General features: G+C 43.7%; 1 protein-coding gene across 1 annotated transcript; it reads left to right on the plus strand.

Moving 5' to 3' along the window:
- Positions 1-23,611: 23,611 nt before the first annotated feature.
- Positions 23,612-58,343, plus strand: SLC25A43 (solute carrier family 25 member 43; the record flags this gene model as incomplete). Its single annotated transcript, XM_082864685.1, has 5 exons — positions 23,612-23,886; positions 30,312-30,553; positions 34,275-34,447; positions 57,168-57,302; positions 58,143-58,343. 5 exons carry the CDS (start codon positions 23,612-23,614, stop codon positions 58,341-58,343), a joined length of 1,026 nt encoding a protein of 341 aa, XP_082720811.1.
- Between the last annotated feature and the right edge of the window lie 13,746 nt (positions 58,344-72,089).

Here is a 72,089-nt window from a genome sequence, read left to right on the forward strand (position 1 = left end):
TGCATTCATTTTCTACTGTTGTATAACAAAGTCTCACAAACTTAGCGGCTTAAAACAACACCATTTGATGACCTCACAGTTTCTGTAGGTGTGAAGTCTGGGCAGGACTTAGTTGGTTCCCTGTTCGGGGTCTCCCCAGGCTGAAATGAAGGTTTTGGCTAGGGTGGCAGCCTCATGTGAGGCTCAGAGTCTTTTATCAGGCTCACGAGGTTGTCGGCAGAATTCAGTTCCTTACAGCTGTAAGACCGAGGCCTCCTTTCTCTTATTGGCCATCAGCCCAGAGCTGCTCTCAGCTCCTTGAGGTCACCCACATTCCTTGCCCCATGGATCTCCCATCTTCAAAGCCAGCAAGAGACTCTCCCTCAAAGCTGAGTCTCTCCTCTTATCTGATTAGGTTAAGCCTACCAGGGATAGTCTTAAGCTCAACTGATTTGGGATCTGAATTACATCTCCAGAATCCCTTCTCAGCAGCACCTGGATTAGTGTTTAATTGAACAACTGAGATAAAGTGTATGTACATCAGGGGCCTGGAAGCTTGAGGGCCATCTTAGAATTCTGCCCACCACATTGCTTTCCAGATACCATGGCAGACTTGAGTAGAAGCAACAAAGAACATGTGGCCCACAAAACGGAAAATATTTACGAGCTAGGCCCTAACAGAAAAAGTTGGCTGACTCCTGTCCAAAATTAAGCTGAGTTTCAAGTTCAAGAACTGTGTGATCCCTGTTCAGCAAATAACTCTAAAGCTGGGATACTATAAACAGAAAGAGGAGGCCATGAGGGTGGGAAAATAGTAGCATTACCAAACTGGTTAAGCATTTAACTCGCACATACCCAAACACAGATGATACTGAACTAATGGTAATTTCTTCAAATGAATCATTTCAAGCACACACTAAGGGAATAATGAAATTACTACTCATGTTATGTCACGATATGATCACTACCCTCCCATCTCTGTCAAATTTTAATATATTTGCTTCTTCTTAAAGTAAAAGAACACAGACAGTTGAAGCCCCCTGTTGTACCCTCTTCTAATCCCACGCCACTCCCTCCCACTTCAGAGTTAACCACTACCCTCTGACCACATGTCCATCTATACATAGACAACATATGGCACGGTCTATCATATTTGGAAACTTTACATAAATGGAATTATACAACATGTATTCGGCAATTTGCTTCTTTTGCTCTGTCTGTTTATGAGATTCATCCACAACGATGTGTGTAGTTATACAGTTGTTCTTCCATATCCACAGGGGATTGGTTCCAGGACCCCCCATATATATCAAAATCCATGGATGCTCAAGTGCCTTATACAAAATGGTGCAGTATTTGCATATAACCGACACTATCCTCCCCTGTACTTCAAATCATGTAAGTATGTAATACCTAATGCAGTGTAAATGCTATAACTGTAAATACAATGTAAGTGCTATGCGAATAGCTGCTAGTGTGCAGCAAATTCAAGTTTGGCTTTTTGGAACCTTCTGAAATTTTGTTCTGAATATTTTCAATCCGAGGTTGGTTGAATGTGCGGATGCAGAATCTGTGGTTATGGAGGGCCAGCTGTAATTTGTTAATTTTTATTGCTGTAGAGTATCCCATTTTATGACTATACCATGGTTTGTCTATTCTACTGGTGGTATACATTCGGTTTATATCCAGTGGTTTGCTATTAAAACAATGCTGCTGTAAACATTCTTGTGTAGTCATTTGACTCAAATATGAAAAAGCATCTCTAGCATATTTGCCTGGGAGTTGAATTTCTGGGTCTTAAGGTAAGTGCATGTTTATCTTTATTAGATATTCCCAAATTCTTCTCCAGGATGGTTGTGAACAGAGTTCCTTTTCCTTTAAGTCCTTTCTGACAACCAGCATTATCAGACTTTTCATTTCTGCCAGTCTCTTGAGTGTGAAGTTATCGTTTAACTTTGCATTTTCCTCATTGCAAATGATATTAAATCTCTTTCCATATTTTTATTGCCCCTTCAGGTGTCCTCTTCTGTGAACTGCCTGTTCAGAGCCCTTAACAATTTTCCTATTGAGCCATTTGTTCAAAGTTTTCTAGTTGATCTATAGTGCTTTACATATTCTGAATACTAATCCCTTATCATTTATATTCATTTATTATCCACTTGAAAAGTATATATTAGTATATACCATGCACTAGACATTGTTTGAGGTGTGAGAAATATGACAGTCAGCAAAACAAAGTCCCTACTCTCAAGGAGTGGAGAGATGGGCAATAAATAAACGAGCAAATAGACATAGGATGTCAGATAGTAATAAGTGCTATGAAGAGAAAACAGAGGAAGATGATGAAGTGACAGAGGTGTTATTTTCAACAGGGTGGTCAGAAAGGCCTCTCTGAGGAGGTGACATTTGAACAGAGGCATTACTGAATTGAAGTAGAGAGTGAAACCTCTATTTGGATGAAGATTGTTCTAGGCAGAGGAAGATCAGGTGCCAAGGGTCTAAGGCAGGAGCAAGCATGTTGCAAATATTTTTCCTAGTCTGTGGCTTGTTTTTTTTTTCATTTTTCATTTTGTTCATGATTCATTTCTTTACACACAAATTTTTAAATTTCAGTGTAGTAAAATTTATCAAGCTTTTCCTTACAGTTTATCTCTTTGCATTTTGTTTAAGAAATTCTTCCCTACCACAAGGTTGTAAAGATATTTGCCTGCAATTATCTTCCAAAAGTTTTCAAGTACTTGTCACATTTAGGTCATAAAACCACATTGAATTCGTTTTTGTATACAATGTGCGGTCAGGATCTAATCTGACTAACTTTTTTCCATATGGATAACCAATGGTTCCAGTAACATCTGTTAAATAATTCCTCCTTTCCGCACTGTTACGTATCAAGTTTTCATCTATGTGTGGGTCTGTTTCTGGTCTCTCTATAGTGTTCCACTGATCTATTTCTTTTTCTCTGCTATATCTTAATTACTATAGCTTATAAGAAGTGTTGACATCTGGTATGGTATTTCGTGCTGCTTAATACTGTCTTTTTTATTCTTGTTCCTATTTAGAATTTTAATTAGAATTTAATTAAATCTCTAAGTGAATTTAGGGAGACTTGACACCATTACTCACTAAGTTCTCCTATACATGAACATATTTTTGTCCCTCCATTACCTTAGGTTTTCTTTAATGTTATTCAATAAAGATTTCTACTTTTCTACATAGAGGCCTTAACACATCTTTTATTAGATTTATTCCTGGGTGTCTTTTAGTTTTTGTTGCTACTGCAAGCTCTAACTGTTGCACTGTCGATTTTTTTATATTGCTCTTATACCCTCAAACCTTATTTGTTTCAATGTTTGCATATTCTCTTGTATTTTCTACATAGACAATCATGTCATCTGTTAATAATCTTTGTTTCACCTTTGATACTTTTCATTTATTTTCTTTTTATTACTATACTGACTGGAACCCACAGTACAAGGTTGAATAGAAGTGCTAGTTTTATTCTATTATTCTATTCTATTCTATTCTATTCTATTATATATATATTCTTTATTCTATTATAGTGGTGACTTAGTAGATTTTTCTTATCTTAAAACATTTCTATTACTGAGATAAACGCAACTTGGCCATAATGTATTTTTTAATACATTATTGTTTCTGATTGCTAGTAGTTTATTTTGGATTTTTGCATGTATATTCATAAATGAAGTTAGCCTGTAATTTTCCTTTCTCAATAGCCTTGCCTGGTTTGGCATCAAGGTTATGCTAGCCTTATAAAATGAGTTGGAGAGGATTTACTGCCACAGTTTAGACAGTATTGAGATGATCTGCTCCTTGAATGTTTGTTGGAACTCACCCGTACAACCATTTACTGGGTGTGTGGTGAGTTGTGTATTGTGCTTGTTTGTTGGTTCCTTAGTAGATTTTAATGACTGTTTCAGTCTCACTAATAATCATGTTTGCTCAGTTTTCCCATTTCTTCCTGAGTCAACTATGGTAAATTGTAGTTTTATATGAAATTATCCATTTTATTTAAGTTTTCAAATGTACTGGCATAAAGATGTTCATAAAGCTCTCTTATTATTGTTTCAATATCCTATCCACTGTGCCAGTTACTTTACAACTCTTGCATTCTTATGATCTGTGCCTTCTCTCCTTTTTTCCAGAGAGTTGTCTGTTTTATTCATCTAGCTAGAGTTGTGTGCTTTATTCATCTTTCTCAAACAACCAGGTGTTCATTTTTTTCTGATTTGTAAATGCATTTACAAGATAGACTTGCAAAGACTGAGTCACATTTAATTCTCTATTTAATCAATAACATTTATTAGAATAAAATTACACAAGAAGAAATACAAACTTTAACAAGAGTAATTATCTGTTAACGTTAACAGTTAAGCACATGAGATCAAGCCCTATCTTGGCATATCCAGCATGTATATATGTCATCTTTATATTTATATAAAAAACCAGTGTTTTATTCTGTTGTTCCTCTTGACTTGGCTTGGTGTTCTATTTTATTAATTTCTGCTCTTAACTTTTTGAAATTCTTTCCTTCTACTTTCTTGTTTACTTTCTAACTTCTTGAGTTACTTTTTAGCCTTTCACCTTTGCTAATACAAGAACTTAAAGCTATGCATTTTCCCCTCAGGACCACCTTAGTTGCACCCTCACAAGCTCTGATACTTCGTATTTTCATTATCATTCAGTTCTAAATATTTTCTAGTTTCCAGTACAATTTCTTCTTTGACCCATGTGATATGTGATTATAAATATCCAAGTATATGTAGCTTTAAAATTATCCTCTTGGACTTCCTGGGTGATGCAGTGGTTAAGAATCCGCCTGCCAGTGCAGGGGACACGGGTTCGAGCCCTGGTCCAGGAAGATCCAACATGCCACGAAGCGACTAAGCCCGTGTGTCGCAACTACTGAGCCTGCGCGCTAGAGCCCGCAAGCCACAACTACTGAGCCCGTGCACCACAACTACTGAAGCCCGCATGCCTAGAGCCCACGCGCCATAACAAGAGAAGCCACCGCAATGAGAAGCCCATGCACAGCAACTAAGACCCAATACAGCCAAAAATAAATAAATTTATTTTAAAACTTATCCTCTTGCTTATTATTTCTAATATAATTTCACTGTGATTAAAGACTACGATTTCCATGATTAATATTCTTTGGTGTTTGTTAGTTTGCAATTTAATGATCAATTTTTTAAACTGTTATATTTGTGCTTGAAAAGAACATGTATTACCTAATTGATAAATGTAAGTTTCTATATATGTCCAGTAGAGAAAGTCTCTTAATTGTGCTTTCAAACCTTTTATACACTACTAATTTTTTGTCTGCATAATCTCTCAAATATGAAGAGAAGTATGTTAAAGTCTCTCCTATTTGTGTGTATTTCTCCTTTTCTCCTTGTAATTTTGTCCATTTTTGCTTTTTTACAATAATATAATTAGATTACATACAGGTTTAGAATTTTTATACCTTCCTGATGGATTGATCCTTTCATCATAATGTAGTGACCATATTTAGGCCTAATGTTTTCTACCTTAAAGTTCATTTTGTCTGATATTAACATCATGGTACTGGGCTTCCCTGGTGGCGCAGTACTTAAGAATCCACCTGCCAATGCAGGGGACACGGGTTTGAGCCCTGGTTGTGGAAGATCCCACATGCCACAGAGCAGTTAAGCCTGTGCGCCACAACTACCGAGCCTGAGCTCTACAACCCGCGAGCCACAACTACTGATCCCGCGTGCCGCAACTACTGAAGCCTGCGCACCTAGAGCCTGTGTTCTGCAACAAGAGAAGCCACCGCAATGAGAAGCCAGTGCACCACAACGAAGAGTAGCCCCCACTCGCCGCAACTAGAGAAAGCCCTCACAGCAATGAAGACCCAACGCAGTCAAAATTTAATTAATTAATTAATTTTTTAAAAAAATCATGGTACCAGTTTTCTTTTGGTTATAAAGGTTATACATTTCTGGGCATATTTTCTTCTGTCTTTTACTTTCAAACTTTCTGTGTCCTTATATTTTAGATATATCTTTTATAAACAGCATAGCTGGATCTTTAAAAATACAATTTGTCAGTATATATTGTTTAACTTGTAAGCTTCATCTGTTTACACTTGTCATTGCTAGTTTATTGGAATTCTTTCTATGACTTTAATTTGTGCTTTCTACTTGCCCTATTTTCCCTTTTTTTTTCTTTTTTGCTACTTCTTTGAGCCTGAAGTATTAGTGTTATTTTTAATCTATGGCTGGGTTTGTGGGGAGGTTGAGCAGAGGGGTATTTATTTGTTTTTACAGGAATCATTTTAATCTACTTTTACATTTTATAAGGGTTAATTAAAACAAGATCCTCATATCATTCATGAATTCACTTAATTTGACACAGCAAATGGCAAAACCTTGCAATACACTAGAAGTAAAAGAAGGAGTATGACACCACTGCTAAACCCTCTGTATTGTGGAACTCCCATTCTTGTTTCAGGATACGATCTTTGTATCCTGTTTCTGACACCAATTGTCAGACATAAGACTAAGTCAGCATGCTCATGTTGTAAACTCACATGTTAAATATTAATACCTTACTTCCTGATTTAAAAATAAAAATCGATATTCTCATATTTTTGTCCCCCTCCTCAAAAGGGTTGGAGTTAAAGGTTGAATTATAGCCCCTCAAATGGTTTGTTGAAATCTTAACCCCCAGTACCTCAGAATGTGACCTTATTTGGAAATAAGGCCTTTACAGAGGTAATCAACTTAAAACTGAGGTCATTAGGGTGGACCCTAGTCCAACATAACTGGTATCCTTTAAAAAGGAGGAAAATCTGGACACATAGACAGAGACTGAGACTGAGGGAAAATGCCACGTAAGGGTGAAGGTAGAGACTGGAGCGATGCACCTCCAAGCCAAGGAGCACCGAAGATTGCCGGAAAACCACCGGAAGCTAAGAGAGAGGCATGGAAAAGATTCTCTCTCACAGCCCTCAGAAGAAAGCAACCCTGCTGACAGCTGACCCCAGCCTTCTAGCCCCTAGGACTACAGGACAATGAATGTCTGCCCCCAGTCTGTGGTACTTTGTTACTGCTGCTGTGCTAGTGATGTTAATATTAATATTATTAATGCAGTTGGGAAGCACTGACCGTGTCCACTATATTACTGGAACTAGATGTCCTTAAGGGTACTTCTTCATTTCCCTAATCCACAATTTTTTTAAATTTATTTATTTTATTTATTTGATTTTTGGCTGTGTTGGGTCTTCGTTGCCGCGTGAGGGCTTTCTCTAGTTGCGGCGAGAGGGGGCTATTCTTCGTTGCGGTGCGCAGGCTTCTCATTGCACTGGCTTCTCTTGTTGCAGAGCACAGGCTCCAGAGCGCCCAGGCTTCAGGAGTTGTGGCTCGTAGGCTCTGGAGCGCAGGCTCAGTAGTTGTGGCGCACGGGCTTAGTTGCTCCGCGGCATGTGGGATCTTCCCGGACCAGGGCTCGAACCCATGTTCCCTGCATTGGCAGGCGGATTCTTAACCACTGCGCCACCAGGGAAGCCCCACAATTTTTTAAATGATTTTATTCAGTGACAGAAGACAACAAGTTGTTGGAAATATTTTTAATCCATCTCTTCATCTGATAAATATTGCACACTTACTATATGGCATTTACTGGGGATACAGTAGTGAACAAAACAGGCAGGCTCCTCTCATCATGGAGCTTACGTGCTCATGAGGGAGAAAGACATGAGACAAACAAATGTATAGGGACCAATGAAAGTGATATGAAGGAAATACAGGGCACTATGAGAGAGTATAAGAGAGCGTTTGTAGTAGTTCTCTCCGGAGAGAGAATCTTTAAGCTGAGAGCTGAAGTAGAAGGATCCCCATGTGAAGACAGAGGAAGATCATTTCTGGCAGAAGGAACTGCATATGGAAATAGCTTGGCATGTCTGAAGAACAGAAGGGATAGCAGAACTTATTAATAAAATGGATATGCATGGGAAATAAGGCAGAGGAGACAATCAAAGATGGCTAACTTGGAAACTGGGTGAACAGTGATAGCTATTTACTGAGGTGAGGAAGACCTTGGGAAGAATAGATTGGAACAGGGTGAGGATCAAGTGTTCCATTTTGGACATGTTGAACTGGAAATCTACTAAATCTTCAAGTGGAGGTGTCAGTTGAATATACAAGTTTGGAGCTCAGGGGAATGTCTGGGCTAGATTTTTATTTTGAGTCATCAGTATAGGTGGTATTTAAAGCCATGGGACTGGAAGAGATTATTAAGGGAGGAAGCAAAGCTGGTGAACAGATGTGGACCAAGGACTGAGTCCTGGAGCATTCTCACATTTTGAGATTAGACTTTGTCAGATCTGCATCGTCATCTGAGACTCACCCTTCTTAATTCTCCTGCCTAGCCTCTCTCTGTTGACAAGTGTCAGGTCTGCATCATGGTCTGAGGCATTTCCTGCCCAATCTTGCTTCCTCCTGCTTTGTATTTCACAGGTAGTACCTCCAGTAAACCTCCTGCACTCCTAACTCTGTCTCAGTATCTGCTTCCCAGAGGACCTGAACTGACAACAGCTGGTACTAGGATTGGTCTGAGAAAGCAGAGGTAAGGTGGGGCTTTGGGACTGGATCATTTGCTACATGAAATGAAATGAGAACGTCATCCCAAGGGGTATGTGGGCCAAGGCCCAGCTGCTAAAACTTTCACTGGTAGTGAGTTGGGAGAATGCTCTGGTGAAAGACAATGTTCTGGCAGATGCAATGAAAAGAAGATGTGGATAACACTGTTTACAAGGACAGGGGAATTGGCTGGCTCTTATTAAATTGCATTGAAACCCTATGGAGGAATAATAGAACTGCTGAGGGCAACTAACATCAGAAAACTAAGTGTAAAAGCCAGGGTGCCTCTTTGGTAGCTCACAAAGAGGTCCTTACCTTCTTCAATGAGCGAGCAGAAAAATCTACAGACCAAACTTAGAACTTAATAATTAGAGTCACCAAGCTTCAAAGATGACTGAATGCTTATCCAAAGCAGATCTGTTATGCCAAGGTCAGGGCTCTAGTTGGGAAAACCCAGGATCCTGACAAATGGCATGAGAACATCTAAGTAGATGCCTCCAAAGATTTCTGGCTCCCCAGACTGCTCGGAATCCTCAGAGCGTGCGGAGGTAACCCATTCCTCCGTATTAAGGGCTAGCATTCACCCCACTTCTTTAGGGAAGACGGTAAAAAGGCCTCTCCCCTATAAGGCACAAGATCTGCCTTCACCTCTTCTCCTGGTTATCAGGCCAATAACTAGGGTATAACCCAGCCAGGGATGTACTGGACTTGGTAAGAAAGAAAAGGGTCTATATACACCAAAAGGGCTGCCAGACCTTGCCAACATATGCTGGAAGGAGCCAGAGAGATCCCATGGATTGGATTTCAAGGGTGTTTCAAGTTCTGGGTCCAGAACTTAAGACTGGATAAGGGAGGGTTTACTGACTTGGGAGCACTCTCAGGATACAGGTCTTAACACCTTGGCAAGGACCCTAGGGGTAGGTACAAACCCACTGTTATGGTGGCTCCTAGAAGCCTGGAGAAAGTGATGAACCACACTGAGCGAGGTTAAAATGCCTGAATTGCCACAGTACATGGTCAAGAAAGGAATTCAAAGGTTCAGAGAAGTAAGCATGCTGGAGTGGATATGTTACCTGAGGCCAGAAAACCCACCAGAGAGTAACGCGGCATGGGAGGACTCAGGAGACACACCACTGACCAAAGCCAAGAGGAATGCGCGGGTGAGAGGCAGGCCAGCATCGCCAAGAAGTTCTGCGGTGGCTCTTCTCTGCAGGCCAGGGGAGATGCTAGGAGAGGCAATCACAGAGTTGGGTTCATTAATAGAGGCCAAAGTAATAAGGACCGCAGCTTTGGCTGTGTTTAACTGCCCAAAGCCGGGAGGTCACAATAACTATAATGACTGGCAATGTCAGAGGGGCAGCCAAGAGAGTTTGACCCGCAGGGAGAGGATTACTAGAGTATGGCGCCCCTAGGGGCAAATAGACAGACAACCAATAAGGATGTTGTTTAATTATATAATTTTTAAAAAGCAGCAATAGAAAAGAGGCTGAGGGTTAACACCCCCCAGAAAAGCCATGATGCTCTGCCCAGTTCCTGGACCTGAGTCAGTTTTCAGACCCAGAACCCGCTGACTGAAGAAGTGGCCAGGTCCCCAGGAGGAAGGACACCGCATCACCATGGTAATTACAGACCATAATAATAGTTCCAGTCCTTCCCTAAAGGGATCTACGGCCATTTACTTAGGTGAGTGTATGCTGGGGAAAGGGGAGACATTTAGAGGACCGCTAGACATTGAATACCCAGAGATCTAAAGTGTCTCTCTAGGAAGGGGTTCCAGGTAATAAATAGGGAGGTAGAACACAAATTTGGATAAAAGATAGTTTGTAAATATAGGTGTATTCTCCTGGGATACAGGATTTAACACCCTGGCAAGGTCCCTGGAATATGGTACAAACACACCTTGAAGGTTGGATCCTAGAAGCATAGAAAACATGTTGGTTGATATTAACTTTGGGTAGAAATGCCTGAACTGCCATGACAGACAGTGGCTTAGAAGGCTCAGAGTGGACCCTGGGAGTGGATATGTTATGTGAGGCCAGAAGATCCACTGGAGGATTATGTTGCACATGAGGGCTCAGGGAACAAACACACTGTTCACCAAGGCCATGAGGAATGTGCTGGTGAGAGGGCGCCAACATCACTAAGAAGTTCATGTGCAGGCCACATGCAGGCCAGGGTGGATAGCAGGAGAGGCAAACACGGGACTGGTCTCATAACTAGCAATAGGGATGACAGGGCCTCTTCCGTCCAGGAAGGACCAGAAATTCACTCTCATGGAAAGGGACATTTATTCTGGGTGTGGTTTTGACTTTCCTGCCCACAGAAACTCAGCCAGCACCACAGTATCCAGGGACCTAAGGAGTGCCTGACTGTGCACACCATGGAATCTGACCAGGGACTTGCTTCAAAGGAAGTGTGGGAGTGTGCTTGTGACCACAGGACCCCCTGGCATGTTACCTTCCACACCATTCAGAAGCAGCTGACCTGATAAAGCAATGAATGGCCTGCTGAAGGTGCAGCTGAAGCACCAGCTCAGAAGCAATACTCTGCGAGGATGTGGTACCACCCTCCAGGATACAAAGTAAATGCTAATCAGAGACCTCTGTATAGCACCATCTCCCCCAGAGGAGAAGTACATGGGTGCAGGGACCAAGGAGTGGAAGCAGAAGTCACCACATCACAGTCATTCCCAATAACTTACTAGTAGGGAGACATTGTACTTTCAGTCCCCCATAATTTTGTGCTCTGCAGTGTAAGAGGTACTTGTCCTCGAAGAGGGCACACTCTTACCAGGGGCACAGCAAGAGTCCCACTGAACTATAAGCTGCCAGCAGTGCACTCTGGAGGCCAGAGGGGTGGGAGGTAGGAATCAAAAATACTCTGTTATAAGGAACTTGTACTACACATGAAGCAGTATGGTATTATTTGAAGGCGGACTTAGATTAGTTAAAAATGTATATTATAGGGAATTCCCTGGTGGTCCAGAGGTTAAGATCCTGCACTCCCAATGCAGGGGGCCCAGGTTCAACTCCTGGTCAGGGAACTAGATCCCACATGCCACAACTAAAGATCATGCATGCTGCAACTAAAGATCCCGCATGCCGCAGCAAAGATCCCACATGCAGCAACGAAGATCCCGCGTGCCACAACTAAGACCCAGCACGGCCAAATAAATAAGTAAATATGTTTTTAAAAAAGAGTAAGTTTTTAAAAATGTATATTATAAACTCTAGGGCAAGAATTATAGTTGGTACACTAACAGGAAAAAATAGATAAAGAAACACAAAAAGAAAAGAAAAGAATTGGCATACTGAGAGAGGAAATAAAATGGAATCATATAAAAAGCTCAATTAAAATCACAGAAGACAGAAAAAGAGGGTGGTGAGGAAACAGAGAACAAATGCAACAAATAGAAAACACTGACAAAGGTGGCAGATATTAATCCAACTATATCAATAATCACTTTAAATGTGAATGGTCTAACTGCACCAATTAAAAGACAGAAATTGTTGGAGTGGATAAAAAAACAAGACCCACTATATGTTGTCTATAGGAACCCACTTTAAACATAAAGACAGGTAGGTCAAAAATAAAAAGGATAGGAACTTCCCTGGTGGCGCAGTGGTTGAGAGTCCGCCTGCCAGTGCAGGGGACACGGGTTCAAGCCTGGTCCGGGAAGAACCCACATGCCATGGAGCAACTAAGCCCGTGTGCCACAACTGCTGAGCCTGCACTCTAGAGCCCGTGAGCCACAACTACTGAAGCCCGCATGCCTAGAGCCCGTGCCCCGCAACAAGAGAAGGCACCGCAATGAGAAGCCCACGCACCCCAAAGAAGAGTAGCCCCCGCTCATCGCAACTAGAGAAAGCCTGCGTACAGCAACGAAGACCCAACGCAGCCAAAAATAATAAACAAATAAAATAAAATAAAATTTAAAAAAATAAATAAATAATAAAATAAAATAAAAAGAATAGACACAAATATACCAAGAAAACACTAGCCAAAAGAAAGCTGAAGTTGCTACATTTCTATCAAAGTAGCTTTCAGAACAAGGAATACTATCAAGCATAAAGAGGAGCATTACATAATGATAAAGTGGCCAATTCCCAAGAAGAGATAACAATCCTAAATGTATATGCACCTAACAACAGAGCACCAAAATAGGTGAGGCAAGAACTGACAAAACTGAAAGGAGAAATGGATATACCCACTATCAGAATTGGGGACTTCAACATCCTTTTGCCAGTAATTGATAGATCAAGCAGACAGAAAATCAATATGAATATAGAGTGGAGAGTGGAGAAGGGAGAAGATGACAACCAGTGGAAGCCCTGAGACCAACTGCAGCAAGGTGTAATTCTTCCCATTAACCTCCTCTACTATGTTTCCCATAGAAAGAGAGGCTCACAGGAAAATTGTGCAGTTTTGGAGAAGAAAATCCAGGCAACACAAAGGGAAAACTGGGCAGGCATGGAGGTGCACGGCTTAGATCACTCTTCAAGAAAGAATTTGCCATATATCTGTAAGGAGTGAAGTTAGCTGACAGCCTCCAGCTGCAGCACCTTCCAAGATCAGCTGCAGCATTCTCGACAAGACCATGCTTTCCCTTGGAAGATTACAGCCAATGACGGAGCATGGCGGCAATACTAGGGCCTGGCCATTTCTGTCCAACTTTGGACTCTTCTAACAGGCCGTCTTTCCTCCAGAACTCTCCATTGGGTTGATCAAGATTTTGTCACATCTGCCTTGCAGCCTAAGTTATCTCTGCCCAATTCCCCTTCCTCCCCCAACACCTTCACATGTGTCAGATCTGCATTATGGTCTAAGGGTTTTCCTTGCCCAGTCTTCTTGCTCCCTGCCCTTTTAGCTTTCACAGGCATTATCCCCAGTCAACATCTTGTATTCTTTTTTTTTGTTTTGTGGTACGTGGGCCTCTCACTGTTGTGGCCTCTCCCGTCGCGGAGCACAGGCTCCGGACGCACAGGCTCAGCGGCCATGGCTCACGGGCCCAGCCGCTCCGCGGCATGTGGGATCTTCCCGGACCGGGGCACGAACCCGTGTCCCCTGCATCGGCAGGCGGACTCTCAACCACTGCGCCACCAGGGAAGCCCAACATCTTGTATTCTTAACTCCATATTAGCATCTGCTTCCTGGAGGATCCAAATTAGCACAATTAGCCATTCACCACTGGCATCCACTTTGAGAAATTCTGCAGAAGACACTTAATCAAGCATTTCAAGGGTCTCTTCATTATGATGAAAATGTTTTCAGCAAGTTCTTCAGTTGAATTCACAACTAGGTAATCTAGACAATGAAAATCATTTAATACCCCAAACTCACAATCTCCATCAAAGCATATGTGCTACAGCTACAGTTTTTGCAATCATTGCATTCAGTTTCTCTTGCATGGTACTACAATGATGAAGCTTGTCATAAAAGCATAAATTTGGGTTGTTCAAAGTCAATCCTAGCTATGCTTATGATCATTCAAATTGAAGGTTTTCTCCCCAGAAAGACACAGATTTTTCTTGTTTTTTTTTTTTTTTTTTTTGGCGGTATGCAGGCCACTCACTGTTGTGGCCTCTCCCGTTGCGGAGCACAGGCTCCGGACGCGCAGGCTCAGCGGCCATGGCTCACGGGCCCAGCCGCTCCGTGGCACGTGGGATCTTCCCAGACCGGGGCACGAACCCGTGTCCCCTGCATCGGCAGGCGGACTCTCAACCACTGCACCGCCAGGGAAGCCTCAGATTTTTCTTGAAACTCAAATAGTCAAGTGATGACTTTTCCTTATGAAAGTCAGTGACTTTCTTGAGCAAAAGTAGTCATTTATAGTCATTGCCCATCTCTTCATAAAGCTGAGGAAGAAAATCCTTAACATAACTGACAAGCATTAAGTGCTTCTCTTGAATCTCCATGTGTAGCTCAGGTAGAGAGAGGTTTCCTGTGGATAATAGTGTGTAGATAGATGTGTTAGTCAGGGTAGATTAGACTCTGCTGTGGTAACAAACCAACCCTGAAATTTCACTGACTTAACACAAAGATTTATTTCTCACTCACACAAAGTCCTATGAGATGGTTCCTGTCAAACAACTCTCCTAGATAGGTCTCCTCTAAGTGATGAACTCAGGGATCCAGGTTCCTTGCATTGTGCTCTGCCATCTCAAGTCCTTTGCTTCCAGCTGCGGCAACAGCAGAGAGTTTCAGCATGAAAAATTATGAAGGCTATTGGATGGGCCAGGCCTGGGAGTGGCAGTTATCAATCCCATCCACATTCCATTGGCCAGAACAAAACCACATGACCCCACTTGGCTAAAAGGAAAGCCAAGGGGAAATACAGACGAGCACATGGATATTGGCGTACAATCTCTTCCACGATAGAACTTTGCTTTTGGTGTAACAGCTTGAATACTTGAAACAAGGCCTCAAGTTGGATTTACTACAGTTTTAACACCTTTCATACTTTATCCTTATACGTCACTCCTAGTCTAAATTATTCTCATGATGTCCTTCCGTATCTCTGTTAATTGCATCACCATCCACCCATTTACTCAAGTCAAAAATTTAGAAGTTATCCTTGTTTCTTTTACATGAAGAGCAGAAAAAAGAGAGCCAAAGAGCCCAATGCAGGGGTGATTCCAAAGCAGCTTCCATGAATATTATGGTCTTATAGGAAGGCATATTCCTACAACGAAGATGGGTTGATCACATTTACCTGTAAAGAGTATCTATCCTAATATTCCCCTAACTTCTCATTCTAGTATGATAGCCCATTAATACTCCCCTAAAGGGAAGAGGGTGCCTTGAATATCTAATGTGAGTATTCAGGTCTGCTTAGCAGTCCTACTTCTCACAGTCAATTAAGAAACATTCTGATGCATATATCAGTGTCATATGACTCGGTTCATTCATTCATTCATATATTAAACAAATATTTAGTGAGTGCCTACTAGCCTATGCGTCATGGCACCATTCTAAGAGCCAGAAATATATAAGTATACAAAACAGACAAAACCCCTGCCCTCATGGAGTTTACATTCTAGTGGGCTAAAGGAAGACAGGTTTTTAGGGAAAACACATAGTATGTCAGATAGTGATAAATTCTACAGAGAAAAAGAAAGCAGAGAAGGGGGCAGTGGTGGGAATAGAAAGGCCTGTTAGGAGGAAATTCCAATAATGTAAGGGAGAGAGAATAAATTTTAAAGGGAAAAATGAGTGCCAGGCACAACTACAAGATTTTTGGCCTGAGTTACCAAAAAAAAAAAAGTTTCATTTACTGACATGGGGAAGACAAGGGGAGGGGCAGCTTTGGTGGGGAAAACCAGGGGTTTGGTTTGAGACACATTAGGCTTGAGATGCCCATTAGATGTCCAAGTGGAGCTATTAAGGAGGAACCTGGGTATGAGAATCTGGAGTTCAGGGGAGGATTACAAGCTGGAGATACATATTTGAGAGTCATCAGGACATAGATGGTATTTAAAGCCACAAGACTAGATGAGATCACCGTGGAAATCAGTTTAAACAGAGAAGAGGCTCAAGGACTGAGCCGAAGCACTCCAATATTTAGAGGCTGTGGAGATGAAGAAGAACCAGCAACGGAGACTGAGAAGGAGTGCCCAGTAGTTATCAAGAGTCAGCCCCCGGAATCAGCTTATTGCAGGGTACACCGACAACGTTGAATTTCTGGATCTGCAAAGCTAAGGAATAGATAGCAGGGACTCCCACCAAGGTACTACTGTCCTGGGAAATCTGGCTGATTAGTCAGTCAGCTTTTCCCTTGGCCATCTTTCAAAATGCAACAAACCTCATGCAAATTATATGCAAGATAGCAGCAGCATGGCAATATTGTGGGAGATATGGCTAGTCTCTGGTTGAGGATACTAAACACCAGAACCGTGCATGCCACACTTGCAGGAGGAGCTCAGCCCTGTGACCCTCCAACCAGGCTCTCAGGCCCAATCTTGGAGAGCTTCCAGAAGACACAATGAAAACCACTCCCAGTGCCCCAATGGCAAAGGGCTACACAGCTCATTGCAGCCAGCTGCTGCTACTTTCCTTGCTGCTGCCAACACCAGCTGATCTAGAAGGAACACTTTCCACGACAACAGCTGGACCCTACCAGCAGGTTAGGGTGAGGGTGAGGGTTAAATTAGTGTTCAGGTTGGATTAAGGTTAGAACTTCCCGTCTGTGATGGGCTAAATCCCAGTGGCCTTGAGCCTCTCCTCGGGATGTTCCCTCCACATCCTGCTGTAACTGAAACCTTGGCTGTCTGCTGACCCCTCTAAAGTGCAGGCTGTTTATTCTCTCATCTCCCCACAGCTAAATACCTTCGAGAGTGCCAAGGGGTGGAGCTGGAGCTCTCCTTGCTCCCCAAGGCCACTTCCTGATCTTCGCTCCTCCCCACTCTTGAGAAGTCTCTGGCTACTCCTTGACTCACACCATCCTGTGATTTCACCCTCTCCCCATCCTGCTGGTAGTCTTCTGTCACCTTCCTGGTCACTGCCCTCATTCATAAAGGCTTTAGTTCTTGACTGTCTGTCCTCTGTCCCAACTTCTCTCATCATTCTCAGTGATTTCGACATTCACACGGTCAACCACAAGCACCCTGGCCTCTTGTTTCCTCAATCTGTCCACTGCCAGTGACCACTGCCATTTTGCAGAGCACTTCACAATCTGGAGCAGCAGTATGGGGCCCTGGATCTTGAAGGTCCATGTACATCAATGCATTTTTTTCATTTACACATCCACACATGATTTCCAGAAGCTGACAAACCTTTAGCACAGGAATTATGTAAAGGCGCGTATAGTTTACTAGGAATTAGAATTATAAAAGAATTATCATTCTTTTCTGTTTTGTTTTCCATTGGACTCACCATGGGTCAGCGTTTACAAATGGGATGTTAAAGTTTAACAGTGGATGAAAATAAACCCCCAACAATACAAAAATACACACGCAAGAGGTTGTTCATTGTAACACTGTTTATAATTGCAAAATATTGGAAACCACCTAAATGTTCATTCCTAGGAGCACGGCTAAATAAACTATGGTACATCCATACAATAGAATACTATGTGGTTATAAATAAGAGCGACAACGATACCCATGAACTGAGTTGGAGTAACCCCTAGGATATAGTATACAGTGAAAAAAGCAAAGTACCAAAGTTATATCTATAGAATGTTACCTTTCATGTGATAAAAGGAGACATTTTCATGCAAGCACCTGTACACAAATGTTCATAGCAGCTTTATTCATAATAGCCAAAAACTGGAATCAGCCCAAATGTCTACCAATGGATAAGTGGGTGACCAAATTGTGGTACATCCACACAATGGAATATGACTCAGCAATAAAAAGGAAGAAACTAGTGATGAACACAACAACGTGGGTGAATCTCAAAGGCATCGTGCTGAGTGAAAGAAGCCGGTCTCAAAAGGTTACATGCTGTATGTTTTCATTTATATGACATTCTCGAAGGGCAAAACTATGAGAACAGAGAACAGATCAATGGCTGCCAGAGCTGGGGGTGGGGGAGGCCTTGACTACAGACAGGCAGCACAGGAGCATTCTGGGGGCTGATGGAGCAGCTCTGTATCCTGATTGTGAGGGTGGTCACACAGATCTATACATGCGTTAAAACTCATATAACTAACTCTACAACAAAACAAGGTAATTTTACTGTACATAAATGGCAAAAAGTGTAGAGGTGGAGCTGGTGATTAAAATGTGATGAGTTTAGGGAATTTCCTGGAAGTCCTGTGGTTAGGGCTCCACGCTTCCACTGCAGGGGGCACGGGTTCGATCCCTGGTCAGGGAACTAAGACCTCACATGCCATGTGGCCAAAATAAAAAAAAATGTGATGAGTTTAGCCCTAGGTCTTCAGATAGATATTAAAGGTGTATCATTTCATCACCTGGACCACCTCTTAGTGCTTTAAAAATACCAGCTGCAAAGAAACTAAAACTATTAGGTGACTACCATAAAAAGCCATTGTAATTTGAATTACCATAGCCTGGTAATGGGAGCAAATTAAATTCCATTATGTGAAATATGTATCCCCAACATAGTTCCTGATACAGAGTAAGTATTCAATAAACATTTGTGGAATGAATAAATGAGTGAGAAAACGAGAGAAGGAAAAGGCTCACACATTTTGATATGAACCCTTCCTGCCTCAACGTCATCAAAAACTTTGAAGCAGAATGGAAGGAGCTTCAAGCATTGCTTAAAGTTAAATACAGTGTGCCAAGGGAGAGAAATGCAAAAGCTATGGAAGCCACACTTTATAGTGTTATATTTAACTGTAAAGGTCAGAGCTGCTGAAGTCATTGTTGACACACTTGCCAAAACTGCTGCTCAAGACATGGTGAAAATGATGACTAGGGACAAGGAGTCTCTGTCAAATATCACAGTTCACTTTAGAATTACAGATGGGGCTGGAAATTTAAAATGGCAAGCATCCAATTTCTGACAAAGCTTATATTACTCACTGGGAATTGATAAATCTACCAATCTTGTGAATCAGTTAATCTTTTGCTATTTATCATATATGACCTAAATAAATAATTTCGTGAAGACATTATGTTCTGCTAATCTTTTCCAACTTGTAGAACTGAAGATTTCCTTCCTTCTTTCCTTTCTTTCTTCCTTCCTTCCTTCATCTAACTAATGTTTACTGAGCACTAACTATGTGCCAGCCAGTGTTCCAGGCACAGGGGACACAGCTGTGAACAAGAGACAACATCCCTTCCCTCATGGAGCTTACGTTCTGGTAGCTGGAAACAGACAATAAACCAAGAAAAGAAAAAGAGCAGTTAGGGATAAATGCTATACAGAGAATTGAAATGGGGCGATGTGGCAGAGTGAATGGGGGCTGTGTAGACTGGGTGGTCAGGCGAGCCCTCTAACAGGAGATAACAAGGAACCAGCTCTGCAAATATCTGAGGAAAGAAATTTCCAGAGAGAGCAGCTAGAACAGTGGTTCTCAAAAGGAATGGCACTGTCTCCTAGAGGGCATTTTGGACACTGGGGAGAGGGGAGCCAGAGTGATTGGGGTACCCTACTGGCATTTAATGGGCAGGGCAAGGATGTTGCATATCTGCAATGCACCAGACTGTCCTGCATCCTTCATGGCTTTCAAAGATCCCACCAGGCACCCATGTAGGTGGAAAAGCTGTTTCTAATTATCAGAGTTGAAAACTTAACTCTGCTTAACTCTAAAATACAAAACATTTTTCTCACAGTGTTTATGTACACAGAATTTCCCAAGAATGCAATCACCATGTAAATAGAAAGCAGATTGTATTTTGTTTCATTCAGAACTGCACCAAGAGTTGTTCAACATTTCAAAACCAACACCTCCCTCATGGCAAGGCAAATATCACCAGAAACACTGCAGCTAATGGGGATGTTTCAGGCAAAATTGATGATGGCGGAGAGATTTTTTTTTTAATGGATAATACATACCCGTGGTAAAAAGAAAAGAGGGGAAAAAGCAAACAGTACAAAAGGGCACACAGTCAAAAGTCAATCTCCCTTCCACCTCTGTTCCTACCTCTCCCAGTTTTCTTCCCTAGAGATAATCTGATTATCAGGGGTTTTTTTATATCCTTCCAATGGAATTATCTTTTTTCTTTAGAAGAGAGGAAGGGAGGGAGAGAGGGGGAAAATCCATACAAATGAATATTTGTCTGAGCATTAAAAAAAAAGATGAGGAAAGATGCACACAGCAGAGGGGGTATAGTTCAGTGGAAGAGCATCTGACTGCAGGAAAGATATAGGCGCGCGCGCGCGCGCACACACACACACACACACACACACACCAAGCTCTTAACGTTGGTTGCTCTAATGTTACCTCAGAGGATGCGCAGGGGGACTTAATTTTCTTTAATACACTTCTATACTGTTTTTCTTGGTATGACAGGTATATTCTACTTTTGCAATTTACAAAATTCCATAAGGTTAAAGAATAAAATACAAATTAAGAGAGCAGGAATCAACCAACATTGGCATAAATATAGCAAGATAAACTATAATCTTAGAAACATCAGCAAGTTAAACTAAGGTAATGTACTAACAGAAGATTTAACTCGGTGAGAAGAGAAACAAAAAGTGAGAGTTGGAGAATCAAAAACTGTGAGCATCTCCCAAGGCCTGATGAGGACGACAGGAGGCTGCCTACGGGCCTGAATCAGCCAGCCACCCTTTTTCCTCATATTACAATACTACTTCTAAGATTACTTTACTTACTGCCTCTTTCCTGTTTTTCTGTTTTCTTTTTTTCAGTTATCATAAATTTATCTTTTTTTTTTTTTTTTTTTTTTTGCGGCACGCGGACCTCTCACTGCTGCGGCCTCTCCCGCTGCGGAGCACAGGCTCCGGACGCGCAGGCTCAGCGGCCATGGCTCACGGGCCCAGCCGCTCCGCGGCATGTGGGATCCTCCCAAACCGGGGCACGAACCCGTGTACCCTGCATCGGCAGGCGGACTCTCAACCACTGCGCCACCAGGGAAGCCCATAAATTTATCTTTAACACAGCAGTCCAGTTTCACATCGTGTGCCTTTTACAAAGTTGGAGATCCTTAACTTACTATGTCCTTCACAGACTTTTCAACAAGTATGAAAAAGAGGCAATGAGATTAGCTTGAGGCTACAAATCACAATCCAAATATAGGACACCCTCAAGGACTGATTTATGTTTAAGATCAACCTACATAATATTCCCAATGCTTAGCAAATGAATGAGACTCTGGCTGAGTAAAATATGAACAAACCTCGTTACGTTAGCACATTATCATGCAAAGACAGAAGGCAGCAAATAAATACTTTGCTGTTACTCATTTTACTGTGCAAGGTTCCTGTTGTGAAAAATTACTTTCGACGTTAAAATATACCATCAACTCACGATCTCTCCTGGCCCACAGCTGTGAAGACTAAACTGGTTCTTCCTGCCTCTGGCTCACTTGAACATCTTATTCCTGCTGAAGACAAAAAGAACAGCAGTGCTAAAGAAAAGGGTATACCTGGTTCCCAAGGTGGATGCAATTGAAGGCTTACACAAGTTGCCTTCAAACCAAACAAAACCAATACAACCCAGTTGAGCCAATCTCCATACAATGGGGTTATTGCATCAACTGTTCCATTCCCAGGGCAGAGCTCCCTGAAGGACCTTTAGGATCTAGTCCTGTTGTCCAACAGAGTGCTTTAGGACAGAACTGGTAACTGAAGGTTCCCTTACTGTAGTCCCCACATTCTAATTCGAACCCTCTTAAAGTCCAGTGTCGGGCTTCCCTGGTGGTGCAGTGGTCTTTAGAGTCATCAACCTACTTTCTCCAACCTCCCACAGCCATGAAATTAGCTTACAGCAAGACAGGCGAATTCACAAAACAAGAAAAATAAGCATCCCCAGTGGTTGAGAGCAGAGCAAGGCTTCTGTAACTAGAACAAGTCCTCTTTTTCCATTTCTTTTTTATTTTATTGAAGTATAGTTGGTTTACAATGTTGTGTTAATTTCTGCTATACAGCAAAGTGATTCAGTTATATACATATATACATTCTTTTTCATATTCTTTTCCATTATGGTTTATCACAGGATACTGAATATAGTTCCCTGTGCTATACAGTAGGAACTTATTGTTTATCCATTCTATATATGATAGTTTGCATCTGCCAATCCCAGTCTCCCAAACCCATCCCTCCCCCACTCCCCATACCCCTTGGCAACCACAAGTATATTCTCTGCCTGTTTGTCTCATAAATAGGTAGAACAAGTCCTCTTGATCTAGACCCTGCAATGCCGTTTAGAAAAGGATCCTTTATCATCATGTGTGTTAGTAAATGTAGAAAGTAACTATACAAGCCTAAAAGCAACTGTGTACCTGGGATGTCTTCTACTAATGGACTGCTAGACTGCCTTTTCACTATTATTACTGATATGGCTTTTTAAGAAGAGAAAACAGGGAGAAGTTTGGAATTTTTTAACTTATCAAAATCCTTCTTAGACTCTGGCCAAGTCACTCCTAACCCTTCTTTGCCTCTGTTGTCCCCTTAGCTCGCAGAACCACTGAAAATGGTTGAGAGACACTCTACAGTCGCCGTGGACGTGTTAGTGTAGCTGGTAGTGGATGTTGGCATAAAATCGACCTAGATTTGAATCCTGATGGTGTCTAGCAGCTGTGCCTAGAGCAAGTCAATCTCTCTGTCTTGGTCTCCTCTTCTGTAAAATAACATCTAATCATGGCTAGCACATCTGTAGTGTTACCTGCCTCATTTTTCATTTAATACTTACAACAACCCCTAGAGGAAGAAATTATAGACGAAGCAACTGTGGCACAGAGAGGTTGAGTGACTTCCCCAAGGTCACACAGCTGGTAAACTGCAGAGCCAAGATTCTAACGCATGTTGGAGTCCAGGCCCTAACCACCACACCTACAGCCTCTCCAACTGAGAGCAATAAATGAGGACACACCTACTAAGGGCTGTTTTGAGGATTAAAGGAGTAAATGTATGAAAAGCCTAATTCAAGTGTCTGATATCGTGTGTATGTTAAAGAAGGTTTTTTTCCTTCTGCACTGGGAAATCCGTAAGGCTTTTTCCTGGGGCAGAAAAAAAGGTTGGAGGGATGAGAACAGAGGCGAGGGGAGGAAGGGGGCGAGGTGGAACGTGGAAAGGAAAAAAGGCGGTGGAGGGGGCACTGAATAATCAGGACGTAAGAAGTGGAGCGGGCTAGGCCTTGAGAGAACGCGGTGACTCCTTCTCAACTGCAAACAGAAACCTACCGGCCAAAGAGCAGACATTAAACCGGCGCGGCCTCAGCCCAGAGCTGGCATCCTCAACCCCGCCCCGGCCCCAGGCCGGCTCGGCCAGGGCGCGGACCGGCTTCCCTTCCGGGCCGCGGGTCAGCCCTACGCCGGGCGGAGCCTGGCCCGCCCCCCGCACCGGAGCCCGGGAGCCCCAGGCCCGAGCCACGCGATCTGCTGGCCGCCCGGGGCTCGGGTCGGGGACGCGCGATGGCGACTTGGCGGCGGGACGGCCGGCTGACGGGCAGCCAGCGGCTGCTGTGCGCGGGGTTGGCGGGGACGCTCAGCCTCAGCCTCACCGCGCCGCTGGAGCTCGCCACCGTGCTGGCCCAGGTCGGCGTCGTGCGCGGCCGCGCCCGGGGGCCGTGGGGCGCGGGGCTTCGCGTCTGGCGGGCCGAGGGGCCCCGCGCCCTGTGGAAGGGGAACGCGGTGGCCTGCCTGCGCCTCTTCCCCTGCAGCGCCGTTCAACTGGCCGCCTACCGCAAGTAAGAGCCGGGCACGGGCGGCGTGGGCGGGGCCCGGGGCCCGGGAGGCCGCCGCCGGGGGTCCCGCGGCCCGACGCCGCCCGGGTGCCCGGGATCCGGCCAGCGGCGCGCCACAGCCCCCTTCCGGAGCGCGTGGGAGCCCCTCGGGCCAGAAGGCAACCTCTCCGGCCTCCAAAGCGCAGCCCCCACCTTTTCCTTTTCACCTTTTCTTGGGATTCCTGCCCCGCCGGGTGCAGTTTTGTGGGGACGCAGCTCTGGCCCGGAGAGGCTGACCGGGTTGGCCGGGCGAGGAGGTGGAAGGGGGCCAAAGGAGATTTGGAGGGAAGGAGTGAAGAGATCTCCGGAGAGATAGCCCCTAATCCTTCCCACCATCCGCCAACTTGGAAATTTTGCTTTGGCTGGCTTGGGAGAGAGACCCTTTTGAAGATGCGTGTATGGAAGTGTGTCAGAGCCCCCAGAAGAACGTGCTTGGTAGGGGCACAGGGCCCAATCCACTGCGACAAAAAGGCCACGGAGTTCGGCGCTCCCCACCCCCCAAGAAACTGGACTTTAGGGTCCTACAGAGGCTGCAGCTTCCCCTCCCCAAACTGCAAGCAGCTCCAACCTCGCTGCGCCCTGGACTCCTCCTTTGGGCTTTTAACACCTCCCCCCAAAACAGCTGCATTTTAGGAAAACATCTAAAGAGGTAATGCCAGATGACTCTTAAAGCTCCCTCGAGCTCAGAGATACCTGCATTTTAACTGGAAACAAAGTCTAAAAGAATGAAGCGATAATGGTGCAATTTCAGGTAGTTCTGCAGCTGGGGGGATGTTCCCCGTGTTCCTCGTTCGCTGGGCACACTACCAACTCGGAAGACTGGCCTTGGCTCAGAATTAGAGAAACACAGCCCACAGTCTTGACCACGTAGGTCGGCCTTGGAGGCTAACAGTCAAAGCATTTTGCCTTTGGCTCTGGGAGGCCAGAGCTGGCAGTCTCACCTGACAGCTGACAAACAAGCCCGATGGAATCTTCCTTATCACTGAGTCCTCGAGGCCAGTGCACATTTCACCTGTACCTGGGAATAGAGTTGCCTTCTCTTTCTCTAGGAAGGGAGGGTAGTGAGATCGTGGGGCATTTCTGTCAAGGCTCTCTTTCTTCCCCAGCCCCCTTTCCCTCAGCAACATCTGGCTTGCAGTCTGTAAACAGTTCTCCTCTGAATTTTAATGACTCAGTTTCTCCCCACTTCACTCTGCTCTCCATAAAGTATGGAACTCCTCCTTTGGAATGTGTACCAAGGGGAGGGAAGCAGAACTTCAAAGGCTGGTTTAAGTACTGTGGCTTTGCTGCTAACCATCTAGAATATATACAGTCATCCCTCCGTATCCGGAAGGGCATTGGTTCCAGGACACGGCCCCCCAACCAAAATCCCCAGATGCTCAAATCTCTTACAGGAAATGGAGTAGTATTTGCATGTAACCTATACAGTCGTCCTGTACACTTTAAATCATCTCTAGATTGCTTATAATACCTAATACAATGTAAGTACTATATAAATCGCTGTAAATACAATGTAAATGCTATGCAAATAGTTGCCAATGTGCAGCAAATTCAAATTTTGCTTTTTGGAACTTTCTGGAATTTTTTTTCTGAATATTTTCAATCTACAGTTAGTTGTGGAACCCACAGATACGGAGGGCTGACTTCATCTCATTGGATTTTTAACAGCTTTACTGAGATATCATCGACATAAAAATTGTATGTTTAAGGTGTACAACTTGATGTTTTGATATATGTATACATTGTGAAATGATCACCACAATCAAGCTAATTAACGTATCCATCACCTCTACCTAGTTACCATTTCCTGTGTGTGTGTGTGTGTGTGTGTGTGTAAATCGTTGGATTTTTACGACACCTGCCTCCTGCCCTGTAAGGTCCACAGGGCACGAAGTATTATGCCCACTTTCCAGATGCACAGTTGGGCTCAGATTGGCCACACCACTCATCAGTGACAGAGCTGAGCTCCACCACCTGGCCTTCTGACTCCAATGCCCATGCCCTGTTACTTCCTGCTGCCTTTCTCTCTGCCTTCATTAAGTGATCACAGTGTGCATGATGCTGGGGACAACGCAAGATGAAAGGGGCATGGTCCCTGTGCCCCAGAGCTTACAGAGCAAAAGAATAAGACTAGTGTGTCCATAGCATGTGATTGCTAAGGTTAAAGTGCTATAGCAATTCACACCTCTGATGACGGAGGAGGAGGAGAAGATGTGAAGATGTCACAGTGGAGAAAAACCACCGGAGTTTGGTGTTGGGAGAATGAGTAGGAGTTTTCCATCAAAGATGGGGAGAAAGATACTGCAGAAAATGCCACAAGCAAAGGCACAGAGGTGGGAAGGCATGCAGCGTGACTGGAGCATAAGGTGTGTCTCTGGCTGTAATGGGAAATACAGCCAGAAAAGCAGGTTGGAATGAGATCTTGGAGGGCCAGATTAAGGAGTTTGGACTTTACTTGGAATGCAAGGGTAGCTGTGGGGGATTTTTGATGGGGGAGTGCTGTGATTAAAGCAATTCAACAGGAGTTGTCACCTGGTAGCAGTGGAGGACGGCTAAAGAGGAGGAAGGGTGGGGGGTGGCAGGACCACCCGTCGCACTAGTCCATGTGGCGGCTGAAGGCACCTGAAATAGGCTGATGACAGTGGGAGTGGAGAAGAGGAGATGTGTGGGAGAGGAAGAACAGATAGTTACCCAGGCTAGGTTTGCTAATAATTTTTTCCTGCAAGATTAGTTTCTTTCTGGAAATTCAAAAGAAATATTTCAGTGATAGACAGCAAAGTGGTTGATTAATCATGGTGCCAGCCTTCCTACATAAAGACAAGACCTTGGGGCCATCATTATACTGATTAATCTCTACCCTCCTGACCAGGACTTTGCAAAACGGTTGGTTGGGGGTAATGGTACAGCCTATGATTATGGGTTTGAACTAAGCATAAACCTCCAGAATGTTCAGAAAATGGAGTGGTTCAGTGACTTGTCCACAAACGCAATTAATGGCAGAGCTGGAGCTTGAAACCAGGTCTTCTAGCTCCTTAGTGCAGGGCTCGGCCCAACATTGTGATGCTGAAGTGTCTCCTTACTTGGATTTACAGTTAAAAGAATCCACTCAGTAGAGTCTATTAGGAGCTAGGTCCTTGTGCTAAACAAATAAAACCTAACACAATGGATGGCTTTCAAATATATCATATAGTAGACCTTCACCCAACTTTATGCCACAACTGTTTGTGTAGCTGTATAAACATTGGTTTGGGTCCCTGAAACTGCTCATAACCAACACCATTTCCTTATTTTGTAATCGATTCATGAGCTTGTGTTTGCCTGCTAACTTGTGTTAGGTTGAAGTGTTGGCAGTTCTACCTACATACATCCAGGGTGTGTGTAATATCCATGTGCCTGAAAGGAAGGGGTTACTGCTGCTCACCAGCTTATCCAGTTTCGCTGGAACAAGCTGCTGTGCAGTGTGTAGGAGTGGGAGGAAGAGCAGAAAGGGGAACACTGCTGCCCCACCCAGTCAGACAAGCACTTAAGATGTGGGGACCAGGATGATGTAATCGATGGCCTATCAGGGGTGCCCTGCCTTGACTCTGATTGTAAGAGGAACGATTTGTAGTCTTTGTCTCCGTATAGTAAAAGTCTGAGAGGAAGGACTTGCTTTGGTTCTTCTTTTTAATTTTGTATATTTGATAGCAAGACCCTACATTATAAAACAAACTCATAGAAGACAGAACTCCTCGTCCTCGTTCATCAAGTCATTCAGAGGACCAAGGGCCGAATGCCTCTCTTGTTGCCCCATCAGTCATCTCTTTGGCAGGGCTGTTGAACTCTCTTCAGATCTATGCTGAATGCTAGCGCAGTGTCTGGCAGTGTGGATGTTCGGTGACTGGGGAATGGATGCATTAACGCCCTGGGAGTGGCGAGCGGGATGGGGAATAAGGAGGAGGCAATGAGAATGAATGGTGTTTCTTTTGGCATTCAAACTCCTGCTTCTTCTAGATGGTTCCCGCTTGCTGCAGACCACCCCTCCAGCCAAGCATTTCCACTTCCTGTCTCCCCTCCCCTGGCTAAGGTTCCGCTGCCACTTATTGGCCAGGGGAGGGAGGAGGGAGGATCGAGGGAGTGTGCAGGCAGCGAAACCGAGGCAGACGGAAGGCCCACTGGTGAATGCCAGCTTAGTTACCTGCATCTTTAAAAGGTTGCTAGTTCACTCAAATGACTGTTTCAGCTGGTACAGTTAAGGTAGGGTGACAGAATGAAGTCCAGACTTTCCTACAGCTTGAAGGAGACGTTTTTAATCGACCAGTGTTTACTTGGGAGAAAAGGAGCGGTCCTAGAACCCCTTCAGTGGTTTCACCTGAACTCTGGCTCCTCTTGTTTATCAGAGAGGGGGCCCTGGCCTGCTGCCAAAGTGAAAAAGCAGGAAATACACAGCTTCACTGGAGCTTGGAAAGCCAAAGAACTGGGGATGCTCTCATTTTTAAAAAGATACAATGCTTTTATTTTAGCCTAGCTCTGTTCACTTTCTTTTTATTCAGATCCTTGCTATCCCTCTCCCTCTCCCTCTCCCCACCCTCCGACAGAAAATATTATTTTTCCTGGTTTCCAAGCCCTTTGTTTTATTTTGTCCTCATCAGCAAGAATGAGTAAAATTCCTTTGCTTCCTGGCCAGGGAACATGCACCAAGTAAAAGGCCCCTTAGAACAATTTCTGCCAAGGTAGGCCCTCATGCCTGGGGATGCACTGCTTCCAGAAAGAGGGATTGTAACAGAGTGGCTTTCTATTCTGCATTTAGAAAAGTCCACCCAAAGCCATTTCTTTACTAAATTGTGAAACTGCAGAGAAACACAAAGAATAGTCTAGCAAACATTCATATACCCACCATGCAGAATTGACAGCATGAAAGATAATTAGTTTAAAAGATACTTCAAGTATCTTTTTTTTACACAAGAAGTAAAATATTACAGATAAAGCTGAAATTCCCTTCATTCTGATTCCCAGTCCCATCCACTCTCCACCTTCCTGGGGGTCTATTTTATACTTTTTTATATGTGTCTATATCTATCCATGATTGGTGTAATATATGGTTTTGTGGATGTGTTTCTTAATTTAAGTGTAGTCAGCCCTCTGTATCTTCGGGTTCTGCATCCAGGGATTCAACCAACCACAGATTGGAAATACTTGGGGGAAAAAATTCCAGAAAGTTCCAAACAGCAAAACTTGAATTTGCCACACTCCAGCAACTATTTACATAGCATTTACATTGTACTAGGAATTATAAGTAATCTAGAGATGATTTAAAGCATACGAGAGGACAAATAGTATACCATTTTATATGAGCGACTTGAGCACCTGCAGATTTTGGTATCCGTAGGGGGTCCTGAAACCTGTGGATATACAGAGATGGCTGCAAATGGTTATCATACACCATAGGTCACTCTACAACTTGCTATTTTCACTCAGCTTTATGCTTTTACTATTTATCCGTGTAAATACATAGTTCTAAGCACATTCATTTTAACTAAAGTATCATTGTATCGCTGTTCTACAATTTATCCATTCCCCAACAGATAGACATTTAGATGGTTCGATTTCACTTACAAACAACGCTGTATGTGTCTTCATATGTACCCGTGCAAGAGTTTCTCTAGGATATGCACCTAGAAATGGAATTGCTGGGGTGAAAGTAGGCATTTTTCCAATTTTACTAGATACTGCAAAGTGACCTACCAATTTACACTTCTCACAGCAGTGGGTGAGCATTCCTGTTTCCACACTTTCTCACCATCACTTGATATTATCAGACTTTTTCATCTTTGCCAGTCTGCTGGTTGAGAAGTGGTATTGTGTTATTGTTCTTATTTGTTATTTCCCTGACAGTTGGTGGGGTGGTACATCTTCTCTTATAATTATTAAACCAATATATTTTTAAAAACTCTATGACTAGGGATGCTCAAAGTCATCGTTTCAAGCAATTTCATTTACGTTGCAACAGAATCAAAGGAGCACATTCCAGTTCCGTATTTACCAAGTATTTCTGTTCATTTACACCCCACAGGCAAGCCAGGGTTGACAGTTATGCAGATAAAAGGGGGAAATGCTTGAAATGAAGTGAGGACTTAGGGTAGATAGAAATAAGAGGGTTAGGTATCTCTTCCTTATAGATGTTATATAAACTATAACAGCTAATTTTCTATAACTAGAATTATATTCATTACTATGAGCATAATTGAATGTGTAGAATTGAATGTGTTATTCATTAATCCTAATACATTAGTAATTTTCATTTTGTAAAGCATTTCCAAATGCAGGGAAATGGTGCAATAAGTAGCATCGAGCACTCTAGCACAATCCGTGGCTGATTCCCTTGGGCTTTTCTCCCTATTTTCTCCCAGGTTTGTTGTGCTGTTCACGGATGACCTGGGCCACATCTCCCAGTGGAGGTCCATCATGGCTGGGAGTCTTGCGGGCATGGTTTCCACCATCGTGACATATCCTACAGACCTCATCAAAACCCGGTTAATTGTGCAGAACATGCTGGAACCATCTTACAGGGGGATCCTCCACGCTTTTTCTACTATTTATCAACAGGAAGGGTTCCTGGCCCTTTATCGAGGGGTTTCCCTTACTATTTTAGGTAAGATGGAACTTTTCACCTTGTCCAAGAAAAGACTGTGTTCTTTGATACATGCAAATGACTTGTATACCTTTGTTTGTAACCAGTTAAATCCATTTTACTGAGTTCAAGGGATATATATATATATATATATATATATATATATGAGTGTATTGTATACCTTTGTTTGTAACCAGTTAAATCCATTTAACCGAGTTCAAGGTCATATGGATTCAATCCACACAGAGTCCATTAGCTTCATTCTATTCCATAGCCATATACCCCACTCCTAACTCTGGTCTGTTATATCCCAGGGAGGGAGTAGGACAGAGTGCATGTGGCTCAGCACAAATTGATAAGAAGACAGTCCCACACACTCCCCATCTGACTGCAGCAAAGAGTCTCTGCGTGCATCGGTACACGTATGAACACAACCAGCGTAGCAACTGTAGCTTCTGTGTTCTTTGGAACCTTTGCCAGGGCTACAGGTCACCAGGACCCCCAATTGCCAGTCCAGTAGACTTTTGCCTTTTATCTGACCTTTGCTGCAGCATTTGATGAGATCGATCACTCTACTCTGGAAACTTGGCTTCTAGGACCCCACTGTCTCCTAGATGGCTTTCCCACCTCTCTGCAGCTCTTTCTTATCTGGCTCATCTGACGATGCCAGCCCCCTGTGTGTCACTATCCCCCAGCTCCTGCCTTAGCTTTCTTCTCACCCTCCATACCCTCCCTGGGTGGCCTCATCTAAACTAGTGGCTTGAACAAGCATCATTATACTCTAATGACTCCCAATCTCATCTCTATAATAACAACGACTAACATCTATTGCAGTTTACTATGTGCCAGGCACTGTGCTAAATGGTTTGCGTACAGTTCCTCATTTAAGCCTCATTTTACAGATGAAATAGATGCTTGGGGAAGCTAAGTGACTTGCCCAAGGTCACAGATAGAAAGTGGAAGAATCTAGCAATATAACCCCAGAGCCCTCTCTCTTAACCACTGGCTACTACCACTTCCCAATGGCAGTACAAATGCCTGCTATTGGACACCCTCACCTGATGCTCCCTTGGCTTACTGAAGTCAAGAGTAAAGCTGATGGCCTCGTTAGTTGCACACCTGCCCCCCTCCTGTGTTCCCTAATGAACGAGACCGCCTTTCTTTCATCCAGTGGCCCAAGCCAGAAGAAACCTAGAAGCACTTCAACTTCAACTCCTCCTCTCACTCCACTCCCACTTCAGCCACTAGTGTTGTCAATTTCACCTCTTTTAACTCTCAAGTCTGCCCCCTTCTCCATCCCCATCTTCTCTGCCATAGGTCACACTCTCATCATCATCTTTCCTGCAGACACTTATGAGAGGCTCCTACCTAGTCCCAGTCTTGGGTCTCTGCTGCCCTAGTCCGCCCTGTGCCCTGCTGCCAGGGTGTGATGATCTTTCTAAGTGCAAGTTGATCATTTCACCAACCTCTTTCCACTGCCCTCCTTAAAAGCCTTCACTGACTCCTGTGAGCTACAGGGAAAAGCCCAGATTCCTTGTGGCATACTAGATCCTTCAGACCTGGCCCTGCCAGCCCCTCCTACCTCATCTCCTGTCACGTTCTACCTGCACTCCTGCTTTGGCCATCTAGAAATACTTGCATTTCTTGGAAACACCACTCTCTTTGTACATGCTGTTCCCTCTGCCTGCTCTCCCAATGTCTGATGAACTCCTACTCATTCCTCAACACCCAGTTGAAAAGTTCTCTCTTCTGTGAAGTCCTCCTTGATTCCCCCAGGCAAAATTAATCCCTCTGATCCTTGTGTACCTAAAGCACTTTGTATAGCCCCCTTACTATGGCATATGTCATCTGTCTGTCTCTCCCACTAGATGGTGAGCATCTCCAGGAATTAGCCTACTTACACCTCTGTATATTCCTGGCACCTGGCATAGGGCCCATCACATAGCATAAGCTCCACAGATGTTTTCTGAATGAAGGAAAATGTAGGGTTGGTGCGTCATTTTTAATGTGTTTATTAAATAAATATTACATTTTTCTAAAGATGAGCAACCCCACTGGTGTTAGCCCCTCTTTTAAATCTCATTTTGAGGGAGAAATTTAGTCCCTGCGTAAACTTCAGATTGCTCGCAAAGTCTCTGTAAGTTTCAAGGTGCCAACTACTGCACTACTTCCTCATCTTTTCCTAGAAAGGTGAGGCTGCCATACAGTGCAGGGTACACACTGAGCCCTGATATGGCCACATCTCATACTACCTCACTCTTCAGGTTTCACAGAATGTCTCCTTCTCAGCTAGAGATCAGGTCCCCGCTAGTCTCCAAAACTTGATTAAGTACTGCCCACTAACTTTTTTTTTCATGGGAGTGAATTTTTTCCCCAACACTCTATTTTTTTAAATTCAAACACCCAGAAAAGTTAAGAGAATTGGAAACAGCCTGGATAAACAACAAGGTCCTACTATATATAGCACAGGGAACTATATTCAATATCCTGTAAAAAACCATAATGGAAATGAATATGAAAAAGAATATATATGTATCACTGAATCACTTTGCTGTACAGCAGAAACTCACACAACATTGTAAATCAACTATACTCCAATAAAATAAATTTTTAAAAAAAGAATTGGAGGGGCGTCCCTGGTGGCGGAGTGGTTGAGAATCCACCTGCCAATGCAGGGGACACGGATTCGAGCCCTGGTCCGGGTAGATCCCACATGCCACGGAGCAACTAAGCCCGTGCGCCACAGCTACTGAGCCTGCACTCTAGAGCCTGCGAGCCACAACTACTGAAGCCTGCGTGCCTAGAGCCCCTGCTCCGCAACAAGGGAAGCCACCGCAATGAGAAGCCCATGCACCGCAACGAAGAGTGGCCCCTGTTCGCCGCAACTAGGGAAAAGCCTGCGAGTAGCAACAAAGACCCAACACAGCCAATAATTAATTAATTAATTAAAAAAATAAATTTAAAATTAAATTAATTTTAAAAAATTAAACATTCCCATGTTTAATTTTTATTAAATTTTTAATAAAAACTTAAATTTTAATTAAATTTTAATTAAAAATTAAACATGGGAAACACCCATGTAGCCACCATGTACCCGCTCCTTCAATTAATGTTTTGCTTTATCTGTCCCTCTAACCATTCATCAGTCATATATTTTTTGATGATTTCCATGTAAGTTGCAAACATCAATACACTTCACCCCTCAACCCTTCAACATGCATATCATTAACTAGAGTTCAATATTTGTTTATGGCTCTTTTAAAAGTAAAATCGACATAGAGTACACAAATATTTAGGGAATCTTTTTTTTTTTTTTTTTTTTTTTGCTGTACGTGGGCCTCTCACTGTTGTGGCCTCTCCCGTTGCGGAGCACAGGCTCCGGACTTGCAGGCTCAGCAGCCATGTCTCACGGGTGCAGCCACTCCGCGACATGTGGGATCTTCCCGTACTGGGGCTCGAACCCGTGTCCCCTGCATCGGCAGGCGGACTCTCAACCAACTGCGCCACCAGGGAAGCCCTAGGGAATCTTTTGATGCATGCATTTTGATCAATGACACAACCCGTATCAAAATATAGCACGTTATCATCACCCAAGAGAGTGCTTGCTGCTTCGGTTGGAGTGACTTGTTTAACAAGCCCAGAGCCGGTCCTGTTTACTTTCCCTGGATTCCCCACAGGCATTTATGTTCTCAAGCCAGTGTTTCCTGAGACATCACAGCCTCTCCCTGGCCTTGTTTTTCAGGTGCTCTCCCTTTCTCTGCCGGCTCCCTTCTAGTTTACATGAACCTGGAGAAAATCTGGAATGGACCCCGAGATCGGTTCTCTCTCCTCCAGAACTTCGCCAATGTCTGCCTGGCTGCCGCGGTGACCCAGACACTCTCCTTTCCCTTCGACACGGTGAAGAGAAAGATGCAGGTGAAGAGTTATGTTTGGGGGGCTTTGTGGGTATGCGGGAGGGATGGCTTGCAGTGTTTGTGGGTGGGTAACAACAGCAAAGAACATGGAGCCTGAGCGATGCCAGGTTTCCAAGGAGCTCGTGACTGCTCATACAAACACTCTGCAAACCCTCACTCCGTGGCATTTCTGCTGCTAACCTCAGGGCAATGGACTCGAGCCCAAGCCGCCTCCCCATTCCCATCCTCTGCTTTTTAGTCTTGTATAAAGCACTTTTCTTTCCTTTCTTCATAGCTGCCACTGCCCGTTACATCAAGGCGGCCTCCACAGTGAGGACAGGGCACCCCTGCCTTCATAGCCTCTCCATACTTCAGTGAAACAGATGGAAAGAACCAAAATAAGCCAGGAATTATCAATAGCAAGGGGCCAGTAGTCCCTGATTCCCCTGCTGAGGCAGTAACTGCATTTGAAATGGGCCGGTGTCTTAGTGGGATTGGCCCTACATTTTCCTAATTGTTACCTAGGAAAACTCACAGACCACAGAGACAAAAGCCTGATATCTGAGGTCTCAAAGAGAGGAATTGGCTTAGCCTAGAATCAGCCGATTTTGATCAAAGAAAAAATCAGAGTAGTCCAAGTAAGGTTGGGGGTTACAGGCAGGTCCACACAGGGCAGGGGTGGGAGTCGGTGGACTCAGAATCAAGCAAGGCTTCGCGTCTGCCCTGAACCCTGCTCACTCTCCACCAGCCTCCCTTCAGACTCCACATCCATAGGCTTGCCTGCCTCCCTGGCCTCTTCCGGGCAAATCTTGATTTATACAATCGATGTACTCCTGAAGAGCTGCTTGGATATTAATTTGGGGGAGTTGAATCCAATTTTAAATGATCAGTCCCCACTGAGTTTGTTTTTCCCCATGTCTCTAACTTGTCCCTCTGCTATCTCAGTGCCCACCCCCGCCCCGGCTTCCCCATGTGGTTTTCTTTGCCAGGCCAGGCCAGGCCTCACTTACCTCAGCACTAAAAAGCCCGCAAGTACTTATCTCAACCTATAAAGAAAAGCTGCCTCAGAACAATACACATCACAATTACACCCAATTCTGCTGCTCCAATCCATCAAACTTTTCATCCGTCTGGGTTGCGTTCCTTTCCTGTCCTTTGTCCAAACACATTTTTTAAATTGTCACGTTATTGTAAGTTTAACGTAGATGCAAGTTTAAAACCTGCTTAGTGCATGCCCATTTATAAAAGCCATTATTCCTAATTTTAAGAGTAATGTACATACGCTTAAAAATGGTTAAAATGGTCAATTTTATGATGTGTGTTTTACCACAATTAAAAAATAAGGAGGGCTTCCCTGGTGGCGCAGTGGTTGAGAGTCCGCCTGCCGATGCAGGGGACGTGGGTTCGTGCCCCGGTCTGGGAAGATCCCACATGCCGCGGAGCGGCTGGGCCCGTGAGCCATGGCCACTGAGCCTGCGCGTCCGGAGCCTGTGCTCCGCAACGGGAGAGGCCACAGGAGTGAGAGGCCCGCGTACCGCAAAAAAAAAAAAAAAAAAAAAAAAGGAATGCATATAGATTATAGAAAATTTGGGAAATACAGAAAAATACAAAAAAGAAAATAATAATTACCTATAAGCCCCACACCTATGCATTATGATGATTAATAGTTTTACTTCTGTGTATGTTCATATGTGTATGCATATGTGTGTGCGCATAAATATAAGTATATAATATATGCATATGGAAAGTTATTTTTCACAAAACTGCATTCCTACTATATATAAAAATTAATATCTGTTTTTTTCACTTATTTTATAATGGATAGTGCCTCAGGCCATCAAGTATTAAGAGCATCTTTTCTAATTATCACATGTATTCCACCATATGGACGTGCCACAACTTAAAAAAATAAAAAACAAATTTATTCCCTCAAAGTTCGGGAGGCTAGAAGTTTAATATCAAGGTGTTGGCAGGGCCATGCCCCTTTTGAAGGCTCTGGGGGAGGATTCTTCCTTGTCTCTTCCAGCTTCTGGTAGCCCTAAGCATTCCTTGGTTTGTGGCAATACAACTTCAATCTCTGGCTCCATCGTTCCATAAATAACAATTTCTGTTTTTTAATATTCAGGCTGTTTCTAATGCTTCAGTACGATAACACCACAGTGAAAGCCCTTGTATTTTTTCACATTTGTGATGACACCCTTTAGCTGTATTCCTAGAAATACAGGCCACAAGATAAAAATAATTCTAAGGCTCTTAATGAAGTTTGCACCCCAGAAAGGCTGTAAGTTTACGCCTGCACCAGCAGTGAGTGGGGTGGTCCATCTCAACTCCCATCAACTGTAATGACTATCACTTTCTAAATCCTTGTGAACCTAATAATAGCTGGAAAATGCTGACACATTACTTTAATTTGAATTTCATTGATTATAAGCAAATTGCATGTTTTTCATATATCAATTTGTCCTTTGTATTTCTTTGTAAATTTTCTGTGTCCATTGCCTATTTTTCTAGGCTATTCAGCTTTTTTTACTAATTGGTAAGAAGTCTTTAAATGTTAAAGATATTAACCCTTTGTCATACACTGCATGCATTTTTCCCAGTTTGACAGTTGGCTTCTAATACTGTTTATGTTGTTATTATACATATTTTTAAAGTTTTATGCAAATATATATATATATTACTATTTTTTGGTTTCTGACTTTGCTCTTCTGTGTAAAAGGCCTACCCCATCCCACAATCATATGACTATTCACTTATATAGTTCTTTAAATATTTTTGTTGTAATTTTTACACTTATCACTTTATTTAGAATTTACCTGAGGTATGATGTGAGGTAATCATCTGACTTTTAAAAAAAATAGTTTACCAATTGTTTAAGCACCATTTTTGGAATAATCTCTTTTCCCCACTACTCCGTGCTGCGACTTTTACCACATCCTGGATATTTGTATATGTTCTAGAGTCTGTCTTGGGGCTGTGTATTCTGAGCTGTAGATTTGTCAGTCTGTCCTCATGCCAGTGCCACACTATTTCAATTCCTATAGCTTTATCATACCTTGTAGTGTCTGACAGGGCATCTACCCCCTCACCACTCTTCTCTTCAACATTTCCTTGATTATTCTCAGTCACTTGTTCTTCCTGATGAACTTTAGAACTACCTTGTGATTATGACTGGAGTTATGTTCAACCTATATACTTGGAATAATTTATGTAAAATATTCTATCTTTATTCAGGAATACTGTATATCTCCCCTATAGCTTCAGTCTTCTTTCTTTACATTGAACCGTATGACATTGCCAACATCCTACCTTTTTGACATACCCAGAGGGCAACTTCATATGGTTAACTCTTATAAAAGTTGATTTCTTCATATGATAATTATGCTCTTTCTAAAAAAGATAGCTTCTTAAAAAAAAATCCAGGGTGAGGTTGAGTGGGAAGGAGGTATGATATACTACAAGCTTTTTATTCATTTTTTTTAACATCCTGGCCCTAGGAATTTATCTTCCTGTCAGGAGTGAGAATGGGCTCTCGCTGGTTGGCCATCAGAAGATGGATGAAACTAAGGCGGCTTATACCACTGGCTTCCATGCTTTGAGGATTGCTTTTTGAAATAGTAGAGCCAGAGGCGTCTCGCCAGCACTTTCTGGCACCTCTTATAATTTAGTGTTCCTTATGCAGAGTTCAAGGGTTAGTGAGCTCACTTCCTCCCCATAGCAAGCCTGCTCAAACCCAGGGCTTTGCGCCTGGGGGTTGGAGCAGTCAGTGAGAAAGGGTAGAGTCTAGGACCAACTCCGGTGTGTGGGTTTTTTCCCTACACCAAGGAAGTCTCCGACGGCAGCTGAGTGTCCTACAATTCCACTCAACTCGGACACTCTACTCGGAGACAGCATCAGATTTCACAGGTCAAGGGCTCAGTCCCACAAGACTATCCCCCCACTTCAAATGCCGATGTCAAGTCCAGGTTGTCACCTGTGCTTCTGAAGTATAAATTAGAGGTTCCCACAGCCCCATCCTTGGATTCAATTAATTTGCTAGAGTGTCTCACAGAACTCAGGAAACCAGTTGACTCACTAGATTACTGGCAACCAGGCCCCATCCTTAGGTGCTTTCCAAAAGTCGCTGCATTAACATAAACTCAGACTTGGTTGAAAGGGGTTTGTTATGAATATCAAGGCACCTTTATTGCTCTCATCACTTAGGTAATGTCAAGGATTATAGGAGCTCTATGCCAGAAATGGGGACGAAGACCAAGTATATATTTCTTATTATACATCACAATATCACAAAGGGTTTCAGATAAAATTCACTGACATCTAAATGTGAGGGTGGAGGTTTCAGTCTTCTCTGTAAACTTTTAGCTTTCCTTTTTCCACCTGAGAGCTAGAACAATGACCTCTTATGGGGTAATCTAGCCACCACTACATTCTACTCTAGAATATATACCTACCACAACAATCTGCTGTACACTAGAAGTGGGTATTTGGGGGTAAATTTGATCATATTTTCCCTTGTATGGAAACCTTATGCATAATGCATACACAGAGCTTCAACAGGAAGCTTTCAAATAAGTGCAAAGTCATGATGGTTGTAAAAAAAAAAACAAAAAAATCCAAAGAGGCAATTGCATGGTTTCCACAATATGTGATCAGCATCCAGTTATGAATGACAACATAAATGTCATCCAAAGATACGGGAAGCGAAATCTTACGGTTGCGATCAAAGTGTTATTTTACAGGAGTTAATAAACACTAATACCTTGTCCCACCTACTTAAAAAGAATCAACTCCCCAAAACAGAACCACAGACTGCTTTAAAATGCAAACGTGCGTTGCTTTCTCTGGCCATTAGATGTCGCTGCAGTAACGGAGCTTATCTGAGCACTACCTGAGGGTATGGGAGCCCTGCAGCTGGTGATCACCGACTAGTTAACAACCCCCTAATCCCCGCTCAAAATACATCTTCAGTTCGGAGAGTAAGGAACCTAGAAACAACAGGCTAACCGTAAATTGTATTGTGGCTGTTGTTTGTGCCTGCAGAGCATTCAATCCAACTTCTCCAAGAAGAGAGAGCTTTAATAAGTCTCCCCGCCACGCGCTGTGGGAGCAGGCAGGGTTTGCCCGCAGACTTTATGAGGAGAGAGCTTTGCGGGGCAGCCGGGCTGCTCTGACCTGAACACACTTAATGGTAACATTTGCATTCCATCGGCTTTCCTCCTTACACTGTCCATCAGGAAGCAAATCAATGTCAGGTGTCTGTTGGATAACAAGCTGGACAGGGAATTTCCTGAACCCCCATACCGACTGGCCACTTTGTCTGGATGTCTCATTCTCCTAATGTATGCTTTATCCAGACACACACATACACACACACAATCTGTCCGTTTAATGCCGCATCAGGTTGGAAGTCTCTTGAACACTAATGACAGTAATCGTAAGTCTTGTTTAACCAGCTGAGCCCTTCCTTCACCGTGCTTACACTCATTTTATTCCTTTTTCTTTTTCTCACCCCGGCTCCTCGCTGGCATGCTAGAGACTGGAGAGGTAAATAAATTATGCATGTGCATGTTTTGATGGTTTCTGCTGGGAAGGGGGTGAGTCAGCCCTGCGCACAGATAGGGTGAGGGGCCCCCATACCTGGGGCGCTTTCATGGCCCCCAAGACCACCCTGCCTGAAATGCCCTTGGCCACACTTCAGCACATTTCAGCTCAAGCTCTTCCGGGTACATACCCGGCCTTTCCACTTCTGTCTCTCCCACACCTGGCCCTGAGCTTGGAACTAATTAGTTTGACGAGTCTGTGGGCTCTCCATGGGAGTCCTGAGCAGATGGTTCTCTGGACAGTTCATGTGGTAAAAAAAGAGGAAGATAAGCTGCCCGGAAAATCCGGGGAGCAGCTGAGAAGGTGGAGCTTTGGAATCTGGTGGGCCTTCTGAGAGGGTCAGGAGGGAGGCACCAGGCACAAGCTCAGTCTCCCACAACTCTCCCTGACCCTCCTCCCTGCAGCCCGTATTAGGTGTCTCCGTTTCATTAAACATAAAACCAAGTGTTAGCCTGTTGCTTTCTACCCAGGGGACTTCGACCCCATTAGGGCTCACAAGGCAAGCAGGATTAGGCCAGGTCAGCATTTGAACTGAAAGCACGTAAGATGAGGGACAGAGGTAGTATCCAAGGGGCACAGCTGACTGAGCAGAAGAGGCACGGTCCCTGAGTGAAGAGAGGGCCCCAGCTGTTCAGACAGATGCTTGAACCTGCCTGAGATGCTGAACTGCGCACTCCCGCCAGGGCGCCCCGCCCCTCTCGTGGCTCCTCCTACTCAGGTCCACATCCTCAGCCCTGAGCCACATTTCCCGAGCCCTGGCCCCACACTTCTCACTGTTTGCCGTACACTGCCATTTGGCTGTCGCCTCTCCAGGGTCACCTCTAAGTATGTATCAAACTGTCTTCCCAAGGTTCTGCATTTCAGTGCTGTCATTCCCCCAGCTAGACCCGGAAGTTGTCTTTGACTCTTTCCCTTCCCCCTCCCCCAGTCAACCTTGAACCCAGTTGGGTCTTCATTCCTAACGTCCCACGTTGGTCTTTCTTTTTGTCACTGTCCCTGCCCTAATCTAGGACCTTATCAGCTCATACCTAGGCTACTGCAGTAATCCTCTAATTGGTCTCAGGATTAACTCTAAAACTGATCATAAGCATTGGGTACTAATGTACCAGGCACTGTGCTGAGGGCTTTATGCTCATTATCTCATTTAATCCTGGCAGTACATCTGCCAGGTGGGCACTGTGCTTATCAAGCCCATTTCACAGAGGAGAAAATCAAGGCACTGAGAGGTTCTGTAGCCTGCCCAAGTTCACGCACTCAGTCACTGAGTAACCTGAGATGTAACTTATCACCAGGGCCAATATTCATTTCAGTCCCCTCCAGCCCAGGCTTCTGCCAGACGAATTTTCTTAAGATCTGCCTGCGTCGTGTCCTTTATTGCTCTGAAAGCATAAAGGCTGAGCCCCTTGGCCTGGCAGGCTGCCCTTACCAACTTTGCCGCGCTCTTTGCACAGAGGCCCCCTATATCAGGAGTCGCAAAATCAGATGCCGGCAGGAACTTGGAAGTAACAGGAAAAAGAGAAAGTAGGGAAACCCAGGTAACATAACACTCACCCCCTAGAGAATAAGGATTCCGATACAGTCTGAGCCATCCTGGCTTTCAGAAGCATTCTGGAGCGCTAACTGCACTGTGCTCACAAAATGTGACCAGCATCTAAGTATGAATTGCAACGTGGAACAAAGTGGGCCAGGAGAAGCTGCAGCAAGTTCCTCTTCTCCAAAGGATAGATGCCATTTAGAAATGTGGGCCCACTTTTCAAGGGAGCCTGAAATCCAGATTTTTATGTAAGATCCCAATTTTTCAATGTTGGCAAATAAAAATTGTTAAATCCTGCCAGGGCTAAACAGAACATGCCTTTTTCTGACCTCTGCTCTGTTCCAGCCTCCAATTCAATCAAAATTATCTTAGCCCCCCTCCCCCATCCCCCTGAAGAATAAGTGTATTTCACATTCCTGTCCCCTCTGCCTGGGGCGTCTACCTCCATCTCACCTGACATCTGCCACGTGGTGGCTGTCTCTTCTGACCTACAACAGCACACATCTGTTGCTTTCGTTTGATAAAGGAGTTGGCTTTTCCTACCCCTCAAACAGCTATTCTATCGTGATGGATAAAGGCAGGTGTTTTGCCTCTGTAGAACCACAAATGGGGGTGTTCCCCACGGCCTCGGAGGGGATTCGGGGGTAGGAGAATCCAGATTAACTAACAGGGTGCTCTGCCGATAACTGCAGATGCTGTTTTCACTGTCACTCCCACCCCACCCCCAAGGGCATATTTCGTTCCAAAGCTTTATGGGTGAACAACCCCTTTTAAATGATGCTCTTAGCCTGTATGTGTGCTCTGGTCCAGCTGGTTGATTTTCCACAGCATTTCTCCGCGTGCCCCACCTTCTGCTATCTCTCCACCATTGCAGCACATCCCCACCCTGTGTGAGCCCCTCCTGAAGCCTTCTCTCCCCTCCTCAAGAGGAAGAAGTCTCCCCTTTCTGAATGCCCAAAGCTCCCTCTCGCTCTAGCTCTCAGGCCCATGTCACATGCTTCCTTGTATCGTAATCTTCTGTGTCCATTATTCCTTCTAGACTTTGAGCTCTTTGCCTTTGGGACATATGTCTTACACATTTGTATGTCCCCACAGCACGTAGCCTCATGTAGCAGGCACTCGATACTTGTTTAAAAATGAATGAAGTTCAGGGCCGGCTTCTGAGATCTCACTGCCTTGTGAGTACAGAATTGAACCTTAGCTGCTGCTGGGTGAGCCCCAAGTCTGTGTGCTCGTCCCTACCCCCTGCTGAAGGTAAGAACAGCCTGCCCTTTCCCCGGCCTGCTGACCTAGGGAAACCTCGACTTGTCCCGTCTCAGACCGCCTGCAATCCTCGCTCTGAAAGTGCACTATCTCCCACCCCCTACCTTAGCTCTCCAGTTGTGTATCGCAGCTCCAACAGCTGTTACCATTTCAAGAGAAGTAAATATGCTAAAAGGACAGAGTAAAACAGTCTTGATGTACACCCCCCTCTTCATGGCAACCTCCCACCGCTTTGTACAGTGCCTGGAAGTGCCTGATGAATCAGCATCATAGCACTTGTATTCGTCAGTTTGTTGACTTCAGTAAATGTGATATGAATGAACAGGTCTAAATCTGTGCCCTCCTTTGGTGGGGAGGCTTTTGTCAGGGGACAAAATATGTCTGGAGGAGGTAACAAAGGGAAAGTTTTCCATGGGAATAAGAAATTGTAATAATGTGATAATAACTACCATTTATTGGTCATGTGATACAGACCAGGCAGTTTATCCTCCCATTCCATCCTCTTTATCGACCCTATTAAGTATTGTTATTATTCCTAGTTTCTAGGTGAGGAACTGAGGCACAGAGAGGGTAACTTGCCCAACAGTCGCTTAGCTAGCAAGTGGGGCGGGGGGCTGGGATTGAACCTAGGTCTCTCCTTCAGGCCCAAGCTTTATCCACCAGGACTATAGGGGCTTGGTCCTAGATGCTAGGTAATCGGTTTTTTTTTTTTCCAGTTCCCTTGCCCTGGGTGTGGGAGTAGAGGATGAGGGAGAGGGAAACCTAACCTTGAGATTTGGGAGCACACGGCCTCGGTTGAAAGAAACAGTAGTGCGCAAGCTCAGAAACAGGCACGAGGGTGGCTTTGGCCAGGGAATGGTTAACTCAAGTTGGAGAAAAAAAAAAACCTTTGGAAAACCAGGCTGTGGGCGCCTCTGGCTTTCTTTGGTCACTGGCAGCCTGACAATGGAAGGCTTGAAGCCGGCAGGTTGCAACGAGAAGCAGAGAACGTTCAGCAGCCATGGACCTTTGGCTGCCTCAGACTGGCCACGCCGCTGGGACGGACTGGGAAGAAAGCCCCTCTGGCCCACCGAGCCCCTAGCAGAGCAGGTGCAGAGCCCCAGGAGGGGAAAGTAGATTGTTCTCATCACACCTGCTAGGAAGCGCTAAGCGAGGCGCAGATGTTCCGCCTAGTTCAACATTTCTTGGTTGACATCGTGTCTGTTGTCAGCAGGAACAGAGTTCTGTTTCCCCAGCACAGCCAACTTGCCCAACGATCCTGCGCCCAACGATCCTGAAGTACAAACACTGCTGGGCTCTAAGCTCTCGGGGCTTAGAGAGCTTAGAGAGGACGGGAACCTTACCTTTTTAGTTCGTTGCATTTTTAACTCCTTGCCATCATGTTGCTCTGGGGGCTGGCCCCTCTGGGGACTGACTTCTTCTGCCTAAGTCAGTAGCATTGCCTTGGCAATTCTGAGAAAAAAGTATGCTTTTCAGATCCAGGTAGATGTCTGGACATCCCTCAGGCCAGGTGGCTTCGTTTGAGCATCATCGTTAAGGTGTAAGGAAAGGAAAAGTCTCCCCTTTGTTTTTTCCAAAGGTGTAGAGTGCCCTAAATACTTTGGGGATGACAGTTGTTGATCATGGAAAGGAGACTATCCCCTAGAGGGCAGGCAAGGAGGGAGCAGGGAGGAGCCTTCCTAATTCCACTCACTGTGAAGTCACTCTGCCCTTTCTCTTGACCTGAGCTGGCTTACTCCTTCCAAGAGATAAAGTCTGGGTATCAAAATGGCCACCCTCTGCTAAGCAGACTTCTTTGAGCTCCAGCTAAACAATAACAGCAGCTAAGACAGGCGTCCCCCTTCCCCCTGCCTCCAGAGTGGGGGTGAAGAGAGAGGTAGGGGAAAGGGAAAGAAAGGTCCCAGAAAAGGCCTTCTGTAAGCCAAGAAAGGCCTGCAGCTATGAGCAGTCATCTGCGGCTCCTGCTGTCAGGAGGAGATGAACACTGGGGTTTGCCCGTCCCTCCGCTGGCCTCAAGCCAGCTTTAGAAACGCAGCACCAGTTTTTACCTCCTTTCCCCCACAGAGTGTTCATTTGTTTTTGACAGCTGTGTTCATCTTAAAGCTTTCGTGGGCAGATTAGCTCATTGGTCCAGAGTGTGGGCTTTGGATGCCATCCCTGTCCCTTACTCTTTCCGTGAACTTGGGTAAGCCACATCGCCTCTCTGAACCGCATCTTCCTCAATTGTAAAACGCGGGGAGAAGCCTAATGCCTGGCTCATATCCCCATGGAGAAGACTGAATTGGGTTAATGCAGATACAGAGCCGGGCACAAGATAAACACTCAATATAAATACTCAATAAAACCGAGGTACTATTTTTATTGTTCTTGAAGCATCTCTTCAGAATCTACGCATGGCGTTGAAGGCCTGATTAGAACCATAAAAGCCGGGCCAGGTGTGTTTGTGTGTTTCGTATGATCGCTATAAACACGCAAATGAGCTAGCATTGTGAGACCTCAACAGATCTTCCCTCTCTCTAGATAATGGTGATCAGGGGTGGTAGGGGAGTGGATCATTCATTCGTTGGGTTAATTTAACAGGCGTTTACCTAGAGGCCACCCTGTGCAGGTACTGCCTATGTCTGTATTCGAGCCTGCAGAAAACTGACATGTGCCAAATCTTCTCCTGCACCCTTCCTACCCAGTCTCACTCCCAATCAAGGTGACACTAGGGAATTCCCTGGCGGTCCAGTGGTTAGGACTCCGCGCTTTCACTGCCGAGGGCCTGGGTTCAATCCCTGGTCGGGGAACTAAGATCCCCCAAGCCGTGGGGTGCAGCCAAAAAATAAAAATTAAAAAAATTAAAAATTAAATTTAAAAAGGTGACACTGAAAGTTGGCTCTTCGGCCGCCGCTGCTCAGCATGTGCTCCCACGGCCTCCCTCCGCTGCTCTCGCTTGCATGCATCTCAATTGCTTTCTGCCCCAGCTGCACTTTGGATTTCCCCGCCCCCGCCCCCGATCGGCACATGGGAACTGTTTCTCTTCTCTTCCCAAGCAAAATACTAACCTGCTGTCCATTTACTCGCTTCCCCCATGTCATTGCGGGCTTTCCGAGCGGTCCTCGGGCACCTCGGCCAGGATGGGGGTGACTTGTAGGCTTGCCAAGCCGGGGGCAGCTGCCTGCACCCGTTTCTGTGGACGTCCCCACCACAGAGCCAGAGTGCTTCTCGGCTGTATGAGGATAACTCTTGGGGACCTAGCTCTGCCAAGAGAAACTTGGGCCATGTGGCTCACAGGACATAAAGGTCCTTTTACTTCAATACCATTGGCTTTTTTTTTTTTTTGGCTTGTTTGACTATTGGGGATTTGCCAAAGGACAAAAGCCTCCTACCACAACTGCCTTCCACGCATGTATGTCCTCAGATGGCTTGGGAAGTGGACCACTTGGTCTTCAGGTTGCGTCCCATATGGCTACAGAAGATAAAAGTTGTTTCCAAATAACAAGTGAAAGGTTCTGAGCTCCTGTTTGCTCCAACTAGCAGACTCTCATTTTTTTTGTTTGTCTTTGTTGTCTTTCTTTGGTCTCTCCTTTTAAATGCTTTTTTTTTTTTTTAATTAAGACTTAGGGGGTTTTTTGGAGCAGTTTTAGGTTCACAGCAAAATTGAGAGGAAGGTGCAGAGATTTCCCACGTACCCCTTCCCCACACGTGCGCGGCCTCCCCCATTACCCACAGCCCGCACCAGAGGGGTGCATTTGTTACCAAGCGTGAAGCTACAGTGACACATCAGAATCGCCCAAAGTCTGTAGTTTACCTTAGGGCTCACTCTTGGTGGTGTACATTCTATGGGTTTGGACAAATGTATAATGATGTATATCCATCATTATAGTATACAGGGTGTTTTCACTGCCCTAAAAATCCTTTGTGCTCTGCCTATTCATCCTCTCCCCCAAAGCACTGATCTTTTTACTGTCTTCATATTTTACCTTTTCCAGAATGTCATATAGTTGGAATCATACAGTATGTAGCACTTTCAGATTGGCTTCTTTCACTTGATAGTATGCATTTAACTTTCCTCTGTGTCTTTTTGTGGCTTGGTAGCTCATTTCTTTTTCATGCTTAATGATATTTCATTGTCTGATACCACAGTTTATTTATCCATTCACATACTGAAGGACATCTTGTTGCTTCTAAGCTTTGGCAATGATAGATAAAGCTGCTTTAAACATCCATGTGCAGGTTTTTGTGAGGACATAAGGTTTTTTTTACCTCCTTTAGGTAAATACTAAGATCTAATCTAATCAGTACAATTGCTGGCTCCTATGGTAAGAATATATTTCGTTTTGTAAGAAACCACCAAACTGCCTTCCAAAGTAACTGTACCATTTTGCATTCCCACCAGCAATGAATGAGAGTTCCTGTCTCTCCACATCCTCACCAGCATTTGTTGCTATCAGTGTTCTGGATTTTGGCCATTCTAATTGGTGTGTAGTGGTAATTGGGTTGTTTGTTTTCTTATTGTTGAGTTTTAAGAGTTCTTTGTATGTTTTGGATAACGGTCCTTTATCAGATACGACTTTCGCCAATATTTTCTCCTAGTCTGTGGTTTGTCTTCTCATTGTCTTAATTAATGCTCTTTTAAAATTAATATTCTACCTTTTGCATAGGTAACATATGCATATGATACAAAATCCAAAAGGTACAAAGAGTGTCCATTGAAAAGTAAGCCTTCCCCAACCTTTGTCCCTGGGACTCCCAGTTCACTGCAGAGAAAACACTGGTTGTTTCCAGTTTCTTACCTGGTCGTTCCAAAGGTGGTCTGTGCAGAGATACACATACACGTGCACATTTATGTTCTTTTTGTTTTTAGATAATCAGAAGCATGCTACATACACTCTTCTGCACTGTTTTTTTCACCTAAAAATGTATCTTGGAGACGTCACCTTATCAGTCCAGATGGAGCTGCCACATACTTTTAAATGGTGACATAGTATTCCATAGTCTGATGTACTGTTTCTTTAACTAGCCCCCATTGATGGACATTTAGATTATTTCCAACTTGCTGCTGTTACTAACAATGCTGCAACAAAAATCCTCGTAACACATCATTTCCCACAGGGGCAAATATATCTGTAGGATAGTTTCCTAGAAATAGGATTGCTTTGGTCAAGGGTATATGAGTTTTACATCTTCATAAATATTGTTTAATTATTTCAGAACTCATGGAAAGAATGAACAACCTAGAATGTTGCCTCTTTTGGCAGGCCTCTATGGAGTTTATCACAGAAACAATCGAGCACATTGCTTTGAAGCATTTACCTTTCATTTCCATCAACTGCAAGTTCGTTCCTCCTTTTCTTCAGTATGTATTAAGCACATACTGGATGCCTGGCATATTGGTAGATTTGGGGGCTAAAACCACATACAAGATAGATAGACATGGTCACTGCCCTCCTGGTATTTATAGTCTGTGAGGTGGGGGAGACATGAAAGAAATAATTATACACTAAATCATTCAAACTGTGTCACGTGCCAGGAAAGAGAAGTACAGGGTGACCAAAAGTGTTTACTAGGCTCCTGACTTAGGCTGGAGATCTGGGAAGACTTCTCTGAAGAAGTGCTGTTTAGTCTGATTAGTAAGAGAGACTTAGCTAGGCAGAGGGAACGGCAGATTTGAAGTCCTAGGGGCAGGAAGGAGCCTTGAGTGGGACCAACAGCATGGATTAGAGGAGCAAGAAAGGGCCTTCAAGTTCATTTAGTTCCAGTCTCCTTACCTGACGTGTGAGGAAACTAAGGTTCAATGAACTAAAGGACTTGGTCAAGGTTATGCAGATAGTGGCAGAGCCAGGACTAGGACCCGGCTTTCTCAGATGATGTCTGCTGCAGAGTGCTGCATGCCCACCTGGCAGCTGCAGATCTGAACTAGACGCCATGGGATAGCTGCCTGGGTTTGTGTGGAGGGAGGATTTAACTTCAGAGCCTTGTTGCTAGTAACCTGACATGTTTTGTGTGTCTTTGCTAGGAAGATACGGTTCGGGCAAATGGCGGTCTAGCGTTCTAGTCTACTGGGTTGGTTTAGTCTTCAGTATACTTTTCTCCAAGTTTTGGTTTTTAATTTTTTTGGGGGGTTGGGGATTTTTTTTTTTATTTGGCCATGCTGAGCAGCTTATGGGATCTTAGTTTCCTGACCAGGGATCAAACCTGCACTCTCGGCAGTGAAAGTGCAGAGTCCTAACCACTGGACCACCAGGGAATTCCCTCTTCTCCAAGTTTAAATACTAAATAATAATGATAATGGTGGTTACTATATGTCAAATGCTGTTCTAAGCACCTTACATATGTTTCATTTAATCTTGACAACAATCCTGTAAGGTAGGTGTTATTATTATTGTCCCATTTTACAGATGAGGAAATTGAGGTTCAGGAAGGTCGAGGCATTTGCTCAAAGTCCCAGAGCTAGTAAGTGGCAAAGTGAGGATTCCATCTAAGCAGTCTGGCCTCAGGACCCGTGTGCTTTCCCCCCGCATTCTCACTGTCAGCAGCAGATTGATGGGCTCAGGTCTCAGCCAGAGCTGCCTTGTGCTACGGAGGGCCTACACCAGTGATCCTCAACCTGTCTGCATATCAGACTCATGTGAGGAGCTTGCCAAAAATGCTGACGTCCAGACCTCACCCTAGGTCAGTTAAATCTCAGTCTCTGGGGGTGGATCCCAATCACTGATGGTTTTGAAAAGCTTCCCTGTTTCGTCTCACATGCAGCTAAAGGTTGAAAAGCACTGCTGTGTAGCCTTACCATTCCTTCTTTCTTTGGGGGTATTTTAGTTGGAGCTGCTGTAACAGAAATCCATAGACTTGCTGGCTTAAACAACAAGCACTTATTTCTCACAGTTCTGGAGGCTGAGAAGTCCAAGATCAAGGTGCCAGCAGATTTGGTGTCTGGTGAGAACCCACTTCCAGTTTGCAAATGGCCACTTTTTTGCTGTGTTTCCCCCATCGTGGAGTGAGAGACATTATCTCTCTTGTGTGTCTCCTTATAAGGGCACAAATCCCACTCATGAAAGCTCCACCCTCATGACCTAATCACCTCCCAGAGGCCCTCACCTCCAAATACCATCACAGTGGGGGTTAGGGCTTCAACATATGAACTTTGGGGGTGCACAGACATTTAGTCCAAGGGGCAACCAGCAATATGGTTTGCCTTTGTGATCTGGGTATCTGTTTAGTATGACACTTGTAGAGGCATTTATTCATACCGCACCATGAGCTCCAGTCTTAGCATAAAGAATTCATTTGGTGTGCATGTGGCACTCACATCCAAGGATGATGTGTGGAAACGAGTCTGTCGAGGGCTGAGGTAGTCATCTCAGTCCTGGGCATCAGGAAACAGTGTAGCTTAGTGGCGTAGAGCTTGAATCTGAGTCGAACAGACCCAAATTCAGGTTGATGCTTTTTTTCAGACAGTCTGTGATTTGGGAGATTTATCCTTTCTCGGGCTCCATTTTGCCATCTATAAACTTGGGCTAATAAGATAATACTCCCTATTGCATGGGGCTTCTGTGAGGATTGAACGAGCTGGTACATGTCAAATACTCCGTGTAACGCCTGGCACCTAACACTCTGTAAATATTGGCCATTATTTTACTTCATGGCCATCCATGTGGCTTACTTGAGCCTGGTCATGGGTAAACAGTTGTATTTGGGAAAAACTACTAGTGACACAGATATTAAGGGGAATCTTGTTTGACATTTAATGAGCGCCCAGTATGTGCAATGAAGGGTATTAGACCCCAAAGAGCTAGGACAGTGAGGAAGGCCTAGTGCCTGCTCCCATGAGCTTGCTGGCTGCCAGCCCAGAAATTGCACCCAGATAACTCATACCAGGTAGCCTGGACCACAGCAGAGGTCTAACCAATAACTAAGGGAGCACAAAACAGGAAAAGAACCTCGATTCAAACAAAGAAGCTATAAACTAATTATAAGGCAATCAAGGAAATGTGAACACTGATTAGATACATGATGATATTAAGGAAATATCATAGGTGTGGTAATGGTATTATATATTTCTATATATGTAATACATTTTATATTTTAGAGAAGAAGCCATTGTATTTTCAAGGAACATAACTAAATTTAAATTAAACAGATAAATTAAAATTATGTCTTGCAAGGGATAGAGATGAAAAAAGATTGTCAATACACTGCTAATTGTTGAAGCTGGGTGGTGGGACTTTCCATTCATTTTACTAGCCTCTCCACTTTTGTATATGTTTGATATTTTCCACAATAAAAAGTGTTTTTTTAAAAAAAAACAGGGACTTCCCTGGTGGTCCAGTGGTTGGGACTCCATGCTTCCACTGCAGGGGGCATAGGTTTGATCCCTGGACGGGGAACTGAGATCCGCATGCCGCATGGTGCAGCCAAAAAACAAACAAAAAAACAAAAAAACACAGAGAGAGGTAAATTTCAAGAAAAGGAGGGAAGGAGACAAAGGAAGAGGGAGCAAGGAAACAAGCAGTTCCAATCACAGCATCAAGAAGTTTCAAGATGAGGTGGCATCTGACCTGGACCTGGGTGAGGAGAATTTTGCCCATCAGAAAAAGTATACGTAATGTTCAGGAGGTAATGGGTGTGACTGGATGTAGGGTTCCTGGGGTGGGGGTAGGTATTAGTCAAGGTTCTCCAGAGAAACAGAACCCATAGGATGTATATATGGAGAGAGAGAGAGAGAGAGAGATGGATTTTAGTTACTTGGCTCACGTCTGAAATCCGCATGGTAGGCCAGCAGACTGGAGATGTTGCAGTTCAAGTCCAAAGGCAGACTGCAGGCAGAATTCCCTCTTTCTCCGGGCACCTCAGTCTTTTTGCCTCTTAAGGCCTTCAACTAACTGGATGAGGCCCACCCACATTATGAAGGGTAATTTGCTTTACTCAAAGTCTAGTGATTCTTTTTTTTTAATTGAAATATAGCTGACTTACAATTTGTGTTAGTTTCAGGTGTACAACAAAGTGATTCTGTTTTATATATCTTCTTTTTCAGATTCTTTTTCCTTATAGGTTATTACAAAATATTGAGTATAGCTCCTTGTTGGTTATCTATTTTATATACAGTAGTATGTATATGTTAATCCCAAACTCCTAATTTATCAAATTAACAAAGTCTAGTGATTTAAATGTTAATCTCATCTACAAAATACCTTTATAGTAACATCCAGACTGGTATTTAACCAAATAGCTGGGTACTGACGGCGGCCTAGCCAAGTTGACACATGAAACTAACCATCATGGGGTGATAGTGGGACATGATACTGGGAAGACAGGTGGGGGCCAAACTGTAGAGAGTTTCGAATTCTGTTTTCTTTGGAAAACACTCCTTCTGGAAGTCGTTCTTTGGAAAATTGGGGGTTGGTGAAAGTTTCAAAGCAAAGCAGTGACAGCATCTGATGAATTTTGAGTGGTACCTGGCTGCTGTGTGCAGGATGGATTGGAGAGGGCAGAGACTGGAGATGAAGGGATGGGTAAGCAAAGTCTGGTCATCACTCAAGAGAGATGAGAGGTACTGGCAGTGGAGCTGAAAAGTGTCTGAAGCCTAGAATGTAATGCAGGAAGGAACAGGAGATCAGCCTGAGAAGCAGGCAGAGACCAGGTCATGGAGGGCCTGGTAAGCCAGATGAAAGAGTCTGGACTTCATTCTGAGGGCAACAGGGGCACCCTGAAGAGTTGAAGTCAAGGAGTAACCAGATCAGATCACCCTGGCCGCTCTGTGGGGAATAAGGGCAGGTAGACGAGCTAGCAGTGGTTGTGGTGAAGGTGAAAGATGATGTGGCTTGGACAAGGGCGATGATAGTGGGAAGAAAGAAAAGTGGACAGATTTGGGATACATTTGGAGCACTGGAACTAGCTGGTGAGAGATGAGATAGCAGAAGGTGAGAGATGAAGAGAACTTAAGGGTGACTCCAGTTTGGGGCCTGATCAAATAGGTCAATGGCGGTGCCATGTCCTGACATGAGGACAACTAGAGACAGTCAGCGCTGGGGTGGAGTTCTGAGCAGGACATATAAAGTTTGAGGTGTTTGTTAGACTTTCGAGTGGAGATGTCAAGTAGATAGTTGGTTACACGATCCTGTGGCTCAGAGGAGAGAGGCGGGAAGAGGAGAACAGAAAGAAGGCCAGTGCAGTTGAAGTGTAGTATGTAAGCAAAGAGAGTGACACAAAATGAAACTGAAAATATGTATGGGGGCAAGTCACTCAGGGCCTGAGCCTTTGAGTCGTGTGCTACAGCCATCTCCTACTGGCTCAGGAGAGCTGATTATTAAATTGCAGCAAATTTGGGAGCTGGTTGACCTCACGGTTGGTAGCCTGCAATCTGCCACGGTGGGAGTATTTACACCATTGAGGTCAGCAAATGCTACAACTCAGGGCTTCCCCCGCCCACAGAACCAGTTGTTAAATATTTACCACTATATTACCACTGCAGCTTACAGACAACAGTAAGAAATTTATATTTTATCCTAAGTGGCTTTAATAAAGCCATTAAAATATTTTAAGCAGGTGAATAAAATGCGTTGATTTTTTTTTTAATCACTCTAGCCGCTCTATAGAGAGGGAGGGCAAGGAGTTTCAAACTTTTTATGTCCCAAGGAGACTACTAAGGAAGCTGCTGCGGTGGTCCATGTGAGCACTGATGGTGGCTTGGCGGTGAAGGTGGAGTGAAGGAAAGACATTTGGAAGATTGTTAGGGTCCTAAGATTGACTACAGATGGCCCCCGATTCATCACAAATTGATTATAACTGACCTGTCATATAACTCACGTATATGAGTTATACAGGAGTTAGACACTTGGTTAGTGTCTTCTGTTTTAGTTGTGGTAGGGGGTCTCAGGTTGCAAAATTATTACCTTGACTCATGACTGGGAGCTTTTTGCAGTTTTACTGGAAACTGGCAGAAAATAAATCAATAATATTATCTCATAGCAGAATAAGACAGTTAATTTCCTACATGAACACAATCTCCGTTTTTCAATATTTCAGTCTTAACAGTAGCAGGAGGAGCTTCAAATCTTGTGATTAGGCTGATTCTTTCTAAGGGAAAGGAGGCTTAATATCTGTTTGACAGCAGTTCTTTCTCGATGGGGCAAGAAGGGAAGGAGGCCGAGTCAGAACAGTGCTAAGGTAAATGCTTTAAAATAAGACATTCGCCAAAGTCCCCTGACCATTTTGGTTCCTGTAACTCCAGGCTGGAGACTCAGCTTGTTCATTTCATATCCTGTTTCTCATACTCTGGTCTGTGCTTGGTTGTTACTGTACCTCAAAGGGAAGGCCAAACCCCAAAGTTCACCCTTCGCCCTGATGGAGGACAGAAATCCCTTTTCCTACAGAGCTGAACTTCTAGTTGGGGGTAGGAGCAGACCAGTAAAGAAAGTAAATAATTACACCAACTATTAAAAGGCAGGGAAAAGATATAGGTCTGGTCAGAATCAGTTCAGTGAAGTCATGGAGACAGATGCCACAGGGAGTGGGTAGAGCAGTGAGTGGGGAGGTGGGAAGGGTTGTGCCTCAGCAGGTGAATGGATAACCAAACATCCACACGATGCAATACGACTCAGCAATAAAGAAGAAACTAGTGATGAACGCAGCATGGTGACTCTCAAAGGCATTGTGCTGAGTGAAAGAAGCCCGTCTCAAAAAAGTTACATGCTGTATGTTTCCATTTATATGACATTCTCAGAGGGCAAAACTATAGGGACAGAACAGATCAGTGGCTACCCAGGGCTGGGGGTGACGTTGATCATAAAGGGGCAGCACTGGAGCATTCTGGGGGCTGATGGAGCAGTTCTGTATCCTGATTGTGAGGGTGGTCACACAGATCTATACATGTGTTAAAACTCATATAACTAACTCTACACCGAAACAAGGTAACTTTACTGTATGTTACTTTGGGAATGAGATTGGGCAGTGTCTATAGGACAAAGATTGGAGGAAGGGGTCATTTTTAATTTGGGAGGGACTTGAGTTTATTCCTCTGCTAGGGGGGAAAATCAGGTCTCTTGGGAAGGGTGCCCAAGAGGAATTCAAAGGTGTGAGATCCAGGGCACCAGTGGGAAGAAAAGATGATCTATTTTCCCTATGAACTGGGAGGCAGGGTCGCCTGTCTAGGGCGGAGGACACAGTGTGGCATGCGGGGCGTTGAGGGATGCGGTAAGGTTGGGAAGAGCCACTGTGAGGAATGGGAAAGGATGCTTCCAGGGCTCGCTCTGCAGTATGAGGATCCAGCAGAGGTTAGAGACCTCAAAGCTTTGGTGGCACAGACCTGCCCCTTTGTGGATTCATGTTCAGCGGCTTGGAGCAGAGGAGGGGTTGGTGGGGAGGGGGGCATGGAGATCAGCTGAAAGACAAAGGATTTCGAGACTAGGAACAAAAAGAAGTGCTGGGAGGACAAAAAAAGAGGACCGTGTAGCCAGCAGGGAACTGGTGGCCTGGGAGACAAGGGAGAGGGCATGTGACTAGAGGGGTTAGTGATCTGAACAATGGCGGTTAAGAGGCATCAGGGAGGGGCTTCCCTGGTGGCGCAGTGGTTGAGAGTCCGCCTGCCGATGCAGGGGACGCGGGTTCGTGCCCCGGTCCGGGAAGATCCCACATGCCGCAAAGCGGCTAGGCCCGTGAGCCATGGCCGTTGAGCCTGCGCGTCTGGAGCCTGTGCCCCGCAACGGGAGAGGCCACAGCAGTGAGAGGCCCACATACCTCAAAAAAAAAAAAAAAAGAGGCATCAGGGAGGGGCTTCCCTGGTGGCGCAGTGGTTGAGAGTCTGCCTGCCGATGCAGGGGACGCGGGTTCGTGTCCCGGTCCGGGAAGATCCCACATGCCGCAAAGCGGCTAGGCCCGTGAGCCATGGCCGTTGAGCCTGCGCGTCCGGAGCCTGTGCTCCGCAACGGGAGAGGCCACAACAGTGAGAGGCCAGCGTACCGCAAAAAAAAAAAAAGAGGCATCAGGGAGCGGGGCAGCTGGATGGACGAGGACACTGGTCCGAGCAGTTCAGAAGTGGAGACAGGACTAATAGGTCAGGTGATTGATATTTAGAATAATTTCTACATAATAGTAATAGCAGCACTAGCTCATATTTATTGATCCTTTCCATGTGCCTGACACCGCTGAGTGCTTTGCAGGCACATCTCATTCATTCTCACAGCAGATACTATTCTTATTTTCCAAATAACGAAACTGAGTCTCAAAAAGGTTAGGTGAGTTGCCCAGGGTCACATGGCCAGTAAGCAAGTGGGGCAGCCATGGGCTAGAACCCAGCCTGTCCGACTCCAGAGTTTATGCTTTTCCGACTCTTATACTCTACTGCCTCTCCCACATGGAAGGGCTTGATTCCATTGCAATAAAATGCTATACTAGCCTCAGCTAGACATTTCAGAAACGAACCAAAGTAGGTGCGTAGCTTGAGGTAAACTTGTCACCATTTCTGAAAGCCAGCTATGAGGGGCTGTCCCCCTCACAGTGAACAAATAGAGTCCATTTGCATATAGATGGTATAGTGAAAAGTTATTTCATCTGATCGTAAAATTGTTTTTCTAAAGGACAAAAAAGTTACTTTCAAAGATGGGGCATTTTGGTGGTCAGTCAGGATGGTACTGGGGGTGATGATGAAATCCATGGGGTGGCCAAAGGGGTGTAGAGGTGAGGATCACTGAAGCCGAGGTCCAGAAACTAGGTATGGGAAGGCTTGTGACTACAGATGCTGAAGTGAGTCTGGAAGATGGGCAGCTACCAGGTGTCACAGGCCTCAGTGAATGTGAAAGAGTGGCCAGGAGGCCAGTAGCTGAGAGCAGGGACCAGGATTGTGGTTCAGTGGCACGAGCCCCAGCTGAGAGCTTTCGGCATGAGAGCAGCAGAGTCAGGGTCTGGGAACAGAAAGAGGGAGCTGGAAGAATGTCCCCAGCCTGGGACATCTGTGATGTGGGGAGATGAGCAGCGCCCACTTGAGAACTTCACAGAGGAGGAATCGGTTAAGACAAGGAAACAGAAGGCACTTAAGAAAAGATGAAGGGCCTGAGAGGTGTCTACTGCATCCAACGGGCATAGTTTGGGAGGCAATGTTAAGTGTGAAGTTGAGTCCATCCCAAATGGCTGCTTCCTTCCAAGAAAAAATAGCCACAAATATGTGAATGGGGTGTCATGGCTTTACTGCATGTTAATATTCATTCTAAGCCCACGCAACAGGTAGAGCCCTGTGGCAGCCATTCTTTATCATCATCTTGGCCAGGACATTGCATCCAGAGCCCAGACTTGAGACCTTGACTACTTGACTAGAACCATTATTTCCCAGTGACTAAATCACCTCATCCCATCTTCTGTTTCCTGCCAGGCTCAGAGCTCCTACCTTCCCCACTGTGGAGGAGTAGATGTCCATTTCTCAGGAGCAGTGGACTGCTTCCGGCAGATAGTGAAAGCCCAAGGGGTCCTGGGGCTCTGGAATGGATTGGCAGCCAACTTACTGAAGGTGAGAGGAGTGGTGAGTCTACTGCTTGTCTGCCTCTTTCACTTCTACCCTGTTCTGTGCCTTTGATGCTCCCCCTACAGTTTGCCTGGAAACAACTCCTCTAGCACAAAGCAGGCTGGTTGTCAGCCCTGGGGAGTGGGGACCCTGTGCAGTGTTGGGGCATCTGACACCCCATCCCAGGGGAGCTGAGCATTTAGTGTAAAGGTTCCCAACATGTAGGTTCATGGACTCCAAAGGGAACTTAACCCCCTATCCTAAAATTGTATGCAAAAATGTGTCTATATGGGCATTTGTGCATCCCTCTGCAGAGAGGATCCATAACTTTCATTATTTTCCCAAAGAACTTCATAACCAAAAAAAAAAAAAAAAGTTAAGAACTGTGGACTAAACTTGGACTAACCTTGATGCAAAGTGATTCCTGATTCCAATCAAGACAAGCTCATGTTGGGAATTCCCTAGCTGTCCAGTGGTTAGGACTCGGTGCTTTCACTGCTGGGCCCAAGTTTGATCCTTGGTTGGGGAACTAAGATCCTGCAAGCCGCGAGGCACAGCCAAAAAAAAGGACAAGCATATGTTGACAGGCAGTGTCAGACTGCCTACATGCATATCAACCCAGACCCAGGCTTCCCCAGGGCGTGCCCTTCAATGGTTCTGCCATTCCTCTCCCCAGTCCTCACTGGGCCAGCTTGCATTTTGCCATCTTCCCTGATTCCAAAAAAGAATGACCATGTTGTATTGTCTACAGCCTTTATCTTAGTTTACCCTGATCCAAGTCGATTGCAGACGCATTGATGTTTTCTTTTAAGATTTTAACATGATTTTCATTTTCTTTTTAAACAGATAGTTCCATATTTTGGAGTTATGTTTGGCACCTTTGAGTTCTGCAAGAGAATCTGTCTTTACCAGAATGGTTACATCGTGTCTCCTCTGAGCTATAAATTGACCCCAGGGGTGGATCAGAGTTTGAAGCCCCAGGAATTACGGGAATTAAAGAAGTTTTTCAAAACTGGACAACTAAAGTCTAAAAAACCAACTCTTTAAAACGGAATGGAGCTAGAAGTGCACTGACTGAAGGTGTGTTGCAATCAGAGAGAAATGTAGCCTCAGAATTGTGCATGCGTGGAGTGACAAGAGGGTGCTCCTGTCTGCTGCTCTTGGAAATGAGAAGATTCGGCCATACCTGAGCTCCAAACTGATGGCCCTGTAAACATCTACACCACCGAGGGTTTCCCAACATGACCGTCGCAGGATGGCATCCCACCAGGTTTTACAACAGAACCTAGCAGTAGTGAAATGTGCAATTCACACTCTGAATGTAAGTAGGCAATTTACACAACACCAAAAAAGGGCATTGCCATGACTCCTCAGAGCAACATGTAGTTGAAGCGGCTGGGCAGATACCACGCCGGGAGCTCCGCCACAGGCTCACATCTTACACCAACCCACAGCAGCCTAGTTTCACCCAGATTCACTCCAGGCTTCCTGATACAGTCCTGGAACTCATAATCTTTGCTGACTTCTGAGTGCACACACCATGGTGTAAATTATGCCTTATCAGAAACTAAATGAAAACATTTAACATTTAAAAGTTACCACTGTCGAGGAGGAAAACAAGATGGCAGAGTAGAAGGACGTGCTTTCACTCCCTCTTGCGAGAACACCAGAATCACAACAAGCTGCTGGACGATCATCGACAGAAAGACCCTGGAACTTACCAAAAAAGATACCCCACATCCAAGGACAAAAGAGAAGCCACAGTGAGAGGGTAGGAGGGGCACAATCACAGTAAAATCAAATCCCATAACTGCTGGGTGGGTGCTTCACAGACTGGAGAACAATTATACCACAGAAGTCCACCCACTGGAGTGGAGGTTCTGAGCCCCACATCAGGCTTCCCAACCTGAGGGTCCAGCAATGGGAGGAGGAATTCCTAGAGAATCAGACTTTGAAGCCTAGTGGGAATTGATTACAGGCCTTCGACAGGACTGGGGGAAACAGAGACTCCACTCTTGGAGGGCACACACAAAATAGTGTGTGAATCGGGACCCAGGAGAAGGAGCAGTGACCCCAGGGGAGACTGAACCAGACCTACCTGCTAGTGTTGGAGGGTCTCCTGCAGGGGCGGGGCATGGCTCTGTTTCACAATGGGGACAAGGACACTGGCAGCAAAAGTTCTGGGAAATGCTCCTTGGTGTGAGCCCTCCCAGAGTCTGTCATTAGCCCCACCAAAAAGCCCAGGTAGGCTCCAGTGTTGGGTGGCCTCAGGCCAAACAACCAACAGGGAGGGAACCCAGCCCCACAGTCAAGTGGATTAAAGTTTTACTGAGCTCTGCCCACCAGAGCAACAGTCAGCTCTACCCACCACCAGTCCCTCCCATCAAGCCTCTTAGATACCCTCATCCACCAGAGGGCAGCCAGCAGAAGCAAGAAGAACTACAGTCCTGCAGCCTGTGGAACAAAAACCACATTCACAGAAAGATAGACAAGATGAAAAGGCAGAGGGCTATATTCCAGATGAAGGAACAAGATAAAACCCCAGAAAAACAATGAAATGAAGTGAAGATAGGCAACCTTCCAGAAAAAGAATTCAGAATAATGATAGTGAAGATGATCTAGGACCTCAGAAAAAGATAGGAGGCAAAGATCGAGAAGATGCAAGAAATGTTTAACAAAGACCTAGAAGAATTAAAGAACAAACAAACAGAGATGAACAATACAATAACTGAAATGAAAAATACACTAGAAGGAATCAATAGCAGAATAACTGAGGCAGAAGAACGGATAAGTGACCTAGAAGACAGAATGGTGGAATTCACTGCTGCGGAACAGAATAAAGAAAAAAGAATGAAAAGAAATGAAGACAGCCTAAGAGACCTCTGGGACAACATTAAACACAACAACGTTCACGTTATAGGGGTCCCAGAAGGAGAAGAGAGAGAGAAAGGACCAGAGATAATATTTGAAGAGATTATAGTCGAAAACTTCCCTAACATGGGAAAGGAAATAGCCACCCAAGTCCAGGAAGCACAGAGAGTCCCATACAGGATAAACCCAAGGAGAAACATGCTGAGACATATAGTAATCAACTTGGCAAAAATTAAAAAGAAAAATTATTGAAAGCAGCAAGGGAAAAATGACAACATACAAGGGAACTCCCATAAGGTTAAGAGCTGATTTCTCAGCAGAAACTCTACAAGCCAGAAGGGAGTGGCATGATATACTTAAAGTGATGAAAGGGAAGAACCTACAACCAAGATTACTCTACCAAGCAAGGATCTCATTCAGATTCGATGGAGAAATCAAAAGCTTTACAGACAAGGAAACGCTAAGAAAATTCAGCACCACCAAACCAGCTCTACAACAAATGCTAAAGGAATTTCTCTAAGTGGGAAACACAAGAGAAGAAAAGGACCTACAAAAACAAACCCAAAATGATTAAGAAAATGGTCATAGGGACATACATATTGATAATTACCTTAAACATGAATAGATTAAATGCTCCAACCAAAAGACACAGGCTTGCTGAATGGATACAAAAACAAGACCCATCTATATGCTTTCTACAAGAGACCCACTTCAGACCTAGGGACACATACAGACTGAGAGTGAGGGGATGGAAAAAGATATTCCATGCAAATGGAAATCAAAAGAAAGCTGGAGTAGCAATACTCATATAAGATAAAATAGACTTTAAAATAAAGAATGTTACAAGAGACAAGGAAGGACACTACATAATGATCAAGGGATCAATCCAAGAAGAAGATATAACAATTATACATATATATGCACCCAACATAGGACCACCTCAATACATAAGGCAACTGCTAACAGCTATAAAAGAGGAAATCAACAGTAACACAATAATAGTGGGGGACTTTAACACCTCACTTACACCAATGGACAGATCATCCAAACAGAAAATTAATAAGGAAACACAAGCTTTAAATGACACAATAGACCAGATAGATTTAATTGATATTTATAGGACATTCCATCCAAACACAGCAGATTACACTTTCTTCTCAAGTGCGCACGGAACGTTCCCCAGGATAGATCACATCTTGGGTCACAAATCAAGCCTCAGTAAATTTCAGAAAATTGAAATTATATCAAGCATCTTTTCTGACCACAACGCTATGAGATTAGAAATCAATTACAGGGAAAAAAACGTAAAAAACAAACACATGAAGGCTAAACAATATGTTACTAAATAACCAAGAGATCACTGAAGAAATCAAAGAGGAAATCAAAAACTACCTAGAGACAAATGACAATGAAAACACGACGATCCAAAACCTATGGGATGCAGCAAAAGCAGTTCTAAGAGGGAAGTTTATAGCTATACAAGCTTACGTCAAGAAACAAGAAAAATCTCAAATAAACAATCTAACCTTACACCTAAAGGAACTAGAGAAAGAAGAACAACAAAACCCAAAGTTAGCAGAAGGAAAGAAATCATAAAAATCAGAGCGAAATAAATGAAATAAAAACAAAGAAAACAACAGCAAAGAGCAATACAACTAAAAGCTGGTTCTTTGAGAAGATAAAATTGATAAACCATTAGCCAGACTCATCAAGAAAAAGAGGGAGAGGACTCAAATCAATAAAATTAGAAATGAAAAAGGAGAAATTACAACAGACACCGCAGAAATACAAAGCATCCTAAGAGACTACTACAAGCAACTCTATGCCAATAAAATGGACAACCTGGAAGAAATGGACAAATTCTTAGAAAGGTATAAACTTCCAAGACTGAACTAGGAAGAAACAGAAAATATGAACATACCAATCACAAGTAATGAAATTGAAACTGTGATTAAAAATCTTCCAACACGGGCTTCCCTGGTGGCACAGTGGTTGAGAGTCTGCCTGCCGATGCAGGGGACACAGGTTCTTGCCCCGGTCCGGGAAGATCCCACATGCCATGGAGTGGCTGGGCCCGTGAGCCATGGCCGCTGAGCCTGCGCGTCCGGAGCCTGTGCTCTACAACGGGATAGGCCACAACAGTGAGAGGCCCGCGTACCACCAAAAAAAAAAAAAAATCTTCCAGCAAACAAAAGTCTAGGACCAGGTGGCTTCACAGGTGAATTCTATCAAACATTTATAGAAGAGCTAACACCCATCCTTCTGACACTCTTCCAAAAAATTGCAGAGGAAGGAACACTCCCAAACTCATTCTATGAGGCCACCATCACCCTGATACTAAAACCAGACAAAGATACTACAAAAAAAGAAAATTACAGACCAATATCACTGATGAATATAGATGCAAAAATCCTCAACAAAATACTAGCAAATAGAATCCAACAACACATTAAAAGCATCATACACCATGATCAAGTGGTATTTATCTCAGGGATGCAGAATTCTTCAGTGTATGCAAATCAATCAATGTGATACACCATATTAACAAACTGAAGAATAAAAACCATATGATATATCAATAGATGCAGAAAAAGCTTTTGACAAAGTTCAACACCCATTTATCATAAAAACTCTCCACAAAGTGAGCATAGAGGGAACCTACCTCAACATAATAAAGGCCATATATGACATGCCCACAGCAAAGTTCATTTTCAATGGTGAACAACTGAAAGCATTTCCTCGAAGATCAGGAATGACACAAGGATGTCCACTCTCACCACTATTATTCAACATAGTTTTGGAAGTCCTAGCCACGGCAATCAGAGAAGAAAAAGAAATAAAATGAATACAAATTGGAAAAGAAGAAGTAAAACTGTCACTGTTTGCAGATGACATTATACTCTATATAGAGAATCCTAAAAATGGCACCAGAAAACTACTAGAGCTAATCAATGAATTTGGTAAAGTTGCAGGATACAAAATTAATGCACAGAGATCTCTTGCATTCCTATACACTAATGATGAAAAATCTGAAAGAGAAATTATGGAAACACTCCCATTTACCATTGCAACAAAAAGAATAAAATACCTAGGAATAAACCTACCTAGGAAGACAAAAGACCCATATGCAGAAAACTATAAGACACTGATGAAAGAAATTAAAGATGATACCAACAGATGGAGAGATATACCATGTCCTTGGATAGGAAGAATCAATATTGTGAAAATGACTGTACCACCCAAAGCAATCTACAGATTCAGTGCAATCCCTATCAAATTTTTTACGGAACTTTGTTCCTTAATGACATTTTCTACAGAACTATAACAAATCATCTTAAAATTTGTATGGAGACACAAAAGACCCTGAATAGCCAAAGCAGTCTTGAGGGAAAAAAACGGAGCTGGAGGAATCAGACTCCCTGACTTCAGACTATACTACAAAGCTATGTTAACCAAGACAATATGGTACTGGCACAAAAACAGAAACATAGATCAATGGAACAAGATAGAAAGCCCAGAGATAAACCGACGCACCTATGGTCAACTAATCTATGACAAAGGAGGCAAAGATATACAATGGAGAAAAGACAGTCTCTACAATAAGTGGTGCTGGGAAAACTGGACAGCTACATGTAAAAGTATGAAATTAGAACACTCCCTAACACCATACACAAAAATAAACTCAAAATGGATTCAAGACCTAAATGTAAGACCGGACACTATAAAACTCTCAGAGGAAAACATAGGAAGAACACTCTTTGACATAAATCACAGAAAGATCTTTTTTGATCTACCTCCTAGAGTAATGGAAATAAAAACAAAAATAAACAAATGGGACCTAATGAAACTTCAAAGCTTTTGCACAACAAAGGAAACCATAAACAAGACGAAAAGACAACCCTCAGAATGGAAGAAAATATTTGCAAACGAATCAATGGACAAAGGATTAATCTCCAAAATATATGAACAGCTCATGCAGCTCAATATTAAAAAACAAACAACCCAATCCAAAAGTGGGCAGAAGACCTAAATAGACATTTCTCCAAAGAAGACATACAGATGGCCAAGAAGCACATGAAAAGCTGCCCAACATCACTCATTATTAGAGAAATGCAAATCAAAACTGCAATGAGGTATCACCTCACACCAGTTAGAATGGATATCAGAAAATCTACAAACAACAAATGCTGAAGAGGGTGTGGCAAAAAGGGAACCCTCCTGCACTGTTGGTGGGAATGTAAATTGGTACAGCCACTATGGAGAACAGTATGGAGGTTCCTTAAAAAACTAAAAATAGAACTACCATACGACCCAGCAATCCCACTACTGGGCATATACCCACAGAAAACCATAATTCAAAAAGACGTATGCACCCCAATGTTCATTGCAGCACTATTTACAATAGCCAGGTCATGGAAGCAACCTAAATGCCCATCGACAGACGAATGGATAAAGAAGATGTGGTACATATATACTCATATATTACTCAGCCATAAAAAGGAATGAAATTGAGTCATTTGTTGAGACGTGGATGGATCTAGAGACTGTCATACAGAGTGAAGTAAGTCAGAAAGAGAAAAACAAATGTCGTATATCAACGCATGTATGTGCAACCTAGAAAAATGGTACAGATGAACCGGTTTGCAGGGCAGAATTTGAGACACAGATGTAGAGAACAAACGTATGGACACCAAGGGGGGAAAATGGCAATGGGGTAGGGATGGTGGTGTGCTGAAATGGGCAATTGGGATTGACATGTATACAGTGATGTGTATAAAATTGATGACTAATAAGAACTTGCAGTATAAAAAAACCAAAAAAACAACTAATACTAAACTTTCTTTGGGTTATTTGTATGGAAATATGTTAATATAAATGTTTCAGACATTACATGAAATTTCTAAAAATCTTATATGTTCTGGTATAATGTTATAAGTCATAATTCTAGTTATTACTTTAAAATGTATATCTCAAAAATAACTAAATTTCCTTGTCAATTGCATTATTATGAACTTTCATCAAATCTTTAACCGTGGTCATTTTTAAGGCTTTCGTCATTTACAGACAGTTCTGGGTGTACTCTGATGCTTTTGCAAAAATGTTCCTATAAAAGGGTTTCATCTTCAAGGAATTCATGGAAAAGACTGACAAGTACAGGTTTCTGGTAACTGACTATACTGCTGAACTGAATGAATAAGCATTTTCAGAACTCTAATGGAAAACTGATGAATTCATAAAAGTGCTAACAAAAGATCAAGATGAAAAAAATTAATTACATGGGACTGAGTGAACTGATGAGGATGATTATAATTTTTGTGACTTTCCATTTGAATAAAAAAAAATCCCACAAGGACTCAGAGGCAGAAAATATACAAATCAATTTTCACTGCAAAGTAAAGGAGCCGTTACAGTGGAGGATTCCTGACTTAATGTCAATATTATGACATAGCATGAGTGTGTTTCGTGTTTGGTAATTGCAATCATTGTTGCTTTTGTTGTGGTCATCCATTTACAATGCTTGGTGTCAGTTTATCTCTTGTAAAAATAAAATACAGTGTGTGTGTGTGCGTGTGTGTGTGTGTGAAAATAAAAATGGGGAACTGAGAAAAGAAATAAATTACAAAAAATAAAACAAAAAAACCCAAAAGTTACCACTGTCATAGTAGAACCATCCTTCTTTATTTAATTTGAAGCATCCTAGGCTTAGAATCTTGTGTTTCTGGAAGGTAATTTATACCATGACTGCTTCATCATGGCCCAGAAGACCTTCTTTCAGTTGAAGTCATGTATAGTTCAAGTGGCCTGAATTCTCTGCCTTTTTAACTTGCTTTACAAGCCTACCCTGAAAATAAATTATTTAGTCAACTTATTCTCACAACATGTCCCAGTTGCCTAGAAAGGATCAAATAGAACATTGGATGTACACACATACACACACACACACACACACACACACACACACACACACACACACACAAAATGTAACTAAACAAAAAATACTTCAGTCTAATCATCTCTACTAAATTTTTTAAAATCAAATTTCGGGTTTATTCCACCTTGGGGATTCTATGTCAAGTTTATGTAACTGTACCTTTTGAATAGTGCCTATCTATACATTAAAAAACTATCTAATATTAAGTTGTTAATTTATACACACACACAGAGAGACTTGCAGTATGTTGAAAGTATTTTTCCCTATTAAATTTATTTTCCAAAGAAAAATGATGTTGGTCATTTATTACTAATCTGAGTTGTAAAACTATAGCTATCTATATATACTGGCCAAAATCTTTAAACTCTTAGAAACCTGTCCTATTGAAATATATCAAAATAACTCATTTTTCCAACCGCTGGGCAGACTGTGTTTTATGGGGAAGAGCAGTTAATACACACATGAAAATCTCATCTGTAACCCAATCTGTTAGAGTTTAGAGGGTAGCAAATTCTTAACCCAGAATGAATCATTCATGTTAGTTACTCTTGATTTTCCTTGAGGTGAACAACTTCTTAAAAAATTCTGAAAGCTGCAAAAACTTATATTAAAACTCTAGTTCTGTTCCTGAAATGAACTTCCAGCTCTTTGCATTTTCTCAGAGGTATGAAGGAAGTGTTCTGCTTTTCTGCCTTATGGCTGGCAGTGGGCACCACAAAACTGGGCTAAGTACTTCAGGAGGATTGTAAAGATGTGTGATGCAATATATTTTTTTAATATATTTATTTATTTATTTATGGCTGCGTTGGGTCTTGGTTGCTGCACGCAGCCTTTTTCTAGTTGCGACGAGCAGGGGCTACTCTTCGTTGCAGTGCGCGGGCTTCTCATTGCAGTGGCTTCTCTTGTTGTGGAGCACGGGCTCTAGGCACGCGGGCTTCAGTAGTTGTGGCTCGTGGGCTCTAGAGCGCAGGCTCAGTAGTCGTGGCGCACAGGCTTAGTTGCTCCGCGGCATGTGGGGTCTTCCCAGACCAGGGCTCGAACCCGTGTCCCCTGCATTGGCAGGTGGATTCGTAACCACTGCGCCACCAGGGAAGCCTGTGTGATGCAATATTGACCCAAGAGTAACTTATAGCCTTAAGGGACAAAACATACCTATGCATATGAAGTGACTATAATTACAAAGCAAATACAAGCAAGGGCATGATAATGCAGCAGCAACTGTTTACAAGATTACCGAGGGGCTCCATATAAACTTAGTGAATCAATGATTAAAGGGATAATCACAGGTGAGAGCAGGCAGTTTGGGAGGGAATGAGTCTTGAACTAAGTTTTGAGAGACGTGAGAGGATAATAGTTGGTGAAGAGGAGGTTGGAGGGAGAGTAGGTTGAAGGTTGAAGGAAGGGTGTACGTGGTGTCTCAGAGGTGGAAGGAAGCAAAAGGTATCTGGAATAAGCTGAGAAGACTGGCTTCGTGCATTCGTTCAATGACCGCTTGCACTCCAGGCACAGTGGCACATGAGGCAGCTAAGTTCCTTGCCCACGTTCTAGTGAAGGTGGCAGTCAATAAAAAACTAATCAACAAGTTAGGTAAGTATAGATTGTAATGTTATGAGGGGAATAAACAGGGTGCTTTATCAGAGAATTATGTGGAGAGTAAAGGAAATATTTTAAATCAGGGAGCCAGGGAAAGCCACTATGAGAGGTGATATTTGAAATGAGATCTGAAAAATAAGAATGAACCAACCACATAAAGAACTAGGGAGAAGAACATCTTGGCAGGGAGTACAGAAGATGCAAAAGTGGTACTGGTAATGGGAAAGTCTTGGTAAACAGCAAAGAAGTGAGCGTAGCCAGAGTGTGGTGAGTGAGAATGGGTGAGATGAGGTTGGAGAGAAGGCCAAATCATATGTGGCCACTTGGCCCTTAGTAAAAAGTTAGATTTTATTCTAAATGCAGTGGGGAGTCATTGAAGGTTTTTATGCAGAGAAGCTGTATAATCTGATTTTCATTTTTAAAATATCTCTCTGCTGTGTGGATAATAGATGGGAAGAATGAGTGGGAAGACCAGTTAAGAGGCTATTACAAAGTCCAAGTAAGAAATGATAGCTTATGGGGAATTCCCTGGCAGTCCAGTGGTTAGGACTCAGTGCTTTCATTGCCGTGGGCCCGGGTTCAATCCCTGGTCGGGGAACTAAGATCCCACAAGCAGTGCAGCCAAAAACAAAAAATTAAAAAAAATTTTTTTAAATGATGGCTTGGACTAGAATGGTAGCAATAAGGATGGAGAGGAGTGAATGGGTTCAAGATATATTTTGGAGTTTGGACTCAGCAGGATGTGCTGAGCAACTGAATGTAGGGAATAAAAGAAAGAAATCAAGGATGGCACCTAGGTTTTTCGCTTTTGACTTGATTAAAAAGGTAGATAATGTTGCCATTTGCTAAGGTGGGAAAGACTGGTGAGGGCCGGAGTTTTGGTGAGAAAGGAATTAAAAGTTCTCTTTTGGACATGTTAAATTTGAAATGCCCATGAAACATCCAAGTAGAGAAGTCAAGTAGACAGTTGACTGGAGCATAGGCTGTTCATGTAATTGTCCAAACCAGTTGTGGTAGACAGAATAATGACGGCCCCCCCCATCAAGGGTGTCCACACCCTAATCCCTAAGAACCTGTGAATATTTACCTTACATGGCAAAAGGGACTTATCAGACGTGATTAAGGTTAAGGATATTGAGATGGAGAAATTATCATGGCTTATCTGGGTGGACCCAGATAAAGTGGAAGAGGAAGGTGGAAGAGAGACTTGAGGTTGCAAAAAGAGGCAGAAGAAATGGGGCATGAGAAGGACTTGGCTGGCTTTTAAGACAAAGGTGGCCAGGAGCCAAGAAATGGGGGTGGCCTCTAGAAGCTGAGAATTACTCTCAGCTGACTGTCAGCAAGGAAATGGGGACTTCAGTCCTACAACCACAAGGAATTGAATTCAGCCAATGACCTGAATGAGCCAGGAAACAGACTTTCCCCTAGAGCCTTCAGAAAGGGTTGCAGTCCTGCCAGACACCTTGATTTTAGCCCAGTAAGACCTGTGTCAGACTTCTGACCTCCAAAACTGTAAGATAATAAATTTGTGTTGCTTAATCCACTGAGTTTGTAATAATTTGTTACAGCAGCAATAGAAAACTAGTATACCAGAACACTATTGATAATCGTGTCAGAGTAATAGGCATAAACCTGGACTGTCCTGGTCGAATAGGACAAGTCTGTAGTTCAGGAGGGAGTGGTGGCTGGAGGTAGAAAGTTGGGTGTGGTCAGCAGGTAGATAGCCTTTAAGCCAAGAGACGGAAGGAGACAACCGAAGGAGACAACCAAAGAAGTGGATGGAAAGAAACTCCTGGGGGAGGGGGAAGCAACAAGAAATGACACTGAGGAGATGGTGGCTAAGGAAAGGCCTCAAGATGTGGAGGAGCTGGAAATCTTGTACCCTGCTGTTGGGAGTGTAAAATGGTAGGATCATTTTGGAAAACAGTCTGGCCATTCCTCAACTGTTTTAACACGGAGTTACCAAATGACCCAGCAATTCCACTCCTAGGTATCTACCCCAGAGAAATGAAAACATATGTCTACACAAAAACTTGTACAGGAATGTTTATAGCAGTGTCATTCATAATAGGCAAAATGTGGAAATGACCCGAAGGTCTATCAAGTGATGAATGGCTAAACAAAATGTGATATGGCCATACCATGGAGCTACTTAGCAATAGAAAGGAACTGACTATTGACACACAAAAAAAGCATAGATGAATCTCAGAGTATATACATTGATATATCAAGTGAGAGAAGCCAGATGCCCCCATCCCCCCAAAAGGGTACCATACTATATGATTCCATTTATATGAAATTCTAGGAAATGCAAACGAATCTATAGTGACAGAAAGCAGATTAGTGGTTGCTTGGGGAGGGATTACAATGGGACGAGAGATAATTTAGTGTGGTGATGGATACTGTTCACTATCTTAACTGTGGTGATGGTTTCATAGGTGTATATGTATGTTAAAAAGTATCAAATTTGGGCTTTCCTGGTGGCGCAGTGGTTGAGAGTCCGCCTGCCATTGCAGGGGACGCGGGTTCGTGCCACGGTCCGGGAAGATCCCACATGCCGCGGAGCGGCTGGGCCCGTGAGCCATGGCCGCTGAGCCTGCGCATCCGGAGCCTGTGCTCCGCAACGGGAGAGGCCACAACAGTGAGAGGCCCGCGTACCGCAAAAAAAAAAAAAAAAAAAAAGTATCAAATTTTATACTTTATGTAAGTTTCATTGTATATAATTATACCTCAATAAGACTGACATTTTGTTTTGTTTGAAGCAGTTAACCAGGGATGGAATCCATCAAACACTTTCTAAGTCTGCCCAAAGGGGCCAGAAACAAAGTCCTTGATTGGGGGGCAGGGGGCTTCAAACGCTAAGCTGAGGAGTTTAGGATTGATCCACTAAGCAAAAGGTAGTCACTGGTTTCTTGAGGAAACCAGTGATGTGATGAAAACCGGATGTGAGCAAGATTGTTCCAGAAGCTGAAATAGAAATGAGAGACTAGAGAGAGGAAGATTGGCCAGCAAACGAGGGGCACTGTTTTCTCCTCAGTGATTACACTGGTTTGGTGTGGGTTTTTTTGTTGTTGTTGTTGTTTTGGTTTTTGCTTCTTTGTTTGTTTGTTTTTGGCTGCACCACGCGTCTTGCTAGATCTTAGTTCCCCGACCAGAGGTTGAACCCAGGACCTCGGCAGTGAGAGCTCTGGAGTCCTAACCACTAGACCGCCAGGGAATTTCCCTCAATGATTACACTGCAAACACAAGTGTGATGTTACAGGCTTCCACACTGCAAATGCAAGCCCGGTCTAAAAAGTGAGTGATTTTTCTGGGGTATCTCTTAGAGTCTCAAATCCTCCTTAAATGGTCTCTGATATGGTTACCAGATTATAAGTAGGGTCCTTACCTGGGATAGAGAACTGGCTTACCACCCTACTTAAGCAGGGATGGAGTGATTTGTTCATTAAAACGCAGAGTTAGTCAACCTAAGTTAGTATTTTTCTTTTTTTTAAGATATATATTTATAGGGCTTTTTAAAAAATTAATTAATTTTATTTTTGACTGCGTTGGGTCTTTGTTGCTGTGCGTGGGCTTTCTCTAGTTGTGGCGAGCGGGGGCTACTCTTCATTGTGGTGTGCGAGCTTCTCATTGCAGTAGCTTCTCTTGTTGCAGAGCACGGGCTCTAGGCGCGTGGGCTTCAGTAGTTGTGGCACATGGGACTAGTTGCTCTGTGGCATGTGGGATCTTCCTGGACCAGGGCTCGAACCTGTGTCCCCTGCATTGGCAGGTGGATTCTTAACCACTGCGCCACCAGGGAAGCCCAGTATTTTTCTTAGTATTAATAAAATCTAACATGTATTGAATGCTTACTATGTATTAGACTGTTTATGCATATATTATCTCATTTAATTGTCCCTATAGTCCTTCAAGGTACAGGTACCATTATCATTCCCATTTTATACCTGAAGTCATGGAAGTCTGGAGGGGTTAAGCAACTTACCCAAGGCCTGACAGCAAGTGGCAGAACCAGTATCTGAACTCTAGCAGTTTGGCTGCAGAGCCCACCCTCTTGACCACTAGGCCAAATTACCTCTCTCTTACTTTGTCCCAGATTCCCAAACTCAGAAGCTCAATCCATTCAATCTTATAGATACAAAGGAATAGAGCCACAGAATCTTAGAATTAGACGGGTGCAGAACTCTCTTCCCAGCCAACATAGCAATCTCGTCTACAGTGTCCCTAACAAGTGGCCATTTTACCCCAACTCTTAACATTTCCAGTGACAAGAAGTTCCCCACATCGTAAAGCAACCCATTCCACCTTTAAGTCGCTCTTTTGTTTGTTCGTTTGTTTTGTTTTGTTTTTTTGCCACACCATGCGGCTTGCGGGATCTTGGTTCCCCAACCAGGGATTGA

The sequence above is a fragment of the Leucopleurus acutus genome (genome assembly GCF_964270905.1).
Source record: "Leucopleurus acutus genome assembly, chromosome: X".
NCBI classification, from domain to species: domain Eukaryota; kingdom Metazoa; phylum Chordata; class Mammalia; order Artiodactyla; family Delphinidae; genus Leucopleurus; species Leucopleurus acutus.